We start from the raw sequence: 60,948 nt of genomic DNA, 5'->3' as shown, positions 1-60,948 counted from the left end.
CATGGGGCTCGGATATGGGTGATCACCAAACTAAACCTGTGAGTCAGCAGCTGGTTATTAGAAGACAGAGATCTGGACTGTAGTCAGGAGCAAAGGGGTCAGAAGGCAGGAACCAGAAACCAGTGGGAAGAAACAAGGTACAAGGATGAAGCCTGGAAGCTAACAAGCACAATCCAGTAAACAGGAAGCGAGGTATAAGGAGCCAAAAGCCCCAGTTAGACCAAAGCCTTTGCTCTGTTGGGCACTGAGAGATCTGTTGCTTATAAGCAGGCAGCCACACCCATGGAAGCAACTGGGGCTAGCTGGAAGTAGTGAGGCTGTTGGCATCCAGGCTCACGCAGGTAAGCAGGACCAGGTGGAGAAACTTACCCTGCTTACTGCTCTGACTCCTGCCACAGGTGGTTCATTGGAGAGGAAGGTGGAAATACAGGTGTGTATGTGAAAGAAGAGTTTTTTTCTTCTTGCATCTACACAAAATATGCATGGATCGAACTCACTTCAGCAAGCATTGCAGAGCACTCTGTATCAGTGACCCCTTCTCCATCTGTACTGATCAGTTCCTCAGTGTTTGCATCACTGGCTAAATGGATAAGTGAGGATTTTCCATGTGATTCTCCATTATTCATAAAAAAAAAATCAAATAGTATTAAACTAAAATCTGATCCTGCTTGTACCCCCTCTTGACAAAAAGGATTCCTTAGGAATAATTTTATTTTGAAAAATATTATTTAGCTAGTATTTAATTCTGTCTTTTATTTCTTTTGAGTGCCTCTATTATTAGATGTTCCATTGTTTTGCCTGGGATTGAAGTCCCTCTAATAACTTCCCTATGTTGTATTTTTAAACATTAGCTTTCTTTTGGATCCCTAGAACATCCCCAGTTTTCTAAGATCCAGCTTCAAAAATTAGCCTAAATGGCCCAGACATCCTAGACTAGCTTTTTAAGAAGCCTTGGGTGAAAGTTATGTGCATCCAATGATCTAAATATTTACACATGTCATTTAGCACCCACTTCCTAGGTGCTAAGCTGTGGCTCAGGAGATATGTTCCTGACCTCATGTTCTCCTACCTCCATTCTTTTTAGCATCTGCAGTTCTTGTGGATGGGTACTTTTCAGTCACCTTGGCAGCTCTTGAACAGATTTGTTTTTTGCAGTGGGCCCAAAGACCTGCTTTCAGAGTTGAACATCCTTCGTTGTCCCCATGGGGTTGGTGAGCACCAGCTCCATTTGTTTATCAAATTTGCCCAAAAGTCAAGACCTTCATTTTGGTAAAGGTTCTCTGGCCCTTTCTAGGCCCATTCATGAAATGGCAAAATACTGCTGGCTGAGACCCAACCAGAAGATCCAGTGAGTGATCCTGGTTCATTGCTGCAGCAGCAGGAGAATCTTCTGACCCAGAAGAAGATCCCTTCTTCGTACCAGATGTGGCAAGAACCTTGTGACTAAGATTCAAAGACCATTGGTAAATTTGGTCCAAGACCCTGTCTCCAGCTCTGGCCAATATCTGATACTGAAGAGAAAAGCAAGGAACCCCGAGACTCATTCAGCCAACAGGGAAGTGGGAAAATATTTCTTCCTGACCTTAGCCAATGACTAGTTGAGGTCCTGAAGCAAGATGTGACCATTCTTATCACTTTGCTGACATTCTCCTTTCTTACCATACTCTTATGCATTTACCTTTTTCAAGTCTCAGGAAATGCACCGTTGAAACTAAGCAGGACACCAGACCTCAGTCATAAAGAGAAGAGGTAAATAAATAGTCCATTAACATATCAGTGGTAATACTTTTATGTACTGGTTATACTGAATGTTACATGCATGTTGCTAACAGAACAAAACCTGGACTTGCTCCTTAATGCACAGTGGCCCAGGTTACACCTGCCCTGCAATCAAAATACTTTTTTTGGTAAGCACATGGGAGAACTGAAGCTTAAAAGTAGCAGGCCAAGTCTGGGAACTAATCAGTTCCCTACAGATCCAAGCCTGTAACAGTTAAAATTAAGGACAAAATGTGTCAAGGACCAAAACAGTTTTTCAGGTCTTGGAGAAGAGTTTGGCTCAAAGGTATTAGGTTTAAATTCTTTAGTGCATGGAAGGAAGTGCTAATGATTCTTTTATGGTCTTCAGTAGTCTCCAAGATACATCGTGGTATTTTCAAAGCCAGCCCAGGGTAGTTACTGGCAGTGCCATGATGGAATCGTTCACAGGACGTAATACAATGCAGTATTCAAGGGGTGCAAGAATGCATGTCCCTGAACCAACTGGACACAACAAAAAACCACAAAGAGGGGATGGAAAACATAGGAATGAGAGCATGACCCCCCGATGAAACGACTGTTGAAATTTAGTAATTCTGTTGTCTGTAATCTGGAGCCACTGGCCTCAAATGAAACCAATGTACAGAGTCCATGACATTTCAGGGAGATGTAACTGGCCACTGCACAATCCTTAATGTAACACACCATTATTATTATCTTTTCTAACACTAACAGACATGATGCCTATAAAGAAAATGTCATGTAATAACACAGTGTAAATGAACAGATATTGAGGGGAAAAAAGGAAGGAGAATGCTTTCTGTGATGTTCGTAGAGATACATTTTTCATTATTATGCTTGGGAAAGGCTTATTTTTAGCTCAACCAAATACCTAAAATCACCCTACATCTATTCATTGCCCATGTCCATGATAGACAATGGGCAACTGTCAAAAATGAACAATCAGGTTGTTAAGAGTTCAAATGATATGTTCTGATTCACTTGCTATCCACTACAGTGAAACTGATACTGTAAATATAGGTATAAATATGTATAGAGGAATACAGGAATATATAATGTGTCTATTGTTAAACTACATATAACATTTAATAATGTATGAGTATATGAAATATTTGTTATCAGAAACATGACACAAAGTATTAGTCCCATAGCAGATGTTTCTCATGTTTCAGGATTCTTAGCTCACTCATCTGAGGAGTTCTTGTTCAGGTTTCTGGTGGTTTGCATGCCAGAGTAATTAATCAAGTGAAAATTCTACACAAACACAACTCTTAAAGAGATCCCCAGTGTTTCTTAGGTCAAATGATATAGTTAAATCAGGACTCATTTTAAAATATGTATCTGAAGAGAAATGGAAGCCCACAAATAGAATCAGAGAGTTTTCTAATAGACCAGATGTCAAGATAGATTTAAAACCAACCTGAATACCAACTACCCTTATGCCACTGCAAGTAGTGAGATCACAAATCATGGTATGATGTGAGGAGGATGTGATGAAATTCAGTGATGTGTAGACTATCAATCATATTCCAACATTTGATCACACAACACATCCTTTTACTGTCCTCATGCTAGAAAAGATACATTTATTTTGGGTACACAGAAACTGTATTTGACCCAGGCAAAGGATGGCTTTTCTAATGAGCACTGTGAGGGAAGAAATCTGATTAGCTGGCAAAGAGTCTACAGGTATAATCTGTATCTGATGCCCAAGGTTCCTATCTTAATCTGATGGTTGTGACATACATCTGTCTTCTTACTGTCAGGTATAGTACTTCCTTCAGCATGTTAACCCTTTAGCAGGATCTGGCAGATAAGACAATATACTGGCTTTACCAGCAGATAAGACAATATTTGTTGGAATGAAAATCTGGTTGCTACAACAGTGATATTTTAGAACCAAATCATCAAAAAGTGGCCTCTAAATTTGTTTAGGAAATGACTGGGTCCCTGTCTGCTGTGTAATCTAGAGGCAAATAGTCCATTATGCATGCAATATTTGCTTGGACAAATTTGGAAAGCTGGGAGAAGCCAACTCAAAATCTGGGTCTGTGTGCATGTGTGCAGGTGCATGTATGCATGGGTAAGCACATCCACATATGCTTGTGGGCATACATGCATCTATATCTGGACAGAGGAAGAATTTTAAGCAATCAGGCCAAAGACCAGCAAAACTAGTCCCTACTACTGAATGCCTAACTAAAGAACTGGTGCTTTGTAGATGGGATAGGAACTGGCCTTGTGTGTAAAACATTTCAACCTATCACAAAAACATCTTCCAAAAATTAAGGGGGGGAAATGATTAAATGAAGATTTCTTCTGCAGTTTGCATTTGTATGCATGCTGCATGGCCATATGTGTAAAAAGCAAATAAACATATAGGACTCTTCAGCTTGGAGAACGCAGGCTCAGGGGTGACATGGTGACAGCTTATAAGTACATAAGGTGTGTGCATGAGGATCTGGGGGGACACCTGTTCACCAAAGCACCCCACGGGATGACAAGGTTCAATGGTGACCAACTCCTGCAAGATAGTTTTAGGCTGGACATAAGGAAAAACTTCTTTACTGTCCAAGCCCCGAAGGCCTGGAACAGACTCCCCCCATAGGTGGTACAAGCACCTGCTTTGGACACTTTCAAGAAACATTTGCATGCTTATCTTCCCGGGATCCTTTGACCCTAGCTGACTTCCTGCCCCTTGGGCAGGGGGTTGGACCTGATGATCTTATGAGGTCCCTTCCAGCTCTAATGTCTATAAAATCTACACTAACTTGATCCAACACCATTTCCTTTTTCATCTCCTTGTGACAAGGTATTTAGCAGAAGTTACAGATTCGTTGGAATCTGACAGGGCCATGCCATGAGTGCTTCTGTTATGGCTTATCTAGCACCACTGATGATAATAGACTTAGTTGAAACTGGCCCACTGGCTGCATGTTTATCCTATAGTCTAACTGCTGAACAAGTTTCTTCTTTCTTGGTCTTACTCAGTTCTATCCTTGGCCCATTTCCCATCAAATCCAGCCAGCAAAAACCTAGGTATTTTCTCAGCTAAACTTTCCATTTCTCAAGAAGGGGCAGGAAGAATTTGCTTGAGATCCCTGCTATTGTTTGGTATTGTCTTTGTGCCACATCCCAGGCTGACTCACAGAAGGGGTTATTTTTTCACACAGGAAAAATAATGAGCACGCTAGGGTCCCCTCTATTAAGACTCCAACTTTCCCAGGCAATTTGCTAAGGGAAAGAAAAATAAATGGATGAACCCAGTACGTTCTGTTTTTGTTGTTGTTTTTTGTTTTCCTGGAAAGAACAGTCCAGTTCTTACTGTTGCACATGTATTTTTATTCTGTCACCATGGAAACAGCAGGCAAATATTTGGGGTGGCTGGGTTTTTGATCAGTTTAGACACATTTTGAAAACGTTTTCAAACCCGTTGTTTATTTGGCTGTTTTGACATACAGTCCATCATGATTTGGCTGTCTCGCTTTGGAATCTCGGTGTGGGTGGCCAGTTTGAACAGACTGCTGAGACTTTAACAGCTGATCTTTTCAACGTATACCCTGGATCGTCAGCTGTGGAGACTGATCTAGTGAACAGACTTACTACAGCTACTGGCATCACAGGCTTTCCCTATGTTGCACTTGCCAGCCAAGACCTGGGAAACCGTCCCTTGAAGTCTGCTCTCAAACGCCAAAGGTCATTGGCCTTTCTACCAATGGGACCAATTACTGTCAGTTATGCTGGCATCAAGCACTTATCAACTCGAACCTGGACTGAGATCCCAGACATTCTTTCAAGTCGGCTACCAAACAACCTTTAGATGGTGATTGACTTCTGGTCATTACTAAGTTGGCTTAGATTTAAAGCAGTGACATACATGAAAAATGCTATTGCATGTTAGCTGTAATGTACAATCATCCTTGACTGCAAGGAACTGCCAAAGACTTCCAAAAAGAAATAAAAGTTTGGCACCCTTCAGAAGCAGTCCCTCATATCCTACTACTCTCCCTCCCTCCCCCCAGACAGGAGTTCAGACAGCAATAGGAATATGCAGATATTTTACAGACAGGACATGAAGACTGGAGAAATGGAAATGGGTTGTACAAAATTAGGCAGTGTTTGCTGTCTGTTGAAGAACACATGGTTTTATTTCTCATCTTTCCAATACTTTCCTTCCGTTATGGTCCACTCTTGGCAACTGACCCCAACAGTTTCAATTAGCAATTTTTTGACAAGTTCTTCCTCTTCTAATCAATTTTCTCACCCTTTGGTTTGTGCAGAAATATCACTTTGGCATGCCTACTACAGAGAGAAATGAATGGAATGGGATGTTACCACCAAGATATCCACAATGAAGAGTTCAAACATACCTCTAAACACCTCAGTAGCATTGTTTAAGGCTGTGCATAGGCATTGTGGGCATTTCTATGGCACAGAAAAGATAAATTCAGTTAATCTAATGCAAGCATTTGGATTGGATAGACATCAGGGTTGCTGAACAATCACAGTGTTTGGAATACACCAGTCTTGCTTTATCCTTTTTGCTCTCTCCAGCTCAAAATGGGAATTATTTTTTTTACAGTCAAGTGTAATCAAAGAAAGTGTTTTGAAGGTCCTGTTATTCACATTGGCTTAGGTCTCACCTTGTGAATTGCTAAGTATACTACAGTTTGCAAAGAGCAATCTTGAAGCTTATACTTGGCCTCTGTTTGCAGTACAAATCTAATCATATTTTGCTACCAGTTTCTAATGCCCATCTGTCCAAACAGAGGTTCTTTCCACAAGGGAATCTTGTGTCAATTGGGTTGGCATGTCTACACCTAGCAGGCTGTCTTGCCATTAGTGTGTCAGGGCATGCTGAGAAAATCGTACCTTACCTCCACTAAGGATCATATGTCCAGAAGCCACACACAAAGAGGATCCTGAGCAACTCATGGGGCAATATTACTTGTTCGAAAGCATGGAGGAAGGAGGGAGCACCAGCCAGACCAGTTGTATGCAATGCAGCTGGGAATTCACCTTGCAGACTAACAGCTGGTCTTACAAGCTATAGGAAGACAGCCTGTGGCAGCCTTGATAATGGACAATAGTGAGTCACAGGTGCTGTCAGGGTTAGTAGCCATATATTAACCATGTTTCTGCAATCACAAAATACTCTTAGAGTCAATCATGTCACCAAATGGTTACAAACTGGATTACAGTGTGTTGCTCAGACAGGTCAAGCACGTGTCAGAAGCCCCTTGAAAGCTTTCATTCAGCCTTCAACCTCACACCCTTTTACAGACAGACTTTCCCAGTACTACGAAGTGTGAGCACTCATAGGCGTGTCACTACAGTGATGTATGCCTTCACTAGAGAAGACACATAGCATCTTAAATAGACCCTTGCAATCTTTTTCATGCCATTTTGTTTGTGCAGTTCATTCAGTTGTTCACAATAAGGGCATAAAATCAATGACACCTGGCAGGCAACTGGGGAGACGAGAACTGACTGAGTCTGGGAGGCTTGGGAGTATGATTTGGCTGGGATAAGAATCTGAAGTGTGGATATTTTCCTGAAGCTCATCTGAGTTCATTTGAATTCAGGTTTCTCAGATCAAGGCAGTGGATAAGATGAGTTTCACAGAGTCACTGGTTGATCTTTAAACACAGTCACTCTGAACACCCTGCTTATCTAATTGATTTTATGCAAATTGGGTATATCTTCCAGGGTCCTAAGTGGCTACTGATGGAGCCTCAGTACCCTCCAGTCTAAAAAACAATGGGTAAAATTATCAGGTATTTTCATAATAGGGATTTTGGTAGAGGAGCAGAGAAAGAAAGAGACTGGAAAAAAAACAAAGGAGACATTGGGCACACTGAAGTGACTCCAAAACAACATGAGATAAATTTAGCAATATGCCTGAATATTTTCTTAAGTTGGTATTGCTAAGTAAAAGCTGCTAAAGAAAAAAGAAAGGGTTATTGGGAAGGAGCAGTGGCATTGCTTACAGGAAGTGTCTTGCAGGGGTGCCTTGCACAGCCAGACTACATTGCTACTTGATTAACTCCTGATAAAACTCGGACCGCACAAATCTGGGCAGGGAGTCCTTCTCCATCAGGGCGAAAATCCTCTTCTGAGCCATATCAAAGCTGCTCATCGATGGCTCCACCAAGTTCTTCATGGTTATACCTTTGGTGAAGTGGTCAATATTCACCTGGGATGGGAGAAACAACAGGAAATTAAACAGGATGGTAACTTGGCTTTGTGGGTCTAGGGGCTGGCTGGGTAATTCTGTTCCCCCCACAACCATGTAAAGCTTATGGCAAGTGATAAAAGCCAGGTTAATTTAACTTTATGAAGCCTGGTATTGATGACTCCACCATTCAGGCCAAATTTCATTTTGCAACTACTGCAGGGTTCACATCTTTGATCTGTTTGAGGAAGACAGTGGATCTTCCCCAAATTGAAAAAACGTACCCTTTGGCACCGAGTACATTTTCTGAGGATGTACCTATACAACCATTAAATATTTTATGAATTTAATAAAAAAGTTGGGACCTTCAAAAAACTTTGCTTCTGGGTCAGTCTTTCTTTTGTCCCAAACAACCTTAATAATGGAATAACACAGACGCTTAACATTCTCTATACTGTCAGCTTCTTCAAAATCTCGTACACAGGGCTTACCTGAAGAAATTGAATTGGTGTCAGTGACTGATTCATCTAACTGTAATGAGAACATAGGTGACAGACAGGCATAGGTAACTTAAGTGGGTCTATTGTAACATCAGTGGTGACTCAACTTATCATCACCCTATTTCAACAGCTATGGGCTGTACTGGCTTAGGAGGAGGAGGGAGACTGGACACATCTCTCCAGAATCCTCACTGACAGATCATTGAGCTCATCTGCCACTGCCACTCTTGCCCATTTTATCCGCTGCTTCCCTCAGTGGGAGCTCAGTGGTAGAGGATACCTGCAGAAAAGAACTTTGTGGTGTTGGGTAGAGATGGAGATAATGGTCAAGTGATGCAAAGAGGAAAGATGAGCTAGGAAAGGAGCTTGGCAGCAGCCTTTTGGATAGCCATAAGTGCATGTTTGTGGCAATGATGGATAGGAGGAGGCAATTTCCACTAGCCACCCCTCCTCTTTCAAAACAGGGGTGTCTGGGATCTGCCCAAGTTTTTGCTCATTTGTAGGACAGCAAGAGCCAACATGGCTTTTGATTCAGTGAAGCATAGGTACCCTTGAATTAATGCCATCAACTCTCACTCCAGGGGTATTTATAGTTGTTCTTGGGAGTGGGGGGGGGGGGCGTGGACACACTTTAATTAGCAAGCCATATTAATTAAAAGCACCTGAGCATCAAGTGTATCAGTGTCCCTGTGCTGCAAATGTTGGCAGGGCACTTTGAACTAAAGCTAATCAAACCAGCTTTAGTTCAAAGCACTTCACTGCTATTTTTTAGCATGGGGATGCTGATACATGTGATGCAGGAGGCTGTTGGAGCATGTTGATTTCCATGCTCCAGCAGACTTGATTAACTGAGTCTGCTCTGACGTGCTGGATTTACAGCACGTCAGAGCAGCCTCACTGCACATCTATAGGAGCCCCAGGAGTCCAAGATCCTCACCTCAACAATCCCATGTACAAACCTCCCTCCTCCCAGACTGACCTCTTTGGGCGCCTCAATCTGGATGAACTCCTCGTAAATTTTCTTGGCCTTCTCAGCCATCTTGGCAGGTGACCTGGTTCTCTTATAATCCTCACATGCAATCCAGAACTCAATGTTCTCCTCACTGAACTCAGATCTCAGGAAGCTCCTGAAGCTGGCAAGGCCATCTACACAGGGAAAGAAGTAAGAAGACCTTTTCCAAATGCATTCCTGTCTAGTGGAAATCAGTGGGGAGAAAGAATTTAGCTTTGGCTTGGGGGTGGGGTAGTGAGGATAGTCTGTGAATGAAAGAGAAAACAGGAGTCCCAGGCATTTGCTTCAACACTGGGGCAGAGGTTGGGGGAGGACCATATTACCATGTCATATTACATTAGGGGCCGAACAATGCATTGCACAGTACACGCACTTCAGCTGTGACGCTGTGGGTGATCATGGAATCGGGAGCCAGGAGAAGGTCAGAGTCAAGTCCTCTGAACATTAAATGCAACAACAGATGCCACCTCACAGAGTAGTTTTTCTTCCACCAGTCATGTTTGGCAACTCAATAGGTGAGAATTACTTGGCTTACACAGCTGGATTTGAAATTATGATAGCTCTTCTGGATGTACTCATCCATGGGGAGATTTCACATGTGAACCCAGATCCTAATTGGCATATCTCACTTGGTCTAGCCCATGGATGTACTGAAATGGCTTTTAATTAGGTTTAGAGGAAGAAATATGAATGTATTAATGAACTGGGGAGATGGCAGAGGGGGCATGTGTTTATTTGCCTGACTCAGAGGGAAAGGCAGTATTATATCTGACAGGGTATGGAATGGGGGTGAGTGAGTGTGACTTTATGGTCAAGGAAGGAATATGTGGGTGAGTTGCATGGAAGAAGTAGGACATTATGATGTTGATGGGGAGAGCACTGGGAGATTGGGAATAAGGAGAAGCAGATGGTGGGGAGGGGACAGAGAGAGAGAGGTTGAGAGAGGCTGAGAACATAGGACAGAGGGACAGACAGCATTTGGACATGAGTTTGAGGGGAGACTGAGACACCTAGAACACAATAAGAAACATGGCCGAAGAGGAATAAATGGAGCAATGGAAGTGAAAAAAGGAAAGAAAGCAAGAAGCAAAAAAGCCTGAAGAGGGAAAGTTTTTCTATGATAGAAGTGGCCCTCAGCCTGGCTGCATTTCTTCCTAAAAGGGCAGGGATTCTTCCTCATTTATGCTGTACAGTGCCCAGCACAATGGGGCTTCTTCCCTGACGGGCTGCTTCACAGGTTGCTGTTAGTTGTAGTGAGTGCAGTGGGTGCATGAAATAACCACACAAGGACTGTGTGTTTTCAGAGGGGCAGGGTGGAGGGTCCTAAGGAGTCTTTCTCAAGTCCCCCCCAACTGCCATATCTGGCAGTGCTATTGCTCTGACCCTTTTCCCTTGTAGCAACCCCACATTTTTTTTTCAGTACTTTGGTCTTGGCACTTGAAATCCTGCCACTTTTGAACAGTGCCCTTGCGGGGGTCACTGTTTAGTCTAGCCACATGTGGGATTATTTTACTTTTTCCTTGCCAATTCTTCTGCTATCTGGGTCAATTTGACACTCTCTAGCTGCATGCTGGGCATTAGAAGAAGGCCTGGGGTTGCTGCAGCAAGGAATTAAGCAAACAAACTCCTGCTGGAAACAATAACATCCATGCCTTTTTTTTTTAACTGCAATGCCCAGTGCTGTGTCTACAGGCAACTGGATTGACAGATATCTGGATGCTAGAAATGTATTTTGGGACGCTGCAGGAAGCAGGGGTCACTGTCAGGGCACTGTGTTGGGAAGCACACTCATCTGGTCAAGGGCTGAGGCATTTTCTCCATGGTTTTTACTCCTGCCCAACAACTGGCCCTGTTGCTGCCTTAACTGTAATTACTTCTGTGCGGAACATCCTGTGTGAATATTTAAAATGTAAAATACTTGGAAAAGAGAAAGCTCCACATCACTGGGTACATCAACATGAGGTTGCACCCATCCAGGAAAAGCACAGACCAACTGCAGATGCTTCCTCAGCCTGATGAAGGGTGTTTGTGCCTGGAAACTTCAATGAAGAATATTTTCCAACTATTTGAGTTGGTTTAATAAAAGATATCATATTTACCCAAAGAACCTTGTCTAAGATGCATAACTGTCTATACATACGCAGCAATTACTGTGGAGTAGATTCATTTAATATGCTGTTTTCTAGATAGATACCAGTACTAAAAAAACAGAGAATTAACTAAAGTGCTGTACCACACATGTAATCTGGTCAGCCTAGGCAGCAGGAGGTCACAGCGGGTAGGGAGAGCTGTCCTGGCTCACAGGATGTTGCCTGCCAGCCATGTGGAGATTGGGACCTGCTCTGATCTCCATGTGGCTGGGAGAATTGTCTTGACTGCCAGGCAGCTGCCTCCCCATCATGTGCAGATCAGGATGGGTCCCGATCTCCACATGGCTGGCAGGCTTCTGCTCAGCAGCTGGGACAGCTCTCCCAGCTAGTACAGCTCCCTCCCGTCACTTTCCCTCCGGGTTTGGAGCCAGCCTGACCTCCTTCTGGCTGGGATGGAGCTGCCTACCAAGCCAGGACAGCTCTCCCGCCCTCCGGAGCTCCAGGCTAAGCCCCGTCCCCTGCCAACCCAGGGCTGGCACCCGGGGACCCTGGAGTTCCCCCTGGCCGCTGCAGTCTGGAAGAGCAGGGCATCAGCTGCCCTGGACTGGGCTGTTCCTGTCAGGTTTAATTTGCTCCCAATGGGGGCGTGTGTATAGACATGTGCCAGGGAGCATGGTAATAACCCTGAATTTTCTGCCCAGGAAATTCAGGAGTGTTAATTGCATGTGCAGACATGCCCACAGTAAAGAAAACACGGGTAGCTTGTGTGTGACATTATAGCATTCACAGCTATTAAAAGCAGAAAGGCTATATTGCTCATCACAAGTGGAGACTCAAGACGGTCCCCGGAGTCCCTCATGTCTGATTGAGAAAGTGCGAGTGAGGTATTTCAGTCTCCACTCCCCTTCCTGCTCCTGGCCCTCAAGGGCCTGCATAGCTTCTGGCTCTCAACTTACTTCACTCTCACATCCTCCCTCTTTACAGCTATGAGCAGCAGGCCCATGGAGAATGGCTTGGACACACAGGAACTAGAAGCCAGGTAATACCATGCCAGCTGTGTGCTGCCGGATGCCTCTGAGCTCCGAGTAAGAGTGATGGCCACTTCCAACAGACCGGGGGGAGGCTTCCTTCACTGTGGGGGAGGGACAGTGCCTTCTGAGCACCTTTCGGGAGCTTTGCTTTTCTGCATACAGCACAGAGCAGTGTAGTGGAGTGAAAAGCTTCTGTAAGGCAGGGCAGAGACTTTCTACAGCTTCCTTAACTCTGTGTACCAGTCATCTACACAATCTGGTACATGGTGTTAGATGAGCTCACAGCCTTGGGGTTAAGAGGCTGCGGGGTAGGGCCATGTCATTCCTTATCCACATATTTGGCACCCTTTTCTACAGGGCTTTGAACAAAGCAACTTCTAATCTCAGACACCAATTGTGAGCATCTCACAGCAGAGAGCAAGGACTCCCACCTTCTTGGAGGAATGTCAGTTCCCGTCACAGCTATATTAATTCACTGAATGCTACATTATCTCCAAGAGGTCTTTGTTCCTGAAAGAAAGGCCAAGATGTTGGTGTTTATTCAGGGTAATGAGGGACCCAGGCAATTTTCATGGAGCAGGCAGGATGCAGGAGACACTGGCCAGGAGCACAAAGGGGAGGGGAGGGGAGGGGAGGGAAGACTGGCTATCAGCATCTACCAGTCTCCTCCCAAGCTACAATACCATTGCAGTCAGCAAGAGCTACAATCTGGTAGCCTTGACCAATCTGGCCTGGAGACTTGAGAATATTGGTTAGCTCCCTTATAACAAGTGATCCATCTTCTGGCCTGGCACACAAAGAATTCAGGGTAGGATGTGTGGGTGCACTGGAATAGCTGATTTTAAAGCAGTTACTGGAAGCATTGGCCAACACAGTTCCTAATTTCAATGAGCCTGTTGGAGACTTCACTACTTGTTCCCACCAAGAGATGCAGCAATTGATGGGGCACAGAGGCTGTGCATGCCTGCATGTGTTCGTGTGTATCAGCGTGTACAAAGCATCTGACTGTGAGTGAGCCTACATGACTCTGATGGTAGCTCCTACCACATTGCCCCAGAGACAATTCCTCTTTTACCTCACCCATATGACTTCTAGCTGCAAAGTCCCAGGATCCCGGTTAGAGATGAGATGCAACCTGATGGAGGTTTTACCAGCAAACCTCATCCCTCTCAGTCACAGAAAGAGGCCTTGAACTCTTCAAGAGAGCATCTGTAAAAACCACTATCATCCATAAGTTGCAAATTTGTTTTGAAGACAAGAAAAAGGAAGAGGTGTAAGTTTAGTTCCTGGTTGTGGAGTGACTCAGCCAGGCCCCAGCACTTCACAGCTGTCTGTGTCTTTACTGCAAGTCAGAAGCTAGAAAAGGCTGACAAAACCCCCTGAGAAAGGCTAACAGGGATTCTGCTAGAGGAATGCCCACCCCCCTACCCAAATGGGCCTCTCTAACCTGACTGGAGGAAAACAAGTGCTAATTTGTGAGCAACAGTCAGGGCTTGCCCGCAAGCAACTAAAACAATTTGAAATTTGGAAAGTAGCCAGCAGAAGAAAGAGGCAGCATAATATTTATAGTCAAGGGCACATGCGTATGATAAAAAACAGAGTTTGGGCCAGATTAATGGATACCAGCCCCTAGGGCTGGGAAAAGAGGAGCCAAACATTATAAAGAATCAGTGACCCATGCTTCAAACTTTTCCTCTCCTTCCATCCAGGTAATGCTCTGGACCTGAACTTGGCTTTACACACACTGTATTGAAATGCCTAGCCCCATTTCAGTCAAGGAGAGTAGGGTTGGGACTAGGGTCCTTCCCCACCAACCCCAACCCTTCTCTTGGATGTGTAGGATTTCTTCTGCATTTGTAGATATAAATGTGAACTATGCATTTAGTAGTAATATCAAGGGGGTGACCCTTGTTTCTCTGGTATAATGGGGATAACAGCTGAAGGGTATTATCAAAGAGAGGCCTTGCTGAACAAGGGGCTAGGAATATGGACGCTGAAAAATATTACAAATAAAACAATAAGCAATGATTATAGATTGATAGACTAAAAGACAAAAAGGACCATAGAGATCATCTAGTCTGACTTCCTGCAAAACACAGGCCAGAAGACTTCCCTGAAGCACTGACAGCTCCTGCCTGGTTGGAGATCTGGGGGGATGTAATCTCGATATGAAAGAGTCATTTAGTTCAGGTAATTACAGGGCCTGGTAAGAAGGTTAAAGGCAGCCATTTGTTAAATTAGTCTTTACCATAGAAGCTGTTGGGCGACCCCCCTCAGACTTGCTCCTTCCAGGTAAAAAGGAAGTGAGATGCTGACAGAGACTATGTGCAGAAAAGAGGAGGTCTGGGAGCGAGGAGATGGTACATGCCCGAGTGTGCATTGGGAAGGTAAGGTGCTTGGAGTTCTACAAACCTTTACCATCTACTACAAGGAAGTTTGCTTTCCCAGAGATCAGATTTGGCACTGAAATTTTGGGTTGGCTGGAGTCCCGCCCCTCCCTTTGGCAACATGTTGGCAAAAATGAAAACTTGAGAGACTTTCCTTGTTTTAGGAGCTGGAAAATGAGCTGGTGCTTGAAATACAAGGCAAAAAACTGAAGGAGGTACATAGACTGGAGGTCTGAGGGAGTTACTGTGCAAAGGAGAGCGTGAACTACTGTCACGTGCAGGAAGGATGCTATGAGCTGTGCTTTTGTGTTAGCTGTCTCTAACTGCAATTTCTTTATTCAGGTAAAGAGTCTTCAGCCACCCTCTGGACAACATGCTCTCCTCAAAGCCAACAAGAATTGAGGTGCATTAAGATAGGTAGTAAGTAGTTCAAAGTCAAATGGAGCAGTTGATTTTTTTTTTCTTAGACACTCCAGTCTGTGGGTGGTGATACAGGCTGCAAAGGATGTTGGGTCAGCAGGAGAAGGGGCAGGTGACTGGGTATTCAGGTCTGAGGAGTAGGGCTGAGGAAAGGAAGGGCAGCGGGCTCCATAAGCAGACCCAGAAGGGACTAGGGCTAAGCTGCAAGAATTGGGGATCTGCACCTGGGGAGAGCTGTCCACAGCTAAATCAGCACACTTGAAGACTCATATGCCTCCTGACTTGCATAGGCCACGAGTGGAACTTACTGGGATTCTGACTCATGAAATCCCACATTAATTGTCCCAGAGAAATGGGATGGGGAGAGAAAACAGTGTGAAAGCAGGGGTCTGGAGCCCACACCTCCTCCTGCTGTCTCAGCAGGAACCATTCGCAATTCATGGGCTGTTTTGTACCTGCTGTGCTAGAGGGGCCACTGCATCATGAGTCATTAATGAACCTCCTCTATCCATGAATATTCATGTCTATTTACACATTTGTTACATTTGCTATTTCCTTCTCCCAACCTTCCTTAGTACTGTGGTGCTAAAGACTTGAGGAGAAACTCGATGCACACCTCTTACAGCCAAGGACACTCCTTCCTTCTGCAAAGGACACAATTGAAGCAACCATCCTTTTCAGGGGGAGGTTGCCTGATTTCATATTACAGCCAACAAATTGCTTCTGTTTTCTGGTTGGAAGAGAATCCTGGGTTGGCGCTGAGAGTGAACAAAGAGCATGTAGACAGCCCCCTCCCTCTGCTGTGCCTTGCCACCTTTTCCCTTTCTTCCCTCTCCCTGCCTGCCCTGAGGTAGGTAGTGTGTTCTGCAGCCTGTGGTTGTTCAAGGTTTCATCGTGGGTGTCATCAATTTAGATAATTGGGAAACAATCTGCATGGTTGGGACAGTGTGAGCTTACAAGCGTTCTGCAGCAGCTTCTCCAGGGAGTCACGCCACTGTAAAGCCTCCTCTGGCGATGGCCTGAAGGGAAAGAAAACAACAGATCACTGGCCTGTCACAGCACCTTTTCCTTCAAACACAAACAAGGAAATCTCAGTATTGAGAATGTCATCACTGTGCCTTCTCATTAGGATGATCTGGGAGTCTTCAGAGATATCACCAACCTCTGCATTTCCTCTTCCCCTCAGAAACTCGATAAAAACATAAGAAGTGCTATACTGAGTCAAACCAACGGGCCATCTAGCCCAACATCCTGGTCTCTAACACTGGCAGGAGTAGATGCTGTAGAAGAAGAGCATACGAACAAGGTATGTGTAGAGTGTTCTATCTGCTGTCGTACCAGCCCTGGTGTCCACCATTATTGGTCTAGGGATACCAAGCAATACATCCCTAAATGGTCTGTTTAATATCTATTAATGGATCTATCCTTCATGAATTTGTCTGGTCCCTTTCTGAGCCTGACTATACTATTTGCCTCTATAACCTCCTGTTCTAATGTGTTCCACAAGTTAACTATGCACTGTGTAAAAAAGTACTTTCTCTTGTTAGGTTTAAACCTGTCTCCTGCTAATTTCAGTGGGTGGCCCCTACTTGTAGTATTCTGAGACTTAGTAAATAACAATTCCCTTTTTACTGTGTCCTCACCCTTCATGATCTCCTAGGCTAGGGACAGACCTTCAAAAAGTAGGGCTGTGTGAAGCTTCGGGTGGTGATTTGATTTGGAGGAGATTCGGCCCGATTTGGTAGCTGAATCTCTGAATCCGAATGAATCAGGAGAGCAGTTTAAAGGTCCGAATCGATTCAAAGCTCTCCAGATCTTTGGCAAAGATTAGGAGAGCTTTGATGATTCAGACAGTCCCCAGTGGCTGCAGCAGAGAGCTGCAGCCACTCCAAACTGGTAAGTACTAGAGGTGGAGGGAGGGCAGGGGACCATGGGTCCCCTTGCCAGCTCCCCTGACAGCCCCCGCTCCTCCCAGCCCCTGTCTGCTCCCCCAGCCCCTCCCATGGCTGCTCCCACCCACCCCAGCTTGGTACTTTGAAAAAAGCCCCAGTGCTCACCGGGTGCTGCTGGGCAGGAGGCAATTCCCATTGCTCCCCACTGCATGAGGGGCTCTACATGAGCCCCCTTGACTGCCCCCCCCATGCTCCTTCAGCCCCTGCATGGGTGCCCTGCCTGCCGGGGCTCCAGCTCTTTAAAAAAAAAAAAAACCGAGAAAAGCCCTGAGACTCACTGCTCCTGGTGCAGCCTCTGGGCTTTGGGGGCTTGTGGAGAGCCCCCTATGTGGCAGGGGGAAGCAGGGATCACCCCCACCAGCAGGAGTAGTGAGTCCCAGGGTTTCTTCAGGTTTTTTTTTCTTAAAGGGCCGGAGGTGGCCCGTGCAGGGCACCCAGGAGAGGGTGGGGGCCACTGCCGAATCTCTGAATCATATTCAGCCAAATCACCAAATCAAGTCACTGTTCCCCGAATTGACCAAGTCCAAATCTGAAGTGAATGCTAGCCACTTCACACAGACCTATCAAAAAGCCTGAACCCAAATTTTTTCAATCTTTGCAGGTTAGTCTAACCTGGCTAAGCTAAATCAGTTTTGTTACTGGACAGACATCCCAGAAATGCCAGCGCATGCCTGCAGTGGCTCGGGCTAGAAGCTGGGGAATGCTAGAGAAGCCCTCCCTTCCCTTGCACACTACTGAGCTGAGGGAGGGGGGTATGGCCAGCCCCCGGCAGGACACTCTGATTAGGGAACTGATAACAGTGTTTATCACCCCTAACTCAGTGTTTATCAGCCCATTAAGAAAACAACAGAGGGACATTACCAACCACCTCTTGATTCTGTTTGTTGATTTATCATGGACCATAGCCAGCATGTGGTCTTCTAGCTAATACACAGACACCTCTCACCAAGGCAGAGGGGAGGGGGGGAATTCCTGCTTAGCAGGGAGTAGTGAGGGGGAGTGGGGGACCAGTCCTTAGTCTTGCCGTAGTTGCAAGTGGAGGGGCCAGCCCTGCTGTGGAGCAGAGAGCCCCACCCAGCCCAGAGAGCTTGCTGGGATGCTGGGGGAGTCTGGTTTATCTTAAACCAGCAAGAGGTCTGGGACAGACATTGCATAAACTGGTTTGGCCCAAATCATTTAAAGTCTGATATTACATTCAACCAGGCTTATCTCAAACTGGTTTCAGCCATTTTCAATGTGGTTTATGTGCACTGAACATCTGTTTGGTTACAGGTTTAAACCAGTTTCTGATCACTTAAATCAGTTTATGTGTAATGTCTGTCCCTAGCCCTAGACCTTCATCGCCTCCCTCCTCAGCTTCCTCCTTTCCAAACTGGGAAATCCTAGCCTTTTTAGTTTCTATTGTTATGGCAATTGCTCCATACCCTTGATCATCTTGCTCTCCTCTGCACCTTTTCTTCTACATCCTTTTGAGATACAGAAACCAGAAATGAACACAGTGTTCAAAATGTGGATGCACCATGGATTTGTATAATGACATAATGACATTTTTTCCCTTTGTTTTTCAGTTCCCTTTTTACTGAGGCCCAACATGTTATTAGCTTTTTTGGTCATCGCTACACACGGAGCTGATGTCATTAGAGAACTCTACAATGTTTCCAAGGTCTCTTTCCTAAGTTATAACAGCTAGTCCAGTACCCAGCACTAAGTACGTATAATTGAGATAATGCACATTGGGAAAAATAATCTTGTATATGTTGACACTGAAGTTCATGTATCATTTTTTTGCCCTGTCACTTAGCTTTGTGAGATATTTCCACAGTTCCTCTCCATCAGCCTGATACTTAACTACCCAGAATAACCATGCCTAAAATTGTGCCAAGTTTCAGTGATAGATACAGTTTAGAGAGCCCAGAAGTCTAAATGAAATAGTCTTCACTAACCCTATCACACTAGAAGATCATACAAAATGAGCCCCCAAGGCCTGGAATAGACTTCCTCCTGAAGTGGTACAAGCACCTACTCTGGACTCTTTTCATGCCTATCTTGCTGGGATCCTTTGACCCTAGCTGACTTCCTGCCCCTGGGGTAGGGGGCTGGGCTCAATGATCTTCCGAGATCCTTTCCAGCCCTAATGTCTATGAAATCTATGAAATATGACATATAGTAGTACCCTTTGGTACCACTGGGGTTTCACATTTGGAGAGATTCGTTCCTTCCCCTACATGTCTACAAATGAAGGAAAATTCAGCACAATAGGCTGGAAGATCTGTATATGCTGCACAGGGAACTGCCTGTAGAAAGTAGGATGGGTTAATTTCCTGGAAACACAGAAGCTGGAGCCAAGTTACACTGGCCTGGACTGGAGTACATCTAATCCTATCCCTCTGGTACACACTTCTGCCGGGTCCATGGCAGCTCTGTGAAGAACCAGCATCTCAGAGTCATTGGCCTTGTGTTAACTGGCACAGATAGGAGAGAATTCTCCATTTGCTACTGCACAGTGATAGCTTTTGCCATCAGACAGATCTTACAATCAGCATATCCAGCCTATATCTGATTTTTTTTACTGTCCACTCAGCCCTGATGTATGGTATGTGAGGCCCTGTGTCTGGGGCTTTGCCCTGCTCTGGTAAGGGAATGGACTCTGGGGTATGCAGAGTCATCAGAGCATTGAGGATAGCTGGGCTCTACAAGCTCTTTCCCATGCTGGGGCTGCTCTAAGAAGCACACTTGCTTAGAGTGAAATGGTAGCAGCAGCTTGGAGCAGTTCAGCAGAATTAGCATGATGGAGTGAATCCTGCTTCTTGAGCATGCTCCATAGGTCAGAATCAACCTGCCAGGGCAGAGCAAGGGGCAAGGCTCAAGATGGAAGCTTCCACCATCCCTGGGCATGCCTATGCTATAGTGGCAGCCTGCTCTGGCCACAAACTTTCCCTGTCTACCTGTTCCTGCCAACATGCTTCAAGTGCAGAAACATGCCAGTCAGGCTGTTCAGAGACATCCCTCTGCACTTGAAGTGGGATACAATGAAGAAGCTGCACTGATGTACTTCTGGGTTTGGAGGTGTGTGTGTAGGAGTGAACAGGTGAGGTGTGTTTGGGAACAGCCATGATGAAGACAAGGCCTGAGGCTGCCATGCTCAGGGTGCAGATGAGAACATAGGAATCTAGCACCAGAATGGACCTCCTGGACCACTGAGTCCAGTCATCTGAAGGTCACTGTTAAGTCAAGAAATCCCCAAATTATCACTTCAAACCCTCTTTTATGATTACATGGAACACCAAAGGCACCCCTACAAAATGTTGTAGGTAACAGCAGAGCTGATGAGGATACTGCTAATGCCTTGCCACTGCAATGAGAAGGAAGTAGTTATTCATATATGCTCAGAAGATCCTAGGAAAAGGAACATGTTTCATGCTATGGAGGAAGATGCAAAACTCCACAACCCATGTTAATGTGGCCTTTGAGAAAAATTCTTTCACAATTTCAAATTCAGCAATAGGTATGACTGAGTGGGAGGGCAAAACCCTCCATCCAGGAATCTCTGGGTTTTCTAATACTGGCAGGTACATCAGAGCACTTCATTAAAAAATAAAAAGGAATGGCATTAGCTTCAGCCAACATCCTAATACCTTAGAGGAAGGTGATTTCCAACCCCTGTTCTCTCCTCCTGCCCCACCAAGAAGCCAGTAGACTTCATGAGGGGGAAAAGTTCCTTCCTGATCCAAACAGGTGATTTCAGAAGCCCTTAGGCACAGGATTAAAAAATGCCTTCCACACTACAAGAAACCATTTTATACTCCAAACTGGAGAACCTGTTACCTCTGAGGGCCATGTGAAGTGACTGCAATGGCCCCTCTGGGTGGTAGCTCTGCAGAGCAGTTGTAATGCAGGCAAGCCTCAGCCATGCTCTCTTTTATCCTTTGGCCTTCCCCAGAGTTTCCCAACACATCCCCAGACCCTCTAGAGATGACAGGGAACTCCCAGAGTTGGAGGAATTGTTCCCAACTTTGTTGCCTGGTCACAGCACAGCATGCTATAGATACTTTTCCTCCCCTGTGCACAAACAGAACTGGAAAGCAGGCAAGCAGGGTGCAGAGGTGAGCACAAGAGGGAAACACGAGGGATGAACTCATAAGCAAGAACTGATGGGGACAATTTAGGAGTTTGTTTGAATAACAAACCCACTTGATTTCTTTCTTTTTCTGTTACAAGTGGAATGGGCAGCACTGACTGTGGTTAAGCCTATTGGACATCTCCTGTTGGGAGACCCTCTCCCTAGTTACATAGAACTTTGCCACACTTCTACGCCCCAAGGCTGGATTTTGTAGAAGAAAATTTGAATTCAAACACTTTGGTAGATATGACAACCAAAAAAGAAGGGTGGGAAGGAATTCTATTTTACTTGCATGAAAAAATTCTCCCCACCACTTCATGGAGAAGCTCTGCTAGGGACTTGGAACTTGGCATGGGTCATAGATAGATATGGCTTTGGTTCTTCATGAGAATATCTTGTAAAATTGGAAGAGTTGCATATTGTATTAGAGATGCATAAGGATCTGGCAGTTAAATCCTCCAAGGCATGAGTCAAACAGTCCAATGCCATAAAGCTCCTTTATGAGAGTGGAAACATTGCAAACACCAAGCCTCATTGTGTGATAGAGCTTCCTTTAGCATAACATGGGGAATCAGAGCCAGGAGATAAAGAGAGGTAGAGAGAGAAGTACAGCCAGGGCCTCTGGACAACGCTAGTTCTGTTCAGTTGTGGTATTATAACAGAAAATAAGAGAAATCTCCCAATGTTTTTTTAAACATCAGTTAAATCCAGGAGCACAGACAAGGTTGCATGTTAATCAAGTTACAGTAAATGGAACATAAGGGAACCAGACAGAAATCTATATGAAACTGATGTTATAAAGCACAGACAAGTGATAAAGAAAGATAATAGAGCTCAGGAAAACATGTAAGGCTAACACAAACAAGGGCAATATGGAGGAGTATACTGGAGACAACCAAAAAAAATAATGAACTAGACCCCTTATTACATGAAGGTGGTGAAATTGATCATGAGGCAGAAGAGGCAGAAGTGCTTAATAAATTATTCAATTTTTTACTTGGAGAGTGACAGGATGATGTGTGCACATCCCATAAGGTTGATGAAGTATGTCCCAATCCATTATAAACTCAGGAGAATGTTAAACAACATCTGTTAGAGGTAAACATTTTTACACCACCAAGCATGGACAACTTGCTCTTAAGGATCCTAAAACAGCTAGCTGAAGAAATCACTCGCCCAATGATTTTTGATAGATCTTGCAGTACCACTGACATTCCAGAAGGGTGGAAGATGGATGACATTGCATCAATATTTCAAAGGACATATGGAGTGACCTGTCTGATTATATGCCAGTCAGCTGGACATCAATCCCAGCCACAATAATGGAAAAGCTGATATATGATTCAACAAGTAAAGAGTGAAAGGATGAGGATATAATTAATGCTAATCAATGTGGCTTTATGGGAAAGAAATCCTGTCAAAGAAACATGATTTCATTTTTTATGAGATCACAGATTTGTTTCATAAGGATAACTGTGTCAATATAATGGCTTCTTGTAAATCATTTAAATTAGTGTCACGGGACATTATCATTAGAAAAAATAGCTCTCTATATCATCAGTAAAATGTATTAAATGGATGAAGAATGGAATGACATATCTCCATAAATCAATATGGGAATCAGGAAGTTCATGCTTCTAGCAGAGTCCCACAGGGATCAGTAGAAGGCCCAATACTATTGCTTCCACAAGTCAACTGGAAGTAAATGTAAAAATCACTACTGATAAAATTGGCAGGTGAAACAACAAGCAGCAGAGTTATAAGTAGTTATGAAGTCTGGGCAGTCATAACACGTATCTGGTTTACTTGTCAGTCCATAGTCTTATGACTTGGGGGGGAAGAAGGGGGTTGTTTGTTTGTTCATGTGTTTGGCACATTAGGGAGAATTAGTTCATGTCATCAGAACAGTACGAGCCAGTCCCATGCAAAAACTCATTCTAATAAATCAAAATGCAAAGTTCTATAACTAGGGAGTAATACAGCCATATCTACAGATTTTTTTTTTCTGCGGGGGAGCAGGAAATGTATCTGGGAAAGCAATGACTCTAAAAAGTCTATAGGGGTTAGAGGAAGAAGGAACTTAGTATATGCAATAGGGCTGTGTGAAGCTTCAGGTGCTGATTCAATTTGGAGGAGATTCAGCCCAATTCAGCAGCCAAATCTCCAAATCTGAATCAAATCAGGAGACCAGTAAAAAGGTCCAAGGTGAAATTTCCGAATCGATTTGGAAAGGATTTGGAGAGCTTTGCCGCCACAGGGAGCTGGACCCAGCTCCATGCCAGTAAGTAGGGGTCAGGGGGGCTAAAGAAGGGAGAAGGGACCATGGGGGGAAACCTGCCAGGACCCATCTCCTGCCTGCTCCCCCAGCCCCCTGAGCACCCCCACAACTCCCACCTGCTCTCCCAGCCCCCCCATGGCTGCCCCGCCTACCCCAGCTCTTTAAAAAAAAAAAGCCCCACACTCACTGGATGCTGCAGTGGCCTTGGGGCTCATAGCAGAGCCCCCCATGCAGCATGGGGCAATGGGGGGCAGCAGGGATTGCCCCCCACCTGGCAGGAGTTTTTGAGTGTGGGGCCTAAAAACAAATTTTTTTTAAAGAGCTGGGAGTTGGGGTGGGCAGGGAAGCCATGGGGGGAGAAGAGCTGGGACAGCAAGGGAATGGGTCGTGGGGCTTGTGGCAGAGCCCTCATGCAGCAGGGGACAGCGGGGATCATTCCCTCGGCCTGGCAGCAGCCAGTGAGTAGAAGCTTTTTTTTTCTTTTTTTTTTTTTTTAAAACAGCTGGGAGCTGGGGCTGGGTGGGGTGGCCATTGACAGGGCTGGGAGAGAGGGCGGGGGATGGGGCCTGTTTGATTTGGAGATTCTGCCGATTTGGCAGCGGCCAAATCTCTGAATCAGATTCAGCCATATCGATTCCGAACAGTGATTCGAATCAGTGAATCGAATCACTGTCCCCCAAGTCGGCCAAATCCGAAGCGAATACTAGCTGTTTCACATAGGCCTAATATGCAAGGCTGTGGCAAAAGAGGCAGATGAAATGGTTGGGTATATAAACAGGGGAGCAGCAAATAGAGAAGTAATTTAATTCTGCATACAGCATTGGCAGACTACTATGTCCATGTCGTATGCCCACGTTTAAGAAAAGGAGTTTTAAAAAATGGAGTGGATGCAGAAAAGAACCATAACAATGGTGAAAGAGCTGAACAAAAATGCTTTCCATTGACTGAAATCAAGAGTTCAGTCTGTTTGGCTAACCTGAAAAGAATTGAGAGATGATTTGATTCTGTGTGTAGGAATCTTCAAGGGAAGAAAAGAAGTCTACACAGAAAAAGTGAGAGTAAGATCCAGTGATTGGGAATTGAAGTTAGATTAAATCAAACAAGCAATAAGGCACATGTATTTAATCATTTGTTGGTTAAAAATGGTGGTGTGGTTAACTACTAGACAAACTGCCTTGCTTAATCACTTCAGATCAAGATCTTTCTGCGGCATATGCTTTAGGCATACCCAAGCCATTGAAATTACAATAGGGGGTCATTGAATGAGTCCTCTAGTCTGTCTTGTGCAAAAGAACAGATTAAATGATTGAATGGTCATTTCTGGTTTTACAGTCTCTGAAATGATACCTGCAGGGTTCTTGAAGGTAGTCACCCAAGGAATATCTATGTGGCACCACAAATGGTTCTTATGGTGTTATGTTTATAATGCAATGTTGTGTAGACGGGTACTTGCATAAGCTCTGAATGTTCCAGTTTGGGAACTAGAAAGAAAAAGGGGAGCTGCATTACCCTAGCACTGCACTCAGGCTAATAACACCTGCTTCTCAGTCAAGCTAATTAGGCTGCACATAGCACTATACTAACATGGCTATACTGCTTCCAGTTCCAGAGCTAAATACATACAGACTGAGAGCAGGTATCTCCACAGGGCACAGTCTTGAACCCGAGACATATATCTTTACTGGAAGAGTTAAGATCTATGAGTGCATTAACATGGCATTTCCAGATTTGATCATTTATTTAATGATTAATAGTAACCAAGATTTTCCTGTATTTATGTTTGGGTTGTCGATATCATCAGCCCTGGAATGTGTTTTCCCTGAATTCCTGAAGTGCACTTTCACCCAGAGTTCCATTTTAGCATCATTTTGTTTGTTTTTTAATTTCAGAATAAAAAATAGAAGCATCCTTAATTTTTCCACTGCATGCAAAAGCAGGAGCTGGTGTACCGGCACTGGAACAAACAGCGTCCACCTCTGACCTTTCCCCAGCTTCCTGCTGCATTTATTCATTCATGCATCTGATTTATCAGAGGGTCCCATGTCTTCCAACTCCCTCCAGACCAGAACATATGTGTTTGGTGGGGAGAGGGTGTTGGGAGAGGAAGTAAGGGTTGGAGAAGAGGGCAGAGTTGAAGAATTTTGTTCTTAAACTCTGCCTTGCCTGCAGTTGAGGATCAGCTCTCCTGCACTCCCACAGTCCAGCTCTTTAATTCCCATGCCCTATTTCAGCATAGGACAAGGACTCACTCTCTTGCCAGTGAAAATTGATAGGCCTTTTCTTAAAAAGCAAAGTGTCTATTACATTTGATTCTTTTGTAATCCTTTAGGGAGTTTCAGAGTGGAAGCCTGATGAGTTCCTGGTGATGAGCCATACTGAAAGGTGAGGGGGACAAGGGACACCATTTGCTCCTGTGGGTTTGTGCAGGTGGAAGAATGAATTGTGCCAGCCAGCAACTTTTCATAAATCCAGAGATGTCGAGCCCAGAAGGGACCATTAGATCATCTAGTCCAAGAGTGGCCAACCTGCGGCACACTCCGTAACTGGCATGGACTGCCCCTGTGTGTGACACACGGCAGATCAGAGAGGGGACAAGGAGCATTGCAGCAGATAGGGCAGAGACCAGATCAGGAGACTGGGCAGATAGCACAGGGAAAGAGGCAGAAAGCAGAGTGGCAGATTGGGTAGGAAGCACAGTGTAGAAACAGAAAGCAGAGCAGCAGTTTGGACAGAGGGAGGGGATCAGTGTAGTACTTGGGAAAGGTGCAGGGCTAATCTGTGGCAATTCTGCCAAAACGTTTGGCCTCCATTGATCTAATCTAGCCTTCTACATAACACTGGACACTATGTTTTCTCCAGATAACCCTATATTAAGATGTAGTCACTAACTATATTAGTCTATATTAAGTTACACGATAGTCACCCTATATTAAGCTGAGTCAAAAGGCCAACTTCCATTAAAATGAATGGGATTTAGAGGGCTCCAAATCTTTGATGACAACTTTATAACATGTCTATCTACCCCTTTTTGCAAAGCTCAGCCATAGTTTGGAAGCTCAGCCAAAGAACATAAGAGCTTCTGAACATAAAAGCATAAACAGTGCCATGCTTGGTCAGCTCCGTGGTCCATCTAGCTCAGTATCCTGTCCTGAACAGTGGCAGAGGTGGATGCTATAGAGGGAGTGTTTTGAACTGGTTAGACCCATTTCATTGTCACTTCTGGCAACTTCATTGGTGTCAAAGGTCAAGTGACATCACTTCCTGATGTGATTCCATTTTCTGTGATGTCTTTGAATATGGCTCGCTGGCCCACTGGGTGATGAAAAGTTCATGATCCAGCCCCACATTCAAAAAGTTTGGACACCGCTGCTGCTATACACTCTACTGGGGTCAGTGTATAAGTTACAAAACTGAATCCAGCAAAAAAACATGAATAATGGAAATCAGACGGAGAAAGAGGCTGTTTCCATACATTAGCCAATAGCTTAGTGATTAGAGTACTCCTTCAGAAAGCAGGAGACCTAGGTTCTAGCCTCCTTCCCACTTACCCCCAAAAAGTGAAAGCAACCCTAACTTGCCAGCACAGTCCTCTAACCTGTGGCCCAATTGTTACACGTGATTTAGGCCTCCAGGAGAACTCCCATTTGGACACACAAAGTGAAATACAATCCTGCCCATCAGCCCTATACACCAGAAAAGAGATAGGGTGGGTCAAGCAAAGAGCCTCTGGTGTAGCACTTCCTTCTCTATGCCACTGACACAATGCAGGAGTGCCTGTGTACAGGATGTTCTGGCACCTCTGGTCCACAGCACTCCAGAAGCACAGCATTCAATTTGTTCTTGATGGTTTGTTAAAAAGAAACTAATGGCCTATAACAGCAGGGCATCATGACCAAAATTAAATCTTGAAAGGCTCAACTGCAGAGTCTGTCCAGGTTTTAATTTAAACCAGATTGATTGAAGGACATAAAACCAAGCAGGAGTCATCCCTCCTCCCATCTCTAAAGAGGCTATAAATTTTCCTTTCAGAAATCAGAAGCTAATGCTGTTCACTGTGTTCTGATTCCAGGAACCGATTTGCCTTTGGTACAGATGGAAGTCTATGTTCTTCTGAGATAAGGCTGAGTATGATTAGTATCACACAGCTGCAGGCACCCGAGTCTACTAGACTTTGTGCCTGGCTCAAAAGGTAAATGTAAAATGGATAATGCTACATTAATAAATACTGACTCATGAACTATGCATGCCCCTGGCTGTTGTGGGGAACAGCAGTGGCAGAAGTGTGGTGGTGGTAAGTGGGAACTCTCACAGATGCCACCAGCGCTGTCAGTGGCATAGGGGGGAGTTACAAGTGCCACCCCAGGGTCAATGACCACCTGCAGATGCCACTGGCAGCGGTGGCCAGCAAGGATTGCTGACCGCCTGCAGACGCCACCAGTGGTGTTGGCAGCGGGGGGCGCGGAGAGGAGGAGGTTGGTGAGTGGCGAGGGGGTGCACTGCCGGGGCATCGCTCCTGTACTGAGTATTGTTTTCTTTGAAGCGTCTGGGTTCCTTCACTGGTGCCGAGGCATCTTGATATGAACCTCATTCTCCCTGTTCAACTCCCTGAAAAACCTGTTAATGGGTCAACCTTTGCAATGAGCCTTCATAGCCTCATTCAAAAGACAAAGTTGCAAAAAGTGGCACGGAGGAAGAGGATCCACCTGCCTTTTGCATGAAAAGTTTTTCAGAGGTTGAAGCAGGTTGAAACAGGATTGCACCCCTGTGCCTAAGCACCACTTTGCTGCCTTAAAGGTGGAATTGGATGTGGGCCCCCATTTCCTCGGTAGACACCGAGATCCTCCCTGACAGAACTCTGACCTTCAGCTGGTTCATCGCTGCTTCAGAGTATGTGAGGAACAATATTCTTCTCACAATGTTCCCAATGTATTCAGAGCTGCGGCACTTCCTAGAAACAACCAATTTCTTCATTATATGTTTTCCATTAGTAAAAAGTGTCAGGAAGCCAGAGATCAAAGCTTAGCAGTACTTTAAATCAGTATGTTAATTAAGTAAAACTAACTGCATTGAATCACAGGTGAAGTCCTGGAGAACAGGCCTTCTCATTAGTGGAGAACGAATATGTTAAGTGTCTTTTAACAGGGAAAAAGTACCAGTAGAAACATAGTGAAGTAAGGCTGGAGGGACCATAGGTTATCTAATCTGACCCCCTCCCTAAAGCAGGATCATCCCTATCAAAACTATGCTAATGGGGAAGCTCAAAACAGTCTATAACTTTGTCATTTCTAGCCTGATTTGGATGAAACTTACAGAAATAGTAGCCTATTCTGAGGACATGAAGCCTGCCATGTTTCAAGGAGATCAGTGCAGAGGTTTCAGGGAAACTGCACCTCAAAGTCTTGAAAGAAAAAAAATCATTTCACATGTGTGTGTTAAGGCACAGCGGGGTCAAACCTGCAGACATGGTGGCCCCTGCTGAGGCAACAAAGCCTGCCAAGTTTCAAGGAGATAGGTGCAGGGGCTTGGGGGAATCTGCACCTCAAGCTGTGGACAAGCAAAACTCATGACATGGGTGGGTGACACTGTGCATGTTAAGGTGCTCAACTGACACCGAGGCAGAAAGCAGGGCAGTTCAAACAATGCTGCCTTTTATGCAGTTTTTCCATCCCTCCCCCAGAGCACTGGGATTGGAAGAGACCTCAGGAAAGGATGACAGTCACTGGCCAGCTACAGTCAATAACGAGAGCAGTCCTTCCCCTCCCCCCCCTTCCCCTACCCTCTTCTTACTTTAGTTTCTGTTTCCCTGCAGGCAAACCCAGCTCAAGCTTCGAAACTCAAAACATTTTGACAATTTTGAAACGTTTCGACTTGCCTCATTTCAGTTCAAGGCTGTTTCGAAGCTCTCTGTTTCATTTTGATTTTGCTGTTTCAAGCTCGAAACAAGTCAAAACAGCATCAAAATGAAACTGCCGGCAAACTTCGCACAGCCCTACTGAACTTGCCTAGTTCCTTCAGCCTCTCCTTTTATGGCTTGCTTTCCAAGCCCATTATCATCTTTGTTATTCATATTGCAGAAAGAATCATGTTCTTCTCAGAGGACCACCAGGCATGGCAGTAAATACTTTCAGAATATACTTGAGACAATTGCTACATCCTTCAATGGCCTTCTTTTAGATGCTTAACAATGAAAAGGTTGTAATCAATAAAAATAAGAGTAAAATGTTACATTTATAAATCACACTTGCCATCAGGAGAGCTCCTGAAGTAGTTTGTAGATTTTTGGTAAAGCAAGCTGCAAGGGCAGCACCAGTTAAGGTTGCCTGAATGTTTTTATCTCTAAGTCCTGTTCTTAAGTTCTTAATATTTTATTTTCTTAAGCTTTCTTATTTGGGGCTAACATCTACAAAATCTAGTTTGAAACTGTGAGAATGGATAAAAAACACAAAACTGACCCCCCCCCCCCAAGCCTTTAGTTGTGATTTTTGGAACAGTGTTAATGTTGACATACGAAAATGAAGTTTGGCAGAAGGTAGGTTCCCAGGGAAGAGAGATCTCGTTCCATGTTTGGGTGAATATTAATTGTGACTTTGCTGAAATACAGCCTTTTGAAAATTACACTTCAGTCAGCTGACTGTTTATAATTTTTTGAACGCTTGCTAATTGTCAAATTATCTCCTTTTAAGCTTCTCTACAATAAAGGGAGATCACACTGACAAAGGACAATCTCTTGCTACAAGAGGGAAGTTTTCCAGACCTCACCTCTTTCTTATAGCTTTTTTCCTCACCTCTTCCCTACTCTCCAATTTTACGGTGTTGCTGTTGGAGTGTAGACAATAGAACTGGATGCAGTATCCAGTACTGATCTTGTTAATACCCCATGTGAGGTGTAAGCAGAGAAGCTAAAGATACCTTGTCATGGCTTGAGAGGCAAACGTTCAAATCTTATTTTATCCACATGTCAAACAACAGCCTCCCGAGTTGACTCAGATGAAAGCGATCAGTTGAGAAATGGAGTTAGAGAAGGCTGGATAGGATATTAGCTGCACCTCTTCCTTGTAAACCACTGGATGCAGGAACCAGCATGCTTTAACACAGTGGCCTGAAGTAAGTCCAAGATTTTTTTTTTTTTTTGGAGTACCATAAGCACCGCCATACTCCTGCTTGATATTCCTATTTGAAAAAAGGACTGAAAGTGCCATCCAAGTCACAGCACTGCACAGGGAAGAGTTATATTCAGCTGGTTTCAACAGAGAACCTTAAGTCCCTTTCAGAATCAATTGTTCAGGACACAATCCCCATTTCATTCACTACATATAGAAAATGCATATTTTTCCTCGTTGAATGACTGAAATACATGTTCTTCAAATAACCCACCTCACCAGGGGGTTCAGATTCCTCTGTTTCTCACCTGTTCCCATAATTATATTACCTGCAGATTTAACCCAGTTCATGTTCTCTTCCAGGACGTTGATAGGAGATTCTGGGTGTGTCTACGTGAGATGCTTTACTGCATAGTAAGTGTCACTGTCTACACGTGCTGACCCTTACTGTGCAGTAATTTCCTCTACTCAGCAGTTAATTTGCTACTTGCATTTGTAGATAGCAAATTAACTGCCAAGTAATTACTCCACAGGAAGGCACGCATAGACGGCTGACCAGGAGCAAGTTTGTTCCTGGTCATCTGGGCAGCAGGAGGTTGCTCCTTGCCCCTGGGAACTGTTTACCGCCAGGGCAGACTTTGTCACCAGAGACCAGGCAGGGACAATGTCCTCCTGCCCAAGCAGCAGCTTGCAGCCCCAGTTTTGCAACTGGGGGCCGCAGAGTGGGCTCCCAGGCCCCGCTCTGTGATGATGACTGAGATTGCAATCACAAAGTGGGGGCTGGGAGCTCCCTGCATGAGGAAGGTCAGACTGTGACAGTTCCAGGCCAGCCCTGGGCTGTGCAGGAAAGTCTGCACATCCAGCCTGGAGGTGGCTGGTGACTGTCCCATTTTGGTAACCCCACCTAGCCAGGGGCTTATTGTTAGCTGCCCCACTCGTGTACTGGGGCAGAGAGCTGGAACCTGCCCCACCCCTGCACCTCCTTCCAAGCCCCCTGCCCCTGATTGGGAAGCTGAGGCTGGGAGCTTCCTGCTGCTGGGGCAAAGGGACATTGTCCCCACTTGGCCTCTGGGGGTAGAACCCACCTTGGCAGCAGGCAGCTCCTGGGGCAGGGACCAATCTCCCAGCCCCCCGCCAGGAGAAAGCCGTCTCCTGGCCCCATGCTCCCTGTCAGTTCCTGGGCTAGCATTCTGGCTTCTGCAGGGAGCCAGTGCAGGGCCGGAGGGGGTGCAAGCAGACTGCTGCCAGGAGCAGCAAATCTGCTCCTGAATTTCCACACATGTAGATGCCTGCCTGAGATAGCTTCTATCAACTGAATTTGAAACCTCATCAAAAAATAAGCCAAGTTTCCTTAGAGGGTCTTTTTTTCACATGACCATGGTGACTGGTATTACTTTGGCTGCCATAGATTAATTCTTCACTCAGTACAACCCATATTAGCCTTCCAATGGTTTTTACTGGAATTGGTGTCATGGTAACCAGTCCCAAATAACTAGGGTGACCATAAGGAAATTTGGAACACATTCTCACCTTGGCCCCCCAAGTCAGTGGCACTGACAGGCACTGGCAGAGGCTGGTGGGCAGGGGTGTGGGTGCAGTCTAGCCAGGAGGTGGAGCTGCCTGGTACACCATGCCACTCTGCTGGACTGTGCCCCATGCCCCTGTGATGCTGGGCCTCTCATTTTAATTTTGACCAACAGGCTGGGAGCGGCCTTCAAAATCCAAGACTGTCCCAGCTAAACTGGGACATATGGTCACCCTGAGAATAATTCATCTCATACCAGCTAGGCCTGTGCAAAGTGGCTAGTATTCGCTTTGGATTCGGCTGATTCGGGGAACAGTGATTCAATTTGGTGATTCAAATCACTGTCCTGATTCAATTCAGCTGAATCTCTGAATCAGCCAGGCCAGGCCAGGCCCATCCGCTGCCCCTCCCCCAGCCCAGCAATGGCTACCTCGCCTGCCCCAGCTCCTGGCACTTGGGGGGAAAAAAGCCCTGGCTCAGCAGGTGCTGCTGGGTGGGGAGGGGGCAGGGGCGAGGGGCGATTCCTGTTGCCCCATGCTGCGTGGGGGCTCTGCACGAGCCCCCAAATCCCCCAGCCCCCTCACAGGTGCCCTGCCTGGGCCAGCTCTGGCCTTTTAAGAAAAAAAAACAAAACTGAAGAGACCCCTGGACTCACAGCTCCTGCCAGCAGGGGGAGATTCCCACTGCCCACTGCTGCCCACGCCAGGTGGGGGCTCTGCCTGAGCCCCCGAAGCCCTGTGGCGAGACCTGGGGCTTTTCTCAGCTTTTTTCTTCCTTAAAAGGGCCAGAGCCCCAGCAAGTGGGGCACCCATGTGGAGGCTGGGAGAGCAGGGGAGGGGTTTAGGGGTATCATGCAGAGCCCCCCCATGCAGTGTGGGGCAGTTGAGATCACCCCCCCCCCAAACCAGCAGCACTCAGTGGGCTTTTTTTTTTTTTAAAAGTACTAAGCTGGGGCAGGGGGGAGGGGGCTGGCAGGGGTTCCCCCATGGTCCCCTCTCCCCTAATATTTACCAGCTTGGAGTGGTTGCAGCTCCCTGCTGCAGGCACTGGCGACTGCCCGAATCAAAGCTCTCCGAATCTTTGCAGAAGATTCAGAGAGCTTTGAATTGACTTGAACCTTTAAATTGGTCCCCTAATTCAATTTGGATTTGGAGATTCAGCTACTGAATCGGACTGAATCTCCTCCGAATTGAATCACCACCCGAAGCTTTGCACAGCCCTAATACCAGGTAACTCTTTCCTCCAGTGCTCTGTAAATTCCCCACTACAATGCTGCTTTTCTTATAAGGGCCTCATTGTACATTACACTTAGGATGTATTTTATTTAGATCATAGTAAACATTTCTATGAGTTAGAAAGTTTTCCAAGCAGCTGTTTACTACTAGCTAAATAAAACATGTCTTGGCATTGGAACCATTGAAGACTCCTATGACCTGCACTGTGCAGCAGTGTGACTAACAAACAGATGTTTCTTGGTCCCAGCCCCTGCACTACAGCAGAGTCTTGAATGTGCTCCCTACTTGCTGCTCTTCACTGCACTGATCATATTAGCTTTGTGGAGCAGTTGGACATTAGCTCAGTCTATTACATAATAAAATCTGGAGATACTCCTTGCTAGAAAAGTCTTAACTTCACAACACAAAGATGAAATTAGCACATGTTCTAGTGTTTAAATGTGCAGATGCTAGTCTTAAGTGCAGTTAACACATCCTAAATGTAACATGTGACGAGGCCCCTAGGGTTATAAGATCGAAGTAGAATACTGCAGGGAAGGGGAAAAGGAAGGCGAGACAGGAGGGAAAAGGAAGAGAGGGGTGTTCTGGACTTAATTCAGCAGCATAAAACCAGGTGCTATGCTGCAGAGAACACTATGCTGCAGGAAACAGGGGAGGGATCTTATCAAAGGGCACCATGCTCAGGGACTGGGGCAGGGGATTTGGCAGAGGCCTCCATACTCTAGGGAGTGCAACAGAGAATTAAATTGGCCCTTAGTACTTTATCTATTTTGGCAAAATAGGTATCTAGTTTGAACTTAGTTGGAATTTGGGCACCCAGGTTTTAAAATGAAACCCAAACCCCTCTGCTCTGATAGACACCAAAAGTGTTTAGGTGCCTAAATTCAGATGCCACCCATATTTTGCACAGTAAAGATACCAAGGGGACTGAAACATGAGCTTTTGTGCATGTGTGAAGGTGTCCCAGTCTGAACAGTTAGGTACTAAACTCCTGCTTAAGGTGTACAGTGATCCAGATATAATGGCAAGGAAACACTTAATCCTGTAGAACATACTTGATACACACTAACAGTGCAAAGGGCAGTAGCTACAGTCACTGTCACTCAAAACTGTCACAGCAGTGGTGGCACCATCCACTGTTTACCTAATGGTCTAGTGGTAAGAATACACAACCATGAATGGGAAAACCTTGGATCTTAGGGTCTCCTCCACCAGAAGGGATTCAAAGGTGCATCTTCCAACTTCCCACTAGAATGGTTTAACCACCACACTATAATCTGGCCACCTTTGACCTTTCTTGTTATTAAAGCTGGGCCACTGTCCATCCTTGAATGTAAAAGCCATGGGACAAGAAGGAAAACAAAGGCAAGGGAGCTCAATTTTTTAGTTGAGGGTACTCAGCTGGAAAGCTGGGTGTTCCAGTGTCTGGTTACCACTGCTAGCATAATTTGTATGTTTAAGCAATAAATTAATGCTTTTAACATTAATGAGCATTTAATGTTAAAAGCATGAACAGTCCTAGGAGCCAGCACCAGAACTCAGGACTTCCATCTCCCCCCACAAAGTTACTGAACTAGGTTCCTTCTTTCTGGCACTGCTTATGATCAGCAAGTGTCTTGTATTCTTGACTGTGCTCTCAAGGAGGTGGGACATGTGGGCTTGAATCTGCTCAATCTGGGGTGGTCCAAAGTCCATGTGTCCTTCTACCTAGAGCAACACTCTAAACACCAGGTTATCATGCAAAAGCACTCTGCAAACTTGCTCAGTTAGATCCTTGCTCTCAGAAGAGGACCTTCATCTCTAGAGAGAAGCCTTGAATGTGCAACCCTGCAAGGAGATGCCTCAACTCCAAAGAGGGTCAGGGATCAAAAATACCCTTCTGCTTACTGTTTCCTACTGGATAGCTCTTGATACCTACCCAGTCATCATCTATGGCTTCAGGGGCAATTCATTCCCTCATAGGTTATACAGCAAGGTAAGGCACCTAATCTCTTCCCCTTTGAATAATCCATTTTTTAAGCACATGAAAGCCTAAACTGGAGATGCCTGTGGGGGTTGTTTGGATTTTGCCTTTTGTTCTCTTCCATTGGAGTAGGCAGGTAGGTGCTGCCCTAAGATAAAAACCAGCCATAAAAAATTCTGCCAAAATCATAAATAGGAGGGAAGTGACAAGTGATAACAAGGGAAGATTAGAGGGGAAATGCATTCCCATCCATAAATGTCACCATCTTCACTGGGCCTAGAATACTTTCTTTATTATATGCCACTGAGAAAAAAGCACTTCTTCAGGTCTCCACTTCACTAGTAATATATCACACCACTCACTAAAGTACTTTAGATGGGGGCAGAAGGTGTGAAGAAAATAGTCACATTTCAGGATAGGGAGCAAAGAACACTACCATGCATTTGAAACAGCAGAAAGAACATGGCTGGGCAGAATGTAACTATCCAAAATTGAGCTAGGTCAGAAAAGTCTGTTCATAGACTCAACTGATTTTAAAATTTAATTTAAAACACATATTCACAGGAGTTTAGGGCTGGAAGGGACCTTGTGAGATCATTAGGTCCAGCACCCCTGCTCTGGGCAGGAACGACTGCTGGGGTCAAATAACCCCAGCAAGGTGTGCATCCAGTCTCCTTTTGAAGATCTCCAGGGTAGCAGCCTGCACCCCTCCCCTCACCCACTGGGAGTCTATGCTAGAGTCTGGTCACAAACTGTGAAGAAGTTTTTCCTTATAACCAATCTGAAACCTTCTTCTAGGAGTTTATGACTATTGCTCCTGGCTTTCCCTTGGGGCGCTTTGGTGAATAGCTGTTTGCCTAGACCCTGATGCTCTCGTCTGATATATTTGTAAGCTGCCACCAAATCCTCCCCAAAGTCTTTTCTTTTCTAGGCTGAGCAGTCCCATATCCGTCTGCATTTCCTCGTACGGCTTGCTCTTCAGGCCTGTAATCATATGAGTGGCTCTTCTCTGGACTCTCTGAAGCTTCTCCACATCCTTCTTGAAGTGCGGTGCCCAGAACTGGATGCAGTATTTCAGCTGTAGCCTTACTAATGCCGAATAGAGTGGGAGCATAACTTCCTTAGTTTTGCTTGAGGTGCATCCATTAATGCATGCCAGTTTATTGTTTGCTCTGCTAACTGTAGCTTTACACTGGTGACTCATTCATTTTATGGTCAATTATGACCCCCAAGTCCCTTTTGGACATGGTGCTAGCTAGTGTAGCATCACCAAGCCTGTAAATTTGTCATGGATTTTTCCTCCCCAGATGAGCACCTTTATACTTCTTAGTGTTGAACAGCATCTGGTTCTGGTCTGCCCATTTAACTAATTTTTCTAGGTCTGCCTGGATTGTCAGTATACCCTGATGCATGGCTGCACTTCCCCAAAGCTTAGTGTCATCGGCAAACTTTGCCAATGTGCTTTTCACCCCCACATCCAGATCATTGCTATAGATGTTGAAAAGCACTGGTCCAAGTACCAAACCCTGGGGGACCCCACTGGCTACATTCCACCAGGTCGACACAGATCCATCTATTAGTACTCTCTGGGTCTGACCCCACAGCCAGTTTCCTACCCATCTGACCATTGAATTGTTGAGCCTGTAGTCCCCTCATTTTACCCGGAGAGCCTCATGGGACACGAAGTCAAAGATACAAGGAAAAGCAGATGTCCCACCCCTACAGCTGATGCTGACAAAGCAAGTGACCTGCCATAATGATCTCACTTCCCAATAGCATTCCATGGGTTCTACTGACCCACTTGGTGTAGCCAGCATCTCAGCATGGGGAGATACTTACTTTTGGGCCTTGGCTGGCTTTTCTGGCTTCTCTGGGTATGGGATGATAAAGTCAATTGCTGAGTCAGGCTTCTGGAGGAGTGTGCCCAACTTGGTCTTGATCTCCTTTGCTCTAGAGGAGGTGGGGAGGAAAAAAAAAAAAAAAAAAAAAGAGTGAGCATACATAAAACAGAAGAAACCTTCCAACCAAGAGGGACTTCCCCCTCTATGGGCTGAGATCCCTGGCCAGACTATATTCTTATTTGCTTTTAAAAGAAAATCTAAACATGTGAAGTCAGACTTAAGCTGAAAATAGTTACAGAGAAAAATAAAATAATTTAGTTAAATCTCCAATTTTCTATCAAAACACCATTTTGATAGACAATGTTCAGCTGGTCCTCAGTGTGTAGCATCATGTACAGTTGAAGGTTTGGGAAGAGGTAAAGGTGGGTGCTTGGTGTACTGTGATAGAGGTGTGCATTCTAGCCCTGATGGCCATAATGCACAGCTTTGAAAGCAGGTGCAGAGATGGAGGGAGATGAAAGGAGGGAGTGAAGAGCATATTCAGAGACTTAAACTCAAAGACACAAGACTCAGATCAGTTATACAAGTGTGAGAACAGTGTAATATGATGTTTCAGTGTAGGAGCCATATTAATTCACCAGTTACAACCCGGGGGTCTTCCTTTGACTTGCTCTTTCTTACCAAAAACATAGACCAGATAATTTGTGACTGTGAATGGCTTATTAGTAAAATGAGACACTTAAAGGTTGGTTTTCCCAGGTTTAAAAGAATGAGGCATATGCCTTCATCCTAAAGTCATACATTGCATCACTTAATCCAAGATTTATGATGGACTTCTGCTACACTGGTAATGTTCTCTTTGCTATTATCCTAGGCAATTTCTTTCAGTACTAAACAGAACTCTGCATCTGTCCTACCAGTCCTTCTCAATTTGCCAGTTAAGTGATTCAACTGCCAGTAGCAATTCATATAAACATAACATTAATATTAGAATGCAAGGAATCAGACAGTTTTAACTACTAAAAAATTAATTTTGGAACAGAATCCTTCTTTGACAGCTGATCTGTTTAGTCAAAACCTCTTATTCATACATACCTATGCATTAATACTATGCCAACATAATATGCAGTGATGATTTAAATCCATCTGACTCCCTTTGGGGTTTTGCCTGCCCTACAGGCTTTTATGGAACACCAACCAAATGTCAAACAGAGCTCGTCCTCCACACTTTGATTGGTTCCAGATTCTTATCTGAGCAGCTGTCAATTTCTTCTGATTTTGAGACCTATGCCAATTTCTTCAAGCCCAAAGTGCTGTTAAAATTATCTATTGGCATAGCATGGTTCCAATTATTAATGACGCATAAGCATTCACTATACGTAACACCGCTGCTGACTTTGAGGAGTAGGTTTAAAATAACTCCGTAGGAAAGGGGGAAGCTCTCCAGCCAGAGCACTGTCTTCTCCTTGTCCCAAGAAATTCCATCCAGGTTTTGCCAAGGTATAATAAACAAGGGCTGTCTAACTGGTGGCTGGCGAGGGGTTATTTTACAGTCCCTGGGCTCTGACCTGGCTGCTGTTCCCCCCATTACTCCAGCTGCAGCAGCAGCAGTTAGAGGCTCTGGACTTCCCTTCGCTCTGGCTTCTGCTTCTTGCTCCATCCTAGGGGGTGAGGCAGAGCAGCTTGACACACTCCATGTGCTTGGGAAACCCATGGCATGGGGTGCCAGTAGGGTAGGTACAGTGGAGGAATCTACAGCCAGGGAGTTGAAGGTGTGACTGGGGCACATGTGCCCATGTACCTGGTGCAGTGGATGGAGGGATGACACCCACATGCCTGGTACAACAGGGAAGTGCCTGTGTACTCTGTGTAGTGGGGGGAGTACCCAGGGGTCCCATGGCCTACACTGGTGTGGTCCCTATAGCATGTGGCCCGCAGCCACTAAGTTGGGCACCCCTGCCATAAACCACTGATCATCATCATTCCCTGTCTCTCTCTCTAGCTTCCCACATTTAAACAGTGCACCATAATAAACAGTGCCATGATTCTAAAGAGCCAGGATACTGTCAGCAGAGATGACAAAGCAGTAGAAGCAACACTACTTGCTGTCCTAGGAAACGTCAGAAATAATTGCTTCTGGGGAGATAGTTGGCCTGGGCTTCCTTCGGCTATCTTCCTGGTCCCAACTGCTCATGTTTCCCCTTTCCAGGGTAACAGACTACCCCAGTGAATGCATGAGTTCACATGGAAGCAGTGTGGGCTGTGGTTCAGACTGTAGGCCCTGATGAAATCATAAGAAGGACAGCGTCATTAGCATTCATGAGTTAAAATTAGCTTTAAAATGGTGCCCAGTCTCACCCTCTACCAACTCTTTCCTCAGTCCATAGCCTTCTTACCTTGTGTCTACTGGCTGCAGCCATTTGCTATGCACTCCACTGAGAGGGAGCAACTGTCATGGCTGCAGCCAGGGCTACCCTGCAGCGTGCATAGGTCTCTTAGTTGTGGACGGGAAAGGTGTGAGTTCCATCTGCGAGCTGGCTGATATGCTGTATGCAGACACAGCTATACCAGACGACCCATACTTTTGCCAATAGAGCTTATTTTGCTTGGGATGAGCCAAGTAGCCAAAGCAAAGTATACCGATACAAAGGGCGGCTCTGCCTTATAACAGTGTCCATACTAGGAAACCTCTCCTAGTATAGATTACTGGTGTTGCTATGCCAGCAAAATGCTGCTGGTATAGACCTGGCCTAGATCAGAAGGGAGAGTTAAGCCCCAAGCAGGCCTCTTGGCTCCTTCAGCTAGAGGGTGAGGCCCTTGCTCTTCTTCAGGGTGGTCTGTGTGTGACACTATCCAGCAAGAGCCCATGCATCAGCTTGCTGAGATACATAGAGTTTTCTTTAAGAAGAAAGAAAAGAAATTATATCAAAATAGATTCCATAACATACCTCCTCTGCTTGCTTCTCCAGCCTCCTAGAAGTTTATCTCCCTTGTCTTTAGTTACTAACAAAAAGAAGAAAATCCTATGTCCCACGAAAACAAGTCCCTTCTCTGACCCTTTGTACAAACCTTAAGACTTCGGGTTTTTCAAATCAGTGCTCATGAGTTCTCTCAAAAGACCACGTCTGATATTGAGCTTTACATCCAGTTGAAGCCCTTAGATTGTGTCTTTATCATATGCACACTGAGAATATAAATATGTTTGTGACGTCCAGCCCTCAAAAGCAAGGAAATGCCAGAGATAGTTTCCAATGTCACCTAATTCAGGCCTCCTGCACATATCTGCAGTGACAGTGTTGCAGTATGGCATTCTATGTGATATTTTTCCCTTGGACCTCTGCCTCACTTTGCAGCAGCCGTGTGATATTCATTGGGTAGATAGCTAGTCAATCAACTCACTGTTTATTGTGCTGTCCTACACCTCCTAGAATATCCACATTTCACCCCCCCAGTTTTAAAAACACCATTATTCATTTTGACACTGGCTTTTGTGCAACACATCATTATAGTGACTGAGTGCTTCACAGATGTTAGCTAATTTATAGGACTGTGTGAGGCTTCGGACTGTGCTTCCGATCCGGAGAAGGTTTGGATGCTTTGGCATCTGAAGCAGTGTGTCCGTATTGAAGCGCTGGCTTCTTTAGGCTTTCCAAAGCAGCTCAGAGCTTCTGAACTGCTTTGGAAAAGCTTTGGAGCTGCCTCAGAGATCCAACCATACGGTATAATGGGGGGGGGGGGGGGGGGGGGGGGGGAAAAAAATCAATGAAATATCTATAACTTTATTTTTTTTGGCTGATTTGGATTAAACATGCAGGAGTGGTAGCCTCTGCTGAGAGCATGAAGTTTGCCAAGATCCAAGAAGATCGGTGCAGGGGTTTGGGGGGGTGAAACTGCACCTCAAGCTGCTGACAGGCAAAACTCGTGACATAGATGACCCTGTGTGTTAAGGCACAGTGGGCTGAAAACTGCAGGGGTGGTGGCCCTTGCTCAGGCCACAAAGCCTGCCAGGTTTCAAAGAGATAGGTGTAGGAGTTTGAGGGGGGGAACTGCAAAACTCATGACATGGGTGACACTGTGCGTGTTAAGGTGCAGCAGGGTGAAAGCTTCAGGTCTGCTAGCCCCTGCGGCCATGAAGCCTGCCAGCTGTCAAGGAGATCGGTGCAGGGCTTCTGGATTCTGGGGCCCAGCACCTATAGCTGCTGACAGGCAAAACTCCTGACATGGGTGCTTGTGCAACTGACTGTCTCTGTCTTGGGGCAGTTGATTTTCTGTATTATTTCCTCTCCTTAGTCTGTGGTTTTGTAGGCGTTAATTAGGTGTTAATGATTTAATTAGCAAGGATTAACACTTACAAAACCACAGACTAAGGAGAGGAAATAATCAGTACAGACAATCAACTGCCCCAAGACAGAGACAGTCAGCTACACAAGCACCCGTGTCATGAGTTTTGCCTGTCAGCAGATAGAAGTGCAGGAGCCCCACAGGCCCATCACATTCCCATGGATAGGGGTGCCCAGGCCACCACAGACCCATCATGCTCCCATGGATGGGGGGCTCCAGAACTGAGAACCCCCCTGCACCTGATCTCCTCTGACAGATGGCAGGTTTTGTGGTCACAGCGGGGGCTACCATCCCTGCAGCTTTCACCTTGCTGCGCCTTAACACGTATAGTGTCACCCATGTCATGCTAATTTTGCTTGTCAGCAGCTTGAGGTGCAGTTCCCTGCAAACCCCTGCACCGATCTTCTTGGAAAGCTGGTAGGCTTTGTGGCCTGCATCAGGGGCCACCATCTCTGCAGTTTTCACCCCCCTGCTGCACCTGTAACGCATACACGGTTTTCTGACATGAGTTTTGCTTGTCAGAAGCTTGGAGGTGCAGTTCCCCCCAAACCCCTGCACCAATCTTTTTGAAACTTGGAAAGCTTCATGGCTCTCAGCAGAGGCTACCACTCCCTGCAAGATTCATCCAAATCAGACAAATAACAACAAGGTTATAGATATTTCATTGGTTCCCCATTATACCCTATGGCTGGATGTCTGAGGTGGCTCCAAAGCTTTGGAGGCGCTTTGGCTGAATCAAAGTGGGAACCTGGTCCATAGCTCCAGATTGGATCTCTGGCATCTGAGAGTGGCCAGATCTGAAGCCAGATCGAATAGCTGCCTACTCGCCCAGGCCTACTAGTCTGATTTCATTACAGCCCCTGCAAACTGAGTTGGTATAATTATTTTATTGTGTGGATGGCAAACAGAAAGAGAGAGTTTAGGGTCAAAAGTCCGTACTATTTTTGGGTGCTCAATTTGAGATGTTTAGGACCTGATTTTTCACAGAAATTGGCATTCTCTCCCTCCATCTCCCTCTCTGCCTAGCAATGCACATCTCTGTTTATAATTTTATATTTGATTAGGCCCCTGCAATGATGCAAATAAAAAAAAGTCATCATTGTTATTATTGTACCTTTCAGCCTGGAGCTTTTTCTCACTAAAATGGACCAGGTTCAATCTCTAGGGCTTCCTAATAACTTAATAATCCCAACTCCCACCCAGAAACATGGGTAAACTAAAGTATACCCTCTGGGTGCTCAGAATAAAACAAACCACCCTCTAATAAGCACTGACTTAAACAAATAGGACTGTAATAAGAGAAAGCTGGAAAAACCACCATTAGTAAAACAGCATTGGAGAACTTTGATAACAGACCAAAGATCTTCGGAAACAGTCCCACCTTGGTCTGCCTCTTACAATACCAAGTGGCTAATGAGGCAGCTAGCCATTCACTCCTCCATTTGTTACTTCCCAGTCACAGTTTGGAGTCTGGGTTCAGACAAGTTCGGGTTTCAAGGCCTCTCATACATATGAAGGGGCACTATTCCAGGGGTTCTGCAATTCACTCCAGCTGAAGAAGCAGCTTCCAAGTGAAGAAGCCCTCAGCAGAGCCATTTATCATGGCTGTCCACTTGGTCTGAGGGCCTCAGGCCAACCTTTGCCCTAACTACTACTGTTGCTCTGTTCATCTTCATCGCTGCTTCTCTGGTCATTGCAGAATCTCCCATGACCACAGTGTTTTTCCCCTGTTCGCAGCCAAAGGCAGCCTTTGTAGAACTGCAGCTGTTCACCACAATATGCCATTTCAATGCAGTTTTTGTAGGATGATAGGTCTTTCAGAGAAGAATCAGTTGTGTACAAGACCTTACTATCATAACAAAGTTTTATATGACATCTTTCCTTTCTCATTCCTTCGCAGTATGCAAATAAAGGATCCCGACTACAATAAGAAAATATGCCTAGATTAAACTAATCTCCATTTCACTGATTTTATCTTAGACTCCTCCACCACAGCAGTGCAGGTTACAGTGCCTACTGACCCCAACAACAGTAGGCCTAGTTCAAAGAGCGCACCTTTTTTCCCCAAATAGGACTTAGAGTTTTATCCACCTCCAGACTTCAACCCTTATTGACAGAACTATCTCCGACGGCCACGCACAGCCATGGAATGAATAGAAACTCACTCTAACAAGCAAATTACATGCAGACAAGGCATGCATTGCCTTCCAAGCATGTGTCATGCAAAATGGCCCCCAGATTATTTAATCTTAGTAACTACTGTATAAGGAGTTTTATAGAAGTCTTAGAAGTATAAGGAGTCTTCTGCAGAAGGTATGGACTCTTTCTAACTTAACCATCCGCCACCTGCCCTGTTTTGTTATGTTTTGTTTTTTACTCCTACAGCATTTTATCTTCCCTGGCTTTTTGTACAGAGGAAGGATAAGTCAACTGAGGAGAGTCATACAGCAATAGAGAGGACCATAGCATCCCTGGTCTCCTGGCTCCTGCTGTTCCCTCAGCACAAGGCTCTGAGGCGGCATCTTACCCTGAAGCTACTACCTGCCTCCACTTTCCAGCTGTAGGAAGCAGCCAATGTGTGTCACGGAGTGTAAAGCGTTCTGGGAATAATGAAGTTCATTGTTGCTGTGGGGAGGAAAATTGACCCTATCTTTTCTGCCAAAATCAGCAATTTTGTGTTGCTCTCTGGGCATTGACTTTAGTGGCAAAAATAAATAAATAAATACAATGGGGTGAAAGTTCCCCCCTAACAGAAGCAAGCTCTACTGCCAGTCTAGAGAATGACAATTCCCAGAACACCTAGCACTGGCTGCTGCTTGCTGCTGTTCCTGTGCTTGGGGAGGAAGGGGAGACAGGACTGCCCAAGGTTCATTTTTTCCACACTATGCTTCTGCCAGGCTTCATTTCTTTAAAACAGCATTAAACCCCTTAATCCTAGTACTTGCTTAACCATAAACAAAGCACTAATTAGTCCACTGGGGACATGACCGCTAGAGAAAACACATCTTGGAGGAACTTTGATCAAAGAAATGTTTACAAGGGATGAGAAATGAAGGGATGACACATTCAAAAAGAAGCCTGGTCTCAGCTTTGCCGGTATGGTCCCTGCCCCTACTTGCTTCTCTGTGCCGCACATTTGAGTCATTGCATAAAATAGATGAACAAGTTTGACATTTTTGTGCCCCATTTTATGCCCCCAAAGCAAGGTTCAGGATAGTTAAAAAAACAATGATTTTTTTTTTTAAATGGATTTTTAAATTTAGATTAGATTTTTAATGATCTTAACAACCCCCTCCAATGATTAAAGAAAAAAAAAAAACTTATATAAAGATAGTTTTAATTTAAGATATGTTAAAGCTCAAAGATATCATCATGGAACTTATAATTATATATTATTTGAGACAATATATTAATGTAACCTTTTAAAAAAAGTTTTATAAAGAGGTCACAACAGACCATGGACTATATTAGGGGCCAAGACTTATGGGGTTTCCAGAGGGTCCTCTATAGCTTACTAGAGATTAAAGTAAACCACTGCACCCAATGGGACTCAGTGCTCAGCCTAGAAGACCCCATTAAGCATCTCTCTGATACTTAGTTTCAGTTCTCAAACTGTGGATTTCTGTTTCAAGAGATAACACCCTTGTTAATAGCAGCATATGGGAATGAGAAATAACAGACCTGATTACCTACCTATCAGCCCCTTTGTCTCTCTGCAAGTTTGTGTACACAGAGTCAAGCCCTTACCTCTTTCTAAAAGTGCAGTTTCAAAAAGTTAAATTAATAAAGATATCAGACAAGAATACACTTTTTGTAGAAAACAATGATTAAACAGAAGCTTCCTGACAAGTGATTTAAATCAAATCCACCTTGCCACGGTCCCTCACTCTCTAAGGCAGCAAAAATCTCAGTGATGCACTTTCTCTCTAGCTTGTGTTCCTCCTCCATGTCCCACACATCTTGCCATCCTGGCTGCCCTGCGAGCCAGCTTCATGATGAAGGCTGAGACATGTTTTGGTGCAGGGATGTCAAGCTTGTCTAGCCCCATAGACCAGATTCAAAGCACAGGGCTGTTTACCGGCCAGAGCACAAACTAGACAGGCAAGTGGCATCACAGAGCTCATGGGAATTAATGCAGCTATTGTTTGCCCTCTCTCACCACTAGCTTCACACCCCAGATTTGGGGGGAGTCAGGTAACAGCACCATGGGCCACATGTTTCACACTTCTGATCTGGGCAATGCTTACCCAGCACCTGGTGGTTAGAGCACTTTGCTGGGGAGTAAGGAGCTTAGGTTCAAGCTTTGGTATCTCTTTAGTGACAGGATCACGTTAATGCTGTTCATTCTTCAAGCCCATTAGCTCACCGAAATGAATACAATATATTCAAACTGAACAAGAAAAGGCTCTCCCATCCTGCAAAGTTTTCCTGGTTTGCACCAGGACAAAAACCAAAGGGCTTTCCAAATAAAAAAAAAAAAAAAAAAAAAAAGCAGAGAGAGAATGACCCTCATCCTCCTCAGAAGAGCCAGTAACTTGATAGTGTGGACTCTGGACCAGGATATGAGAACCTGGACAAAGCAAGGTGCAAGAGCATGGAAGTCTGCTCTGAATCAGCCAGTAGAAATTTCAGTTTTGGTTTCCAGCATATCAAATGGGGGGCCTGACCTGTGGGTGACGGGGTGTTCCACAGATGCAAGCATCTCTCTCTTTGTTTTTTGACACAGAAGAAACCTTTCTGGTTGAAGTAGTACCTCTAGTCCCATAAGGAGCTTCTGTTTCTTGCTATTGACATTCTCCAACAAAATTATTTTCCTGACCAGCTGTAATGTGGAGTGCTTATTAGCATAGCTTTACTGGCTAATTAGCCACAAAAAATGCAAGAAGGAAATGGAGAAAGCCAACTTCTTTCATCAACTCTGCTCAGGGGTCTGAAAAGAAGTGGTTGGGGAAAGGGGGAATTTTTTTTTTAAAGGCAAAATGACTTAGGAGCATGAGTGCTTTTGAAAGGAAATGGGACATCTGCCCTTAAGTCATTGTTTTAAAAATCTCACTTGCCACATTCAAGTTAGTCATTGTTCAGCTAAGTACCAACAAGTCCTTCACAGTGCTTCTCTGTAAAAGTGTTTGCTCTCTGGCTTCAGTGGATTGTTTTCACATGGGGTTGCTAGAGGTGTTGTTTCCGTGATCTCCACTGAAAGCATAGATCCTAGGAAAGGGGGAGTAAGTGCTTCCTTTGCCCACCTATACCCTTCCCCATGTGCTTGTATTTTTGCAGAAGCAAGCAGGTACTTTGTACCAACAACTTGAGTGAGTGTTAAGGGGGACGAAAGGGGCCTGATTCTGGGTCTGGCCATTTGCTCACTGAGGGAAGTCCGCTACTTGGGTAGCATGGGGTACTTGCATGAAAAATGCACCAGTGGTCTGGACCAAGAGCAATTTGCTGAAGCAGGAGGAAGCAAGGGAGCATTCCTTCAAGCCACAATTCTTCCTGTGGCTACCACCCTCCAGGGCTTCCCTCAAGGTCCTAAATTTTCCTTCACTCGGCCCCAAGTCAGGACCCAGCCCCTCAGTTTCAGATGGCACAGATCTCTCAGCCATCTCCTACTGCAGTGTTTTCAAAGAGAGTGAGAACAGCTGGTGACGGTGCTTATCCATCAACACATGGGCAAAATACAGTTAGAGTTATAGCAGAGCAATCCCTTCTCCTTCTCAGCCTTTCTGCCAATACCCATGTTACAATGCCAAGGACTGCTGCCCACTACTACAGCCTGCACTTCTGACCTGTCCTCTTTATCACTAGTACACTGATAAATCTACTGCCACAAAGAGACAAGCACCAGGCAGGGGGCCAGGGCATTCTCATTCATAGCCCACATCTTAGGAAATGCAGCCTTCAGCTGCGCTCTGAAGAGAAACCTGCCTTTCCCATCTGCAACAGAGCATCATGCAGGCTCCCAGCACCTGTCCTCAAACAACAGTCCTCTGATCACTGGGCTATGATGAATCTTGTGCCCTCATGCCCCAACCCTGCTTCAGTTTCTTAAACCATTTTGCTCCTAAACCAACCATCATTGCTGTTCACAACCAACCCCCCTTTGTTCTCACCTCTCCAGACATGTGTGTGGTAAGGCTGCTAATCCTTTGCACATTTTGGCGAGTTGTTATTTCCTCAGCTTTGAGTAGACTGTGGGAGAAAGCAGAACCAAGCAACTCCAGCTTTGTCTGTGATGCTGTTTTCCCCCAGCATATATAGAGGCTCTGCTCTGGACCCCAGCCAGCTGCTGGGCCAATCACATCCCGCAGGGTAATTCCAGGCTCCGGAGCAGACACAGGACAGCAGCAGACTTTCGAGAATGTAAAGCTGAGGGTTTCTGGCTTTTGTTTTATTTTCTCTAAAAGTAGCCCAAGGTGGTCCATTTGTTTCACTAGGCTGAGATCAAGCCAGAATAGCCAGCCTATCACTTCTGGAATAAAGACGCACCCATGAGACTATTTCCTCTGTTAAAATACAGAGGTTCAAAGCTGAGGTGGCTGGAACCTAGTTTGAAATCTTTCACTGAAGTGTTTTTTTTTTCAGTGAAAAGTATTTAAAAAGAAACAAAAAGAAAAGGTTTGGAAAAAGTGACCTGAGTATCAAAATGCTATTTTTTGTGTCTTTGAAAAGGGCAAATCATCCTCTGGTTTTGCTTGTTTCCAAAAAAAGACGGTATAAAAAAGGAATTGTTTGGACAAAAAAAACCCTGAGTTTTTAAAATACTGCAATCAGAAGGAAATACTCCAGTTTTATCAAAATTAAGCATTTTTTCAGGATTAGGTTTCAAGGGAAATTTGATTTATTTCTTTGTTTTTCCATTAAAAAATAAGTTCAAAGGCACAGATTTTTCTGCAAAACAGGAAAACAGCCTTGTGCCCAGATCTTGCAGTGACATGTCAGTGACCTTTCAGTCATGTTCTTGCCTACAAGCCGTTGTCTTAGGTGACTTTCCCCCTGAAAGCCCTTGCAGCTCACAAGCTACAGACTGCTGGGTTATTCAGATGAAGTTTACATGCTGGGCAGCACAGTACAAACTCCTCTAAATCCATCTTATTCATTCTAGCAGGGGTCACCTAGACAAGGGGGTAAGGGATCCTGGCCCACTCAATCTTTGATCTCTCTGGCAAGATAGCAGATTTAGGAGCTAGTACACTGCAAAAGAAATAAAGGTTTGTGATATGGATCTTTGTCCACAAAAGACTGAATCGGGTCCACTGCACCTACTTATTACACATTAGCATTTTTAAGGCAGTGCCCAGGACCCTTATGTATATCCAAGCAAGCATTAGGAGGAGAGCTGATCACTGTCCTTACATCTTTGCATAAAGTGGAAATATCACATAGCAGGGGGCTCTTCTACCTAGCAAAGGAAAGCACTGGAGAGACTTCTGCTAATCTGAAAGCCATTGAATAGATCATTAAAAAAAGAAGTGTCACTGTCCATTACTAACATCAGAGAACCTACCAGCTGACTGAGCTGAGGAAAAAGGGGTTTTGTGGTTTAAGAGTCGGCATCATGAGACAGATGCACAGTTCATCCTGGCAGTCGCCACATGCTTGAGACTATCCAAAGAATGTGCCAATTGGCTAGGCACAAATGCTCAATGTTGAGCATACATGGACAGGTGTGAGGGCTGCTGAGAGTAGTGACTAGGAAGCTGTATAGCCTCATGTCATCCAAACCCAGCCCTGCAAGAAGATCAGAACAGACTTGTTGACTTTTACTGGCAGAAACTACATGATCACAGTAGATGACTGTTCCAGTTTTCAGTGGAGATAATGTGAGAGACAAGGAAACTGAAGGAGCATTTGATCAGATCTGTCATAGCTGGCATTCAGTGCTGAGGCAAGGGGCCATAGTGTGTCACAGCAGAACTCAACTGGCCCAGCGCTAAACAGGAACTTGAGCACAGAACCGCTTCTCCTGGGTACTCAGAAAACAGTAGGAAGACAGGGTCAGCAGCAGGGATAGGCAAGAGATTGATGGACAACAGCAGAGTAGACATGAGGGGATCCCTACCTGAAAATGCTGGACCATTCCAGTACGTCCTCTCAGGAACTAGGTAGGAAGAACCCTGTGTAAACTACCTCCTGGGACTTTGCTCCTTTTGAGGAATACCCTGTTGCAGCTCAGCAGAGGAATAATAACAGGGGAAAGAAGCAGACAGAAGAACACCAAGCCAGGCTTGCAGCCTGACACAACAGAGGTGCTGAGGACACAGAACTACTTGGCAGAGATGAGTGGGTCTGGGTCCAATGGACTATTGAATTAGCAATAGTCAGATCCAGGGAGTCAGCAAGTGTTGGTCAAAAGAGAAACAGAAGCTAACATTATTTAAAAAAAAAAAAGGCAGAAATGCATGGAACTTGAAGGGAGGGGCAGAAATCAGCAGGAAGGAAGAATTTAGCAGAGTGTCCTGAAAGCCAGTCTAGGTATGCATGGCTACAATGAATGAATAAGGACAAAACAAGCAGTGCCAGATTTAGGTGTAAGCTACTTAAGCTACAGTTTAGGCCCTCACAATATGAGGTGCCTATAAATAAGAAATAAAAACCTGACTCAATATCATGTTTTATAATAATCAGTTGGTAAATAAAGGAGATAAAGGAGATACGGGAAAATGACTCTAAATATGGACATTTTTGTTCTATGACAAAAATATACATACTTTGGATTATTGTTATCATATGGGGCCTCTTAAAATGGACATAGTTTAGGGCCTCAGCATGTCATAATCTGGCACTGAAGATAGGGCACTGCATCCTAAATTCTCCAAAATCATAAGTTTTCCCTACCCCAAACTTGAGATAAACCAATAATGTACTATAAAGTCTCTTTATTTGCCTTGTAGTTTTTGAACCCATAGGATATGTTCAGACAAGCACGGATGCGGGCTATGTGGTGCTGCAGACCCACCTGCAGTGCCACACACCGCACATACAGGTGTTCCCTGAGCTGCTACATTGAAGCATGGGGGTATTTCTTGACCCCAGGAGACCCTGGGGTCAAAAAACCCACACCAAAAAAAGTGAGGCAGTGCACATGGTGGCTGCCCAAAACTGGTGCTTGGCTGACCATGAGTTATGCTCCAGCTGCTGGCCAGCCTCCATCCTGCTGGAGCACTGTGGCTGCCAGTCCCCAAGGGCCCCAAGACCCCAGGTAAGGCTTCTGGGGCCAGCACAGTTGTTGGCCCTAGCCTCTCCTACCTCACCAGAGCGCATATGGCAGAGCGCATATGGCATGGGCATTCCTCAGGGACAAGTAGCAGCAGCTCAAGGTGTGCTGCTGCTATGTGTCCCTGGGGAAATACATGATCCTGCTCATGCGGACATGCCCATAGGGTTCACTTTTTCTCCACAGCCAGATATACTACAAATAGATTTAAAAATACAATCCAAGATCCTATGTGGGTGCATCCAGATGAGTGCGCACGTGCAGTTTGCAGCACTGCAGACCCATCTGCAGCACTGCAAACCACACGTGCCACACATGCAGGCATTTCCCATGTTGCTAATTTTCAGCAGAGGTCCTGGTGTCAAAAAACCCATGCTGGAATAAAGCAGGGTGGTGTACATGGTGATGGTGTGTGCCACCTAAAACTGGAGACAGGCCGGCCAGAGCCTGGCTGCCAGCCAGGCTCTGCATGCAAGGATAGTCAGTGGTGGAGCCCTGAGAGGATCCCAGGATCCCAGGTAAGGCTTCTAGGACCATCCCAGGTGCTGGCCCAGCCTCCCCTACCCAGCTCGAGGCAACTTTCCATGTGCCAGTGTGCGTGTGGAGGTGCATTCCCCACGGACAACTAGCAGTGGCAAAAATAGTAGTGCCACTGCTATTTGTCCCCAGGGGATGTGCCCCATGAGTCCAGGAGCTGTGGATTTAAGGAAATAAAGTGACAGATGTTATATGACCAATGGTATCCTGAGATTTGACAACACATTAAGAATATGTTGCTTTCTAGTTTAACTTTCCATTCCTAAGCAAAGCCTTCTCACTACAAGGCCTGTTGCTGTTATCTCTGACACCAAACTGCCCTAATGCATTGACACTTTTCAATTATTTCATTCCCCCAGTTTCCCTTAAAATACACCAATACAGCTGTCTACAGCCCAGCTTGAATGGGAGAAGAACCCTTTTACAGTCTTTTCTCCATCTTGTTATTTTGTTGCTATATTTCTATCAGTCTATAATAGAGTTATTTCATTAATCTGACCTCTGAGGCACCAGTACCAATAAGTTTCTGATTCTTATTGTTTCTCTAGCTTTGGTTTATGCTGTTGAAAATTACGTGGCTCAGATGTTGAAAATACAATGATTAAAGAAGTTCTTTTTTAAAGAAAAACAGAAGACAAGATTCCAAACTTCTCTTTCTCTCATTGGTTGTTTTAAATGTTCAGACCCTTTCCATGGTTTTTGGGTGTCAATATGAATTCCCAAAGGACGTCTCTGTCTTCACTGAGTGATGCTTTGGAGAAGTTCCATTCCAACACAAAGCATTTTGACATAAATAGTTACATGGAAAACACACACAAGCTACATTGAAAGCATTGCTCAGGCTCCAGAGTCAAATACTCAATAGTTAATACATGTTGTGCAACTTTCACTCAATCTTCCTGTGCCTCCTGGTTTCTCTGACTGGTTTGAAAACAGGGGAACAATCCCAAGGCCTGTGCCCAAACTGGAGTTGTTCTAGCTCAGGGAAGGACTGCTGATATGTCTGTGTATTTTGACCCTCTGGCTATGCCCAAAGGGTATCTGGAGTTCAGGATTAGTGATGCTTCTCAGCCATGCCAACAACTGCTGGGTGCAGCTGAGCAGGCAGTCAGTGTCTGCAGGGAGAATGGACTTGTATCTCCTCATGCCCACTGTCTTAACTGCAAGGGCATTATTTCTCCTCAGTGCAACTGCTATTCATAGATTTCATAGATATTATAGACATTAGGGGCTGGAAGGGATCTCTTGAGCTCATCAAGTCCAGCCCGCTGCCAGAGGCAAGAAGTCTGCAGGGATCAAATGATCCCAGCACAATAAACATCCAGACACCTTTTGAATGAATCCAGAGTAGGTGCTTGCACCACCTCTGGGGGAAGTCTGTTCCAGACCTTGGACACTCAGACTGTAAAGAAGTTTTTGTTATATCAAGTCTGAATTGGCCTTCTAGAACTTTGTGGCTATTAGACCTAGTTATCCCTTGGGGAGCCCTGGTGAATAAGCCCTGGCTTTTCATGACAGAGCAAGACTCCGAGCCCACCAGACCAGCCCTCCCCTTGACCCAGGTCTAGGTGTTGAGCCATGTTGGATGAATAAGCAGTCAGATGACGGTAGGTTAGATAACCCTGGTGTCCCTACTAAGACCTGAATATGGATTCGCAGAAGGCAGGCCTGACTGTGATACAGAGTGTGTATTACACAGGTAGAAAAGACACATGAAAGGACTTAGAAGCATTCAGGGCTTTATTTGTTCAGTTGAAAGTATGCCTGCAAGCTTTAGACAAAGGTCTAGCACTGCCCACTGTTATCTCTTGACCCCAACTGTGGCTAGCAGAGCTGGAAGGGCTGGCTTCCAAGGCTGGAAAAAACTGTTTTAACTGTTCCCCCAAAAGAGAAGTGACCCATCCTCAAGTATGGAGTATTGTCTGCATGGACTCAGACAGCAGTAGATCCTCGGTCTGCGGAAGTTCAGGGAACAAGTAATTATTTGCAGGGCATGGACTGAAGGAGGTTAGCAAGGCTGCCCCAAATTTAGCAGCCTGTCATCTGGTTCCCACGGAGCCACAGACAACGTGACAGGCTGAACGAGCTCAGTGTCCCCACTTCTTCGGATCACCAGTTCAAGTCCCAGCCATCCTGATTTAGCCCTTTTCCCTGCCCAGGGAGACCAACTGATCATCACACAGGCTCCTTTGATGAGTCTCATCCTCAAGCAGCAGCATTTCCTCATAGGAAGAACATCAGGCAATATACAAAGCCAATGTGCAAGGGCTGGCTCCTTGCTGGGCACAGAAGACTGCTGCATCCAAGGATGCATGGTACAGAAGAGCTTGGATGTGGTCAGCATGAGACCAAGAGCAAAGCTGCAAAGGCATGCAGAAAATGGTCTGGATCAAAACCTCAGTGCTGTCTAGTCCAGATGCACAGACTGGTGTTGACAGCCCAGCCTTTCCACAGCAATCATGACTGCACAGCATCTACGTCCCAGCTGGGAGAAGGACTATGAGTCAGCCACGCAGCTAATGACAGTAGTTCATTCTGGGGTCAGGAGTTCGGAGCCGAACCCTGTGACTCAGCCTGTGAGAGCAGGCAGCTATTCGATCTGGCTTCAGATATGGGTGGAAGGTTCCAGGTAATGTGGGGCCCCTGCAGGACACGTTGGGAAATTTGGTTGTCACACCAGACGACAAAGCTAACATATTTAATGATTTCTTTGCCTCCGTCTTCCTAAGTAGGGACCAGAACAGTCACCTCCCTGCTGGGCCCTCCTTGGGCCCCGGGGGAGGCACACCTGGGCCATGGGTTAGTGAGAAACTAGTTAGGGAACTTCTGCAGGGACTGGACGTATTCAAGTCAGCCGGTCTGGATGATCTCCACACTAGAGTTCTAAAGGAACTGGCAGAGGTCATTGCAGGACCCCTGACACGGCTGTACGAGCACTCATGGTGCTCTGGTGTGGTGCCGGAGGACTGGAAGAGGGCCAACATGGTTCCCATCTTCAAAAAGGGGAAAAAGGAGGACCCAGGAAATTATAAGCCAGTTAGTCTTACCTCAATCCTAGGCAAGCTGTTTGAGAAAATTATTCTGGCACACGTCCACGAGGGGCCAGCTGGGGACTGCATGCTTAGGGGCAACCAACACAGGTTCATCAGTGGCAGGTCCTGTCAGACCAACCTGGTGGCCTTTTACGATCAGATCACCAAATCCTTAGATGCAGGGGTAGCAGTGGACATAGTCTTCCTGGACTTCTGGAAGGCTTTCGACACTGTCTCTCACCCTGTTCTCATTAAGAAACTGGGGGACAGTGGTGACTTCTGGAAGGCTTTCGACACTGTCTCTCACCCCATTCTCATTAAGAAACTGGGGGACTGTGTGTGTTGTTTTGGGAGACAAAACCCGAGTGGTCGCAAAGCTTTCTCTCGTGTGTGGATGACCTTGACCTGACTCAAGAAGTCTATGGGCCAATGAGAGGCAAAGTGCTGCTCGACCTGGTACTGGCTACGGGGGACAACCTAATCGGCAACCTAGTGATTGATGGGAAGCTGGGTGACAGCGACCATGAGCTGATCACCTTCACCATCTGCCATAAAGCTGGCAAGTCAGTCAGCAACACAGAAGTCCTTGACTTCAGAAAAGCCAACTTTGACAAGCTCAAAAGGCTTGTCGGTCAGGCCCTTAGGGACCATGACCCCAGGGAGATGGGAGTTCAAGAAGAGTGGTTGCTTTTCAAGGAAGCGATCCTCAATGCACAAGCTAAATCTATTCCAACACGGAGGAAAGGCAGCAAGAAGCCACAGCAGCCCTCCTGGCTCTCCAGGGACCTAGCGGACCTCCTGTGGCTAAAAAGGAAAGCCTACAAAGGATGGAGGACGGGATTCACCTCCAAGGAGGATTATTCTGCACTGGGCCGGTCCTGCAGGGAGCAGACCAGGAAAGCCAAGGCTGCAACCAAACTCCAACTAGCTTCAGGCATCAAGGACAACAAAAAGTCCTTTTTCAGATATATGGGGAGCCGGAGGAAAAGCAAAGGCAATGTTGGACCCCTGCTAAACCAGATGGGGCAACTGACAACTGACGCCCAGGAAAAAGCCAAACTATTAAATAGGTACTTTGCGTCAGTCTTTCATCAGTCACATGGGACGCCCAGGCCTGCTATGGGACAGGGAGATTCGGGTGTTGGGGATCCCCTACCCTCCATAAATGCTGACCTCGTGAAGGAACATCTTGAGAAACTGGATACCTTCAAGTCAGCCGGCCCTGACAATCTGCACCCCAGGGTACTCAAGGAGCTGGCGAGCGTCATAGCTCAGCCCCTGGCACGGATCTTTGAAAACTCCTGGCGCTCTGGTGTAGTGCCCGAAGACTGGAAGAAGGCCAATGTGGTGCCGATCTTCAAGAAAGGGAGAAGAGTGGATCCGGCTAACTACAGGCCCATTAGCCTGACTCCTATTCTGGGGAAGATCTTAGAAAAGTTTATTAAGGAGGCCATCCTTGATGGACTGGCCCAGGCTAACATCCTGAGGGATAGCCAGCATGGGTTTGTTGCGGGTAGGTCTTGTTTGACCAATCTCATTTCCTTCTACGACCAGGTGACCTATCACCTGGACGAGGGAGAAGAGATTGATGTCATATATCTTGACTTCAGAAAAGCTTTTGATCTGGTATCCCATGATCACCTCTTGGCCAAACTGGCCAGTTGTGGCCTTGGCTCCACCACGATCCGCTGGCTGGGAAATTGGCTCCGTGGTCGGACCCAGAGGGTTGTAAATGATGGCAGTCACTCATCGTGGTGCCCTGTGACCAGTGGGGTCCCTCAAGGCTCTGTCCTGGGACCCATACTGTTCAACATCTTCATTAACGATGTGGACATTGGAGTCAGGAGTGGACTGGCCAAGTTCGCCGATGACACCAAACTTTGGGGCAAAGCATCCATGCCAGAAAATAGGCGGGTGATCCAGGCTGACCTGGACAAGCTCAGCAAATGGGCAGACAAGAACCTCATGGTGTTTAACACCGAAAAATGCAAGGTTCTCCACCTTGGGAGGAAAAACCTGCAGCTTCCTTATAGGCTTGGCAGTGCTACGTTGGATAGCACTACAGAAGAAAGAGACTTGGGGGTCATCATTGACCACGAGATGAACATGAGCTTCCAATGCGATGCTGCGGCTAGTAAAGCGACCAAAACGCTGGCTTGCACCCATAGATGCTTCTCGAGCAAATCCCGGGACGTCACTCTCCCCTTGTACTCGGCCTTGGTGAGGCCGCAGCTGGAGTACTGCGTCCAGTTTTGGGCTCCACAATTCAAAAAGGATGTGCAGAAGCTTGAGAGAGTCCAGAGGAGAGCCATGCGCATGATCAGAGGTCAGGAAAACAGATCTTACGATGATAGGCTGAGAGACATGGGGCTCTTTAGCCTGGAAAAGCGCAGGCTCGGGGGTGATCTGATGGCCACCTATAAGTTTATCAGGGGTGACCACCAGGATCTGGGGGAACGTCTGTTCACCAGAGCGCCCCAAGGGTATGACTAGGTCGAATGGTCACAAACTCCTGCAAGACCGTTTCAGGCTGGACATAAGGAAGAATTTCTTTACTGTCCGAGCCCCCAAGGTCTGGAACAGTCTGCCAGCGGAGGTGGTTCAAGCGCCTACATTGAACACCTTCAAGAGCAAATTGGATGCTTATCTTGCTGGGATCCTATGACCCCAGCTGACTTCCTGCCCTTTGGGCAGGGGGCTGGACTCGATGATCTCCCGAGGTCCCTTCCAGCCCTGATGTCTATGAAATCTATGAAATCTATGAAATCGTTAAACATGTTAGCTTTGTCATCTGGTGTGACGACCAAATTCCCCAACGTGTCCTGCAGGGGCCCCACATTACCCTTGAAACTTGGCAGGCTTCATGCTTTCAGCAGAGGCTACCACCCCTGCAAGTTTCATCCAAATCTGACAAAAACCAACAAAGTTATAGATATTTCATTGGTTCCCCCTATGGCTGCATCTCCGAGGTGGCTGTGAAGCTTTTCAGAAGCAGTTCAGAAGCTCCGAACCGTTTTGGAAAGCGTAAAGAAGCCAGCGCTTCGATCTGGACATGCTGCTTTGGATGCCAAAGTTAGTCCAAAGCTTCTCCAGATTCGAAGCATGGTACAAAGCCTCGCACAGCCCTACCTGTGACAGATATTGACATACCACTGCCACAGGACTTCTACCCTGTTTCTCACAATATTAACAAGAGGATGTGAGTCTCCAGAGGTTGCTGCCACCCAGGGTCTTACTCAACTTGAAGGGTTCAATCTTTCTTGCTAGACAAGGGGCATCCTTAATAGTAGTGACAGTTCAACTGCACAACACATTGACATTAGTATAACCTGCCTTTATATGGGTGGAGTGAATACACAATGGAAACTCTGCTCCAGGGTAATTTTACCGCTCAGAAAATCAGGAGGAGCTGTACACCAGTGCACAGGTATGTGTCTCAGCTGTAGTTTATTTCATCCCCCAGTAAGCATTTGCTCACTGAAAACAGGTTATGGCTAGCTTCCTGCCACCTCCAGATGAGGCACTGTAATTGGGTCTAGAGAGAGGCAGTCATCTGTCTGCTTAGTGTATAAAGCAATGGTAGTTATGCTAGTATTATGCCATCTCCCCAGAGAAAGAGAACAATCTACAAATTAAGGGGAACTCAGCCTGCAACCAGATTGGCTACAAAAGAAAGACTATTATGCATACAAGGTGAACCAGGGAACAGCGTCCCCAAGACCTTTGGATAGCCCCTCAAGCTCCTCAGGCTTTTCTGATGGTTCCCTGGGTAGCTAAAAAGATGAAAGGACAACAGTTAGTATGGGAGATGCAGTTCCATGTTGGGGCTTTGAACAGTTGAACAATGACAAGAGCATCCCAGCAGAACAAGGTGTCACTGAAAGGGTTGGGTAGCTCTATACTATAGATGATATTAGCAGATAGTACAGAAGAGTGAGTCCCAGAGCCAGTTCCATGGTCCCCATCTCTCACACTTAACAGTCATGTTCCTCTCCTGCTTTATCTTGTTGGGAAAATGAATTTTAAAGTGTTGCAGCCATCTTTCTATGACAGCAAAGCCCTTTACAATATCAGCTGATGGTGCCTGCAACTGTGAAGGAATGTATGACTCTCTCTTGGGAGAGGGGGTAAAAACTGATAGGTTGAGACAGATTTCCAAGGGACTTAGGTGTTGAAGATGCTGAGAGGTACCTACCAACGTTTCCAGAAGTGCCTAAACCTCATCGAAATCAGTGAGAGCTGGGCACCTATCTGCCTTTGGCATTAGATGCTGTTCTGTATCTTGAGGGCCTAAATATTTTGGAAAATTTGATCAAGTGACTCCATTAACAAAGGCTCAGGGACAGAGCTGGGAACAGAAGCAGTTGCCCTTGCTCCCAGGCTGTTGTTTGTCATCATTAATCAGAATTTCCAGACAAAATCAATTTAATGCATAGTCAGGACTCGCATTTCAGCCCCAAAATATTACAGCTAAAAACCACAAATGAGCCAGAAATTGGAAATGGTCCTTTACAATTCTCTTGAGGGCCCTGTTCAGATTCCTATTAGCTTAGAATTGAGGCCATGAGCAGAGAAACTTGTACAGAAAGTGGCAAATGCAGCTATACTAGGGTAATTCACACAGTAGGAAGCTATTATTTGCCTCACTGGTAGTCTTGTGTAAATAGTTAGCCCAGGATGGATGGAGACAGATGGAACCTTTCATTAGCAGAGGCTTATCCTCAGGTTTTCCTTTGGGGAAAGTTACTAGAGGCAGATCTTGAGAGCAGCAAAAAGGTGTGGATCAACAGCAAATTCACCACCTCTGTTTCAGTTTTGGAGTATGCAGAGTACAACTCTGTTTATTTTTATTTTTATTTTTTCAGCAGCAACCTAAGCATACATTCCTTCTGAGCATTAGAAGTAGTTAATTTTCCCAGGTGGTGAGGACATCAAACCTGGGGAACTCCTGGACTACATGGCCATAACTTGCTACCACCATGTCTCCTAGGACTCTGATGAAGCACAGCCATTTTGAAGACAAGCCATTTCTGCTTGAGATTTGGCAGGAGGGGGGTGTGTGCTGAAATTAGAGCTCTTTCTTTTTTGTTGACATTTTTTCCTTCAGTTTTAAGTAGGGCTGGCCAGAGAACAGCTCTAGCAAAAAATTTTGAAGGTTCCAAAAAGTTGTGCTCATTCTGCCTCAGAATGTGAAAAACACCTTTAGAATGGTTTTGAGACATAGACACTTACATGGATTAAAAGGAAAGCAAACTGCCTAATGATTAGGTGAAGTTCTGAGAGTCCACTTGCTCAGGTCTATTAGCATTTATTGCTTCCCTGTTGCTCTTTCTGCTATGTGTTTAGTCACTTAGGTCACATGACATCATTTTGCTCCTTGACTAGAGTGGCTTCCAAAGCAAGGAAGAGAGTTCCAGATAATTGTGTGAATGGACCTGCTGTTGGTGAAGGTATGTACAACACTGCTAAATGGAACAGCTGGCTGTTGCAAGGTAGTTCCTAGTTAAAAACAAATATACATCTTGTTAAGTGTTTGTAGCTGTGCCTAACATCTTAGTACTTAGTAGAAGGACCAATTAAATTCTGGTATGCAACAGAGACATCTATTGATAATGCAAAGTCTATTCCAGGTTTGTGGGGTTAAGTGACAGACAGTCACAAAGCCTGAGGCTGAATGGATTCAATCTTTGCAGGTTAGCTTAAGCTGCATAGATTGAACCAATAAGCAAATGAACAGACATTCACTTTTGATTCTGGAAATGCAGCCACATGCCTACAGTGACCCAGGCCAGAAGCTGGGGGACACTAGAGCATGTCTCTGTAGTACACTAGACAAGACAGCCTGGGTCAAGGCCAGCCTGCCCACCCTGCAACGGGAGGTTAGCAGGGGAGGTACAAAGCATGCTGGGGGACTGTGAGTTAACCTGGATCTGGAGCGGATCTGGGACAGAAGTTCAATAAATTGATTTAAGCTAAATCAGTTAAGTCTGATACTACATCCATCCAGGTTTATCTTAAACCAGTTTTGGCCATTTTGAAAGCGGTTTAGAATTTCTGTTGTGTTACAGATTTGAATTGGTTTCTGATCCCTTATACTGGTTTATGTGCAACTGCTGTTCCTAGCTTGGCAGTGTTAAGTTGTAGTGGCTGAGGGATTTCTTTAATCATACACATTGAGACTAAGTTGTCATTTGTTGGCTGTGGGGGCAGGAGGCTGAAAGCCTGGAAACGCAGTTCAGCATGGAACCCTTGTCTAAAGGATAGCAATAAGATTTCTTGGGCACAGAGCTAGCTGGAGTAGCAGATGTGGAGATTTCTGAACAGAGAACCCACCTGGAGGCATTTATTTCTACTGCATTCAGGGAAACAGGATCACATTTGGAAATTTTATAGACAAATAAGATTGCAACAAGATAGGC

General features: G+C 45.4%; 1 protein-coding gene across 1 annotated transcript; it reads right to left on the bottom strand.

Moving 5' to 3' along the window:
* Nucleotides 1-1,773: 1,773 nt before the first annotated feature.
* Nucleotides 1,774-48,009, bottom strand: RGS5 (regulator of G protein signaling 5). The gene is made up of 5 exons (XM_090048480.1): nt 47,857-48,009; nt 37,407-37,517; nt 16,352-16,413; nt 9,434-9,600; nt 1,774-7,975 (listed from the first exon to the last, which is right to left on the bottom strand). Exons 1-5 carry the CDS (start codon nt 47,898-47,900, stop codon nt 7,814-7,816), a joined length of 546 nt encoding a protein of 181 aa, XP_089904606.1. The 5' UTR covers nt 47,901-48,009; the 3' UTR covers nt 1,774-7,813.
* Between the last annotated feature and the right edge of the window lie 12,939 nt (nt 48,010-60,948).

This window comes from Crocodylus siamensis, chromosome 5, assembly GCF_052110815.1.
Source record: "Crocodylus siamensis isolate JL-2025a chromosome 5, ASM5211081v1, whole genome shotgun sequence".
NCBI classification, from domain to species: domain Eukaryota; kingdom Metazoa; phylum Chordata; order Crocodylia; family Crocodylidae; genus Crocodylus; species Crocodylus siamensis.
Note: the sequence above shows the minus strand (reverse complement) of the source record. Positions and strands in the feature narration are given on the sequence as shown.

What these genes read in the sequence shown, in the direction of transcription:
- RGS5 (XM_090048480.1), bottom strand. Translation starts at nt 47,900, where the DNA reads ATGTGCAAAGGATTAGCAGCCTTACCACACACATGTCTGGAGAG. An exon ending in CCACACACATGTCTGGAGAG is followed by an intron (nt 37,518 to 47,856) that starts GTGAGAACAAAG and finishes CACCTCCTCTAG; the next exon opens with AGCAAAGGAGATCAAGACCA. An exon ending in GAAGCTGCTGCAGAACGCTT is followed by an intron (nt 9,601 to 16,351) that starts GTAAGCTCACAC and finishes TTCCCTGTGTAG; the next exon opens with ATGGCCTTGCCAGCTTCAGG.